This window comes from Nothoprocta perdicaria, unplaced genomic scaffold (assembly GCF_003342845.1).
Source record: "Nothoprocta perdicaria isolate Ctin4 unplaced genomic scaffold, notPer1 scaffold_32, whole genome shotgun sequence".
NCBI lineage: Eukaryota > Metazoa > Chordata > Aves > Tinamiformes > Tinamidae > Nothoprocta > Nothoprocta perdicaria.
Window position 1 is genome coordinate 4,799,441 of NW_020455555.1, and position 70,796 is coordinate 4,870,236.

Below are 70,796 nucleotides of genomic sequence, written 5' to 3' on the forward strand. Positions count from 1 at the left end.
TATAAAACCTTCAAAACCATATTCTCATGAAATAAAGCTCATGCTATGGAACATGTGATACTAACATTGATATTCAAATTAGCTCTCATTCTAAATCTTAAGTAATTGTTGTCTTAATGCTTTAGCCAGCAGCTCCATGGAGGGTCGGAGCTAAATAGCTCTTTCTTTATCACATTGAAGTGCTATAGGTACCTTTCCATTTCAGTTCCTGTGTATGGTTGCTTGGAAGCTATGAGATCACCCAGTGAGGGGATCATCAGGTGACTGTCTTGCACGTCACTGCGCGTGTTGGTGAGTAAACAGGAAATGGGACAGGGATGTTCAGGGTGCTATTATAGTAGCTGGACACGTAGACATGCTTGTTAAAGCAAGTAATAAGCATGCAGAGAAGTGCCTGAGCCTTCTGCAATGATTACTCTCCTTACTGTGTTTTCTGTTTCATTTTCGGTACTCATTTTTGGCTTTTTCCTTGATGTTGTGTTTGCTGGTCTTTTTGAATGTGTTTTGAACAGGATAGAAGAGCTACTTTACTAATGTTTTGCTGTCATGTAACAGTGTCTTTAGTCTCTCTCGGTTAAGGTACGTTTAAGTTACGCAGGAGCACAAGGCGTGTTTGGCCGGTTGGTCACAGACACCAGGTTCAGGCTCCCTCTCCAGAGCGGCCGTGTGCGCTGCTTCCCATCCGTGTGCGCTCCTTGGCCTTGGTGCGTGCCGCTGCCCCTTGGCGCGYGCTCCTCGGCCCATGTGTGGGTCCCGGCGCTGTGGGCAGCTCCGGCTGGTGCAGTGGCTGCCCAGACTGGCTGCTGTCCTGGGCTGCCGCAGGGAGGCTGCCGTGTGGCGACGTCCCCACATGTTGTGGCACGGGACCGGCTTGTAGGTCAACTCCCGTGAGCTCTGACCATGAGAATGAGCTAATTCAGCCCAAAATAGGTTGGGCATCCCTCGGTACATGTGTCAAGTTCCCTATTAAGACCTCTCTCCAGTCTCTCTTACGTACCAACCTTTATTACCTGTTACCTGAGAGTTTGTAGCAGTGGTAGAAGGCATAGCAGGCAACTTAGAAAATACTACAGAAGTTTCCTAATATTTAAATTATTCTTGAGGGTTGTGGACAAAGTGACTTCTTGAGATAGTGGTGTGTTTTGGCTGAGGAGATGCCCGCAGATGATGTCTACTTTGTGCTGCCAGCAGATCGACACTCATTAGAATTTGAAAATAGCTTTCTTTGCAAGGCTAATGGGTTAACTGAAGGTTTGAGTGCCCTTTTGTGACATAAATCTTGTTTTCCCTGATAGAAAACAGTTAGCCAATAATTGTAAGTCATCAGTCTTACTAATGCTTCTTATGTGGATTCCAGAATCTTTGTTACAGAGTGTTGTTTTTTTAATTTTGTGTGTGCTGTTTTAGATGTCTTTCAAGTTTTCAGGCAGGACTTTTTTTCCATGTTAACCTGAGGAATATTTAGCAATAGGTCCATTTTTGTTTAGTAAGCCTCAAGTATTCCATTTATTTTTATGGAATACATTTAAGAGGACCTGGAGTTCTGTATTGAAAGACTTAACAGTCCCTTATCAGATTGCTTGTAATTGCTTTATTTAGGAGTTATTAAAGAGATGTTCCTGACATGGGAAGCACCTCCCTTCTAGCGGGATTGCTGGTGAAGTCAGTCTTCACATGAAACTTCAAGATGTTTTGTGACTACTTGAATAATTGTGCTGGTTTTAGTTATAGCCCCTATGGAAAAGCTTGTAGCTGCTTTGGAGAATTCTAGTTTCCTAAGCTGAAGGGTTAGTAACTTGTTCTGCTCTAGAATGTGGTGTTTGGTTTTGGTTTTTGTGGGGGTGATTCTTTAATTAACTTGAACTTTCTTTTTCCTATGTAATTGTGGGATGAGGATTGCTATGGAGGTTGGGAGATCTATTTCTGATAGGTTTCCTACCCACTGGTAAATAAAATTTCCTGTTTTTTCCTTTAAATGTTGCTACTGTTAACTTCGTATGGTCCATGGGACATCTTCCTGCTTCCCCCCACTTCCCTGTTCCTTTCTCCTCCTCCCCCCAAWAATTATTTTGGTGTAAAAATCGGGAGTTTCTTGCTGTATCAGGTTAGAGTTTCTGTCCAAGTGTGTGCTGTGTGGATTGCTCTGCATAGTTCTGTTGGGTGTTGCTGCGAGCCTGTGTAGCAGACGGCCCCTTGAAAACCTTCAGACAGAAGTGTCAGCCTGAGCTTTGTTCAAGCTTGTTTAAAATAATAATAAAGGATGAGGGTGACTCGGGGTCTGACTTGTGCCTCTACATTCAAGTTTCCCTCCCCCTGAATAGGATTCTTAAAAATACCCTCCTTATCTCAGGCCTTGAGCATAAAATTCCTATACAGAGGTGATTAAGAGGTTACAGCTTTGTCAGTAACAGATTGTTTACCACATTATAGCTGAAGAGGCTTAAAAAAAAGCCACGTGAAGTTTCAAGTAGTCCTCTTGAGACTATGTTTCATCCTGCTGTTTAGTTTTCACTGGGAAAGTTCCCTTTTTGAAAGGAATCTTGATTAGAATAAGCACGAACCATAACATGGAATAGGAGTTGTAGGTCAGACCTGGTTTGTGCATAGGTACTTGTGGGCAGTTAGGGCTTGGATAGCACGCGTGGGGCTGGGAGGCGCCTGCAGTGCCTCCGGTATTTGTGTGTTCCTAGGAGCTCTCCCCAGCGCCGGCGGGGCGGGATGAACGAGTGCCGGCGCTGCTGAAAGCTGCTGCCCCTCGGGACAGCCGCCTCGGCAAGCGCAGAGCCAGAGAGGTGCGAGCTGCGTTCAAAAACAGTGCCCTGCATTTATTGAACTTGCAAAGTCCTGAAATAATCAGGCCCAGTCCTGAGGCACGCTGTGTAGTTATGTAAGGAGAAATACCCAGGGAAAGGATGCATGAGTGTGGCAGAAGGGAGTGGGAATAGGGCTCTTCAGTAGCTGCTGGAAGGTCCCGTGCTGCCTTAGCCATGCAGTGATGCTGGTTGCGCCAGGGCTTCCTTTGGCTCTTCTCTGCTCTTCTGCATCTAATCTCCAGGGAGCTCTGCTCTCGTGCCTGTGTATTATCTGTGGCAAGCAGCTTGAGGGCAAAACTGAGTGTGGCTTAAGTCAGCAAAGAGCAGGCTCCGTATTGCGAAGGAGGTGGTGATACCAAAGCTGGCAGCAGGGTTATTCACACTTAGTGTCAGCTCTGGGCACAAGGAAATAAAAATAGTTTCTAGTATTACTGACTAGGTAAGGGCACCCCCCTTCCCTCCCCCCCCCTCCCCCCCGCTCAAAAAAGAAAAAAGGAAACTTGAATCAATAAATTGATTGAAGGAAATTGATACTGAAATTGTATTTATTCCCTAAGCCTCATAGGGAGATAGTTAGGCAGATAGTTGCTTGTAACTGTGTGAATAACTTGAGACTGTTTCTGAGGATGTGAATGAGGTGCATACTTGCCCAGGAACTTAGTGGCTGGGGTGTTCAGGCACCTCTSTGACCTTCTTGTAGTCAAAGAAATGTCACCATCAAAGTCCATGATGCGTTATAAGGACTAATGAGGCTTTTTTATCTCTGTTTTGTGCTTGTAACTTTAGCCGGAAGAACAAGGAAAGGTGAAAGCCATTAGAGCTGGGTTACCCAACAGGATATTCCACAGGGGCAAAAGAAGAGCTCTTGTCTGCAAAATTTCATCCAAATTAAGGGTGTTTGATCTATTTTTCCGTCTGTTTTTGGGGAGAAATTTTTAAATTGTGTTGTCAGGATTTTCTTCTAATTGGGCAGAAGAAAACTATTCAGGGGTTTAACTGATGCCTCCCTTGGTTTGAGGTGAAAGGTCTTTGGATTGTAATGAGTTGTAGTGTTTGGATAGGCATCTACAGACTAGCATGCCAAGCTGGAATTCAGCTAGGCAGGGCTTTTCGGGAGGTATTTCCACATGTGAAACATGTAGGTAAGGTCTCCTGTAGTGAAGTAGCAGCTTGACCTAGATTTAGTAAAGTGCCTCAGGAACTATCATCTTTTGGCCCAGAGTTAATGTTGGCGTCAGTTCTGAGCACGCATCTCTAGGTGATAAAGCCCCACGTTGGTTCATGCCTTCATTGCTGCTGTGGGTGGCACTGCTGAGCACAGCCTGTCAGTTCTGTTGTTCAGCATGCGCTGGCGGGACAGCGGTGCAGTACCAGCTTGCTCGGTTAGAGGAACCCTGTCCCGCTCTCCAAGGGCCTCTGGGTGCCAGGGAGGTGGTGGTCAACTTGAGGAAGGTTAGAGGCCACCACAGCGGACCCCCATGGTCTGTGGGTAGAGTCTGGATGGGCTTGTACAGCCTGGAGAAGTTTGCTGCATTAAAGACGGAGAGACCTTCTCTGTGGCATTGCTGGTGTTGGAAAGTCCCGCTGTTGCTGCTGGAGGTGCCTGGTGGTACTCACAGCAGCTTCCCTAACTGGTGGGGTGTTACCTGCGCTGCAGAGAGGTGTTTGGAAGGCAGGGGGCATCACCGGGGTGAACCTTCATGGTGCTTTGTCTTGTATAGCAGGAAGGCCATCTTTGCAAGCAAAGTCTGGTAGGAGATAAAGACTCTTGGAGCAGCTGAAGGAAAGAGGGAGATAAAAACCGGACTACAATTGCTTAGGCTTCTTTACTGGGCCTGACAGCAGAATAAATGGGTTGCATCATACAGTGCTCAYCATACAGTAGGTAAAACAGGTGGAACAACATATTTAAAGCCACGTGACAACTGTAAAAACCTTTATTTTTATCTAACCTTAGGGAACTTTAACCATTTGGGTTGAAATTTTACATGCCTGATCTGCCCCCGCTGTACTCTTCTTGAAAACATGTGATGCATCTTTCTCTTAAGTAATTTTTTTCTTACATTACACTCTGTTTTGAATTTCTTAAGATCTTTGTAGATCCCTAGAATTGTAGATCTGTATTTCCCACATAACCATCCTGAACACGTAGAGGGGAATGATGCTGCAGGGACCTAGTCAGGCGAGACTGTTGCTGCTGCTTTGTCCTCCTTAGAGCTAAGGGCAGGTAGCTGCTTAGCTTCTGCAGGGTGCAACTACCTGAGGAAGCAAAAATCCGGTGCTCTTGCCCGTGTCCCAGTGGTGGCAACCACTGCTGTCGGCTTTGGGACAGAGAGCTGCTCCAGCACTGAGCAAGATTCCGGTGGCAAATGCCATGTAGCAACGAACTTCTTAATACAGCAGGTCCTTCTGCTCCTCAGCGTAACTTGTTGGAACTTCTCGTTCTGCTTTATATAGAGTTGATGCCTTTTAAGTGAGGTTTGACTTGAAAAAAGCAAACTCATTCTAAATATGCCGTGAGGGATTTCAAAGAGCCCTCTAACGCCTCTCCCTGTCTGTCGTGTAGCCCAGTAGTGGTAGTGGTGCCTCCTGTGCGGAAGGAGCCTTTGCTGGGCTGGTTTTGCTTGTAGCTGGTTCTAGGCTTCGAGGCGGACTTGTGGGATGCACGTGGCCTGCAGGGGCTCACCGCYGCCTCTGTTGGTGCTGCTTGGTCTTTGTGTATTGCCAGGTTTACTGCAAACAGCCTGTATTGTTGTGGCTTTTCCCCAAGCTATGAAACAGTGGGTTTCTTTGAGTTGGTTGCATCTGGGTAATGTGGTGTTGCTTCTTTGCCATGTACAACAYAAGAGATTCTAAAAGCACTCTTTATTTTCCAAAAGGCTGGTCTTTGGGATGCTGTATCCTGCTTACTACTCGTACAAAGCTGTGAAGACAAAAAATGTGAAGGAATATGTAAGTGGTTCCTCTTAATTGCTTAATTAAATGCTTTTGCTGTGATGCAACTGTGAAATTTTCATTACACAATGTAATAAATCATGAAAGCTGGTATCACTTTGTCAGTATTAGATGTAGAAACCATGGCAGTGCAGTGCCAATCCTTTACCATTAGAAATGACAAGGTATAGATTTCTCRGATGACACTTAAACTTCATTGAAATGCATCCTATAGGTTATGCCTGATCAAATACTGCAGGTGAAGTTTTTATTTTTTGTTAAATAAGCTAGAAAGAGTAGCATGGGTGTAATAAAATGTAATAATTCATATGACTATGTAGGGTATAACATAAAGCCAATATCCACCCTCAGCCCATTATTTTTTACCCAGGTGTGGCCTGTGGTTCACAGAGTGGTCACCAGTCTAAATGTCACATGTGCTGTCAGTGGTGACTTCAGCTGTTGGGTACACTTGTTTTAGCTTATTCAAGCCTAAAATATCTAAATCCTCCGAGTGACTGAAGTAAAGAATGTCATCACATGAYTGAGGCTCTTTTCAAATTGAAATGCAGAAAACTATTTAAGATAAATGGGTTTCAAGTTGTGACAAAGGAAGCAGTTTGTAAATGTAATGCCAAGCCATGAAAAAGGCAGCAGTACAGCAGGAGGTTTTTGAGCACTTCTGTAAGTGCACTTCAGAGATGATGCCTTGGAAAGTAGAGGCTAAATTTGAGCAATGTTCAGGGCAGGGAAACAAGTACATCTTTTGAAAAAATAAAGTGAAATTAGGACCTGAATTAGTGGTTATTGTATACACTGTATTGTATACAGTGTTTAGTACTTTGTGTATAGGCCCAAAGAATTAATAATCTGTGTATTGCAAATGAAGCAGGTACTGCATCTGGTAGCAGGTGACATCTTTCTTTCACTGTTTTGTTTTTTTAATACTGATAATGTTTGAATTTACAAAAATGTGTTGGTTTAATGTGTAATATCTGGAGAAACAGGAGCAGTTTGCACCAGCCTGTTTTGGAAATACACTATTGCTGGTCACTTCTAGAAAAATTCATACTTCTAATTCTGCAGTCTTTATTTGGAAAGATGCAATCTACTTAAACCCAAATTTGAGCAGATATTAAAGAAATACAAAACRGGACCAAGAAGTTGGTTAGCCAAAGCAGGGTGTCACCTGTGCCCAAAACAGTGCTGTATGGTGCAAGTACGTATGCATTGGGGTGTATGTGTCCATCTTCCTCCAAGATACTTAGAAGTGAGTTTTTATTAACAAGAATGTCRTGATTCTTGGAATAAGAATAGGATTAAAGTTCAGTGGAAATGCTTTTCTATTTCCTTGTCCCTCTGTTGGGGTCAAATTACCAATTGTGCAGGTAGAGCTTGTCTGCAAAGCGTGAATGAATAAGGTGTGTTGTGAAAGCCAAGGCAACTTGCCCTTACTGATGCTGAGGGCTCGAGTGTGCTATAGGGGAATGGAGGGGTGTGGAAGAGTGAGGTCTCCAGCACACAGTGTGAAATAGCCTTGGTGTGTGTGGGTATGGACGGACTGTTGCTGCAGAGCGTGGCCCCTGGCTGCTGGAGGCCCTGGAGTCAGAACCAGGAGCCAGGCCTGGAGAGGCCCTGACCCTGCTGCCCCGGTGGCCGCATTCAGCCTGCTGCAGCTGCCACCAGCTCTTCTTACCACTGGAAAATACCCTCTGGCATCTGTGGGTGATTTCACTTGAAAGCCATTTGATGCAGACTGCAATGTTGCTGAATGTCTTGCTTTGACAGCTATGCACTGATGGACCATAAAGTGTATTGTGTGTTCTATGAAACGGTGAAATCACAGTTCTTACTGAAGGCTGTTTTAATTTTCAGGTTCGCTGGATGATGTATTGGATTGTGTTTGCTCTCTATACAGTTACTGAAACAATAACTGACCTAACAGTCTCTTGGTAWGTCTGTTTTTTATTAACTTTGGATGTAGCTATACTTGTTTCTGGTCGTCTTTTATTTGTACTGATTTAATTTTTTTATAAAGAGATTTTACTTGTAGATAATTTTTCCACATATAAAGCTCTTGATCTACGTAGAGTAGAACCACTTTCAGGTTTTGTACTCTATAATCYGCTGTAAATAGGGATTATAAGATTGCTTCCTTTGCTATAGAATCAGAACAGGAGAATGGAGTTCCTAAATGGATAACTGCCCAGGGAGGTTGTGGAATCTCCTTCTCTGGRGATCTTCCAAACCCGCCTGGCTGCCACCCTGTGCTCTGGGTGTCCCTGCTGGAGCAGGAGGTTGGACTAGACTATTTCAAAAGGTCCCTTATAACCTCAACCATTCTGTGATGAATTCTGTGGATTTTTTTTATGTGCAGGAGTTCAAAGCAAAGCAGGTTTGTTACCTGTTTCTTTTTAGGTGACATAGTAAATTTAAAAATATATTTGTGACTCGAATATTTTGTCCTATGTAGCTTCCGATAATTGAAAAACTTTGTACTTTGGTCCTTTTTTACAAAAGCCTCATGTGAATTAGTATGCATTTTCTTACTACAGTTATTGATACTGTGCAACTTACCCTGCCTGTAGGTTTCCACTGTATTATGAACTGAAGATTGCTTTTGTTATTTGGCTCCTTTCCCCATATACAAGAGGGGCAAGTTTAATCTACCGGAAACTTCTTCATCCTCTTCTCTCCTCTAAAGAACGGGTAAGAACCCTGCTTGTATACTAATGCCTAGTGTGAAAACACCATATACTGGTGAGCTTAACCTTGCCATARAGCAACGCACAAGATGAACAATATTGATGACTCTTCTGGTATGCAAACTGAAAAGAGATTGAGGTGTATGGGAAGAGCAGCTGACAAGAGAAACCAGCCAAAGCAGCTTTAGCCGCAGGATGGCAGGGCCCCGACGGGCTTGGCTGGCTCCGAGTTCTGTTTGGATGCGTGGGACTGGGGATCAGTGGAGATGTGTGCAGGCTGCCCTGGCCATCCCGGCAGCAGAGCCGTGTCCGTGCCCGTAGCGCTGGGCCCTGTGAGTCACCCCATTGGCACGAGGTGCTGCTGGTGCTCATAGGGGCTGTGGTGTCATCTTGACCTGAGGAAGGCGGAACTGCAAACTGCCTGCAGCTCCGTAAGCCAAAGGGATCCTTCTCTGGAGTCTGCAAGCCATTGTGAGCTACCTTGAAGCCTTTATGTCCAGTTCCAGGTATTCAGTATGAAGGAGACAAATATCATGACTATGTCCTGGGTACTGAGCTGTGTCAGTGCTCTGGCTTCTTTGAGCTGGCTCACTTTCCAAGAAATTCTGCAGTTTCATCTTGAGCTTGCTTGTMGTCTTGCACAATTTTTGTCTGGCAAATTAAGCTTATTCTTAATCAAGGACTTGTTATGTAACTGCAGTGTTTTTGTCAGACATAGGTGACTTACAGTCAACTTTATTTTCTTGTTTGGCCAGGCCTGTCCTTTATTTTGAAAAGAGGACTGTATATATGTGAATGGAATTCTCCAGGATACAGAAACAGACTAGATATTCGTTAACATATTTCCTTCAAGTTTTCTCATCTCTGTTTTGTGTCATTGAAGTCTAATATGATTTTCATATTCAGAGGCCTTTGAAACTTGAATTCCTCCTTTTCCTTTTAGGAGATTGATGAATACATTGTGCAAGCCAAAGAGAAAGGCTATGAGACCATGGTGAACTTTGGAAGACAAGGGTTGAATTTAGCAGCCTCCGCTGCAGTGACAGCGGCTGTGAAGGTAACTYTTTACTTGTATCCACTCCTTTTGTCCTTGATATACTTACTGAGCAGGATAATGGAACTGAGGGTTTGCCCTTCCTGAAGGAAGAGATTAATTCTGCAAGTGTACTGAAAACATGGAACACAACTTAGATGCAGCACTGTAGCTGCACTTTATGCTGTATATCTTTATTTAAACTGTTTTGTCCTTGTTTCTTTGATCGGGATTGCCTTGTATAATTGAAAAGATACCGTGCAGTTTTCTCTGTAGGCTATCAGTAAAGATGACCACTGTTTCTCTTCTGTCTTTGTCCTTTCCTGTCAGTAAACAAAGTACTTAAAGGATTTCTGGCTTCTTTCTGCTGTTTTCTTCCCATCAACTTAAGGTAACTATATCTGAAGTAAGGCATGGAAGATGACTAGCAGAGATGAAAAAGTTGCATTGACATGATTAACTTGCCTGCAACTTGATATAAGTAGTAAACTAGTGTGCTGAGCCTAAGCTTGCATCTTGCTTTGCCTTGTATCTTCCATTAAAGACAAAGCGAAATAATCTCTGGTTGTTCCTGATTTTAATCCCCAAAGAACTAATGCTCTTCAGCTGAGTTTCAGGTGGTTCTAGATCATCAATTATAAAATCATCAGAAAGCCTTTTAGCAACTGGAGACCCACCAAAAGGACTAGAACTGGCCAGCCTAATTACGCACTTGTAATGTGTGTCCTACGGAATGCGCACCTAAAACAAAAAGTGTGGGGCACTCCTGTTCTAACTGCTTGATAGTTTCAAGCATGTTGGGCTGAATTCTTCCTGGAAAAGAATATATAAACATGTTCCGAGTAACAGGACTGAACTTGAAAGCTCTTAATTGATGCTGTGAAGCAGTGTAGAGATCTTAGGCTGTCACAGTTAAGAACAGTTAGTATTTAAGTTAAGAAATTTCTATACTTGGGAGTTTGTTACCTTATAAAGCAAAGACACTTTTGAGAACTACATCTTCAAATGCTGTTGTAAAATGAAGATTTGGAAGGAATCCTGCCTATTCTTTGTGTGCTTTTCTCTCTTTAAAAACTTGTGGGTAGTAGCTTGAAAATAATTCTGTTTCAAGCTCATAACATCAGTATTTTTAAATCCTGAAAGTGTGCTTCAGCTGGGTCACTGGTGTTATTTACTATTCAAACTCGCAGTAGAGCATTCCTCCAGAGGAATAGTAGTATCCATCATGAAAACAGATCATTTAAAATCTTACACAGGTAAGCCACTGTTAGAATCTGAGAATGGGGCTATTTTAAATACTAAAAATGCTTTTTTTTCCTGCCAAGCAGCAATAGTAACATACCAGCTGTGCACCTGCAATGATGCTTATGCTCCGTATGTTTTTTTCCTCTTGTCTGGCTGGCTAAGGTGGATGTTTTCCTGTTAATCCTTGCAGTGCTAGGTTAAATATTGTAAAATAAATAACATGCATATCTCCTCCCACCTTCTTCTGAAGTGATAAATAACTTCTGAGCGAATGTCCATGTTTGGATTTCATTGCTGTTCAGCTGTGACTGGCAAGACGCCTGCGCTATTTGTTAAAACTTGCTTGTTAAACATGCTCATGAATATTTGCATAGAATTAGTGCAGAATGAGACACTTGAAAAAAGCCACCACAATACCAAATACTTAAATAGACATTTTTAAAGAGGAGACTTAAATAAAAAAAAAACTTCTATTTTGGCATGTTAAGCTTTTAAACCTCTCTCCAGTTTCTCATTCCAAGAAGCTGAGTGTGGCTGCTGTGTGCACGCAAATGGAGACGACGCATGTGGTGTTGATTTTATTCTCTATTTTTCCAAGAACTGACTGCTGCCTCCAGCAGGTGAAAAGATTATCCCTGCAGCAGGCGTTGGAGGAGTGTGCTATAGGGTTTCAGGAATGGAATCCTGTTAGTGGAAACATCTCTGATGGGAGAGAGGCACAGTTGACACTTTGTGTTTTATATATTTATTTTTGGGGCTTAGAGTTAGGGGCAGACAGGCTTACTCTCACGTGCTGCATCTCAAATTAGGAGCAGGGACTGAGAGGCAAGAGCAAGAAGAGGTCCAAAGAAGGCTTCTCTACATRGAAGTGTCCAAGTGAAGGCCATGGGGATCTCTGCCTGCCATTACAGGCAATTTTACTGCCCTCCTAAACTTTCTGGCATGTTTACAGGGTGGAAAGTGGGGGAAAATGCTTTTCTGCAGGGGCTGTTGAAGGCATGCAGGATTAGTGATGAAAGGCCGGCTGGTGCAGACAGCCCCCAGGACTGGCTGCTGAAACCTGGCCTGGACTTAAACCTGCTCCGTTGTAGGGTGGTTGAATGTGACTGGCAGCAGCAACAGCTTCTGCTTTCTGCCCCGTGCTGACACTTTGGGGCTGGAATTGGCCACTGTTTGCATGAAGAGCATCTCCAAATAGTGCCTTTTGATCATAAAGCTGCCCTTTCCTTTTCAGACTGCTTGCAGTATGTTTCCTTGGTTTGTCTGCACTGCCTCTGTAGGTTTACAGGCACCACTTGAAAATATTCTTTGCAATATGCTAGGTGGCACAGATGAGAAAAAAATAAGAAAACCAATCTTTCTAAAAGCTTTTCTTTAGGGTATAAAAAACTAAGGAATTTTGTTGCTAATATGAAACTTGTTGAAGCTCTCTAGTTTAAAAGCTGGTTTTTGAGGGCAAATGTTTCCGTGCTGCCAGGTCCCCCTGGATGTGCTGCTTTCCTGCTGGACGCTGTTTGTGCTGTGCCCCTTGCAGCTGGGCACCGGCGGCTGCAGCAGCACCAGGAGCAGCAGCTCACCTGGGCTCTGCTGCCTTCCTCGCTCCCGCGGGGCCCCGTCCCCTCCAGGGATGGGCCGGCCATCCGACCCGGGAGAGCAGCTGGGAATGCGGGCGCTGCGCGTGGCCCTGCACCCAGGGAGGCTCCGTGGAGCCCGCAGTGTTTCGGACAGGCTCTTGTTCTGAGCTGTGGGTGCTCCACACCTGCAGAAATGCTTCATTGCAACAGAAAGTAATTCTGTTCCTTCTGGGCTTTGCTGAAGGAATAACCTTCCTCAGGCTTGCCYGGAATGTATTCTAGGAGACTGGTGGTTTGTAAAAACTTGGGCCTTGTCTCCTACTTTCAGTCCTGCTGCACACCCTGCATGGTCTGTCCTGATCTGGGTGGGGCGGGGAACCAGGGGCTGCCTCCAGGCAGGAGGAGACTGGAGGCTATTTCTGTAGGGAGGTACTGTGCAGTACAGCAGTGGATGCAGAGCCCTCATCTATACTGTTGGGCATATGTGCTGCATCTTATTAGTGTGTATTTTTAATAAACTTGTTAGCATTTGTTGCAAGTATGGCTTGAGTGAACCCTCCCTCATGGCAAGGGCTCTGGGAGCGAAGGCGCCGTCCGCCACATCCTCCTTGGATGCGGCAGCATTCCCGRGAGCCATGGCTGCGGGAGCTGGGCCACTGCCTCGGGACACAGTGTTGCTCTGTGGCCTGGAGTTTGCCTCTTCTCCTTKGGAAGTGAAACTTGCTATGCAAAAGCTGCCTTGAAAAAGCAAGGCTGAACATTCCCAGCTAGGCTGCAGTCCCTTGCCTCCCTAGCGAGAAGTAGTGGATACGGGCTTGTAACTTGAATTCTTCTTGGTACCCTAATTACTATCATCTTAATTGTGTTTTGCTGTACAGTTTCTATCTGGTTATCTCTAGTACATCACCTGATGAACAAACTCATTATGCAACCATTAAGCAATTGTTTATTTTTTTCTGTACCTTGTTTAGGGCCAAACCTGCTTCTACTACTAAGTTGCAGTAGATTCCCGCCATTTCTAAAGCAAATGCAGTTGTGTTGAATCCATGTGGATTCTGTTGAGAACTGGATGGGTCCATTTGAGRTGCTGATCCCGGGCTGATGTCTCCTGCAGCAGCATGTGCAGACTGAACAGMTCTGCAGCAAATGTGCGCTGGTGGTTGCTGTCAAAAGCAGCACTTCTGACYCTTCGTGTTTTCATGTGTCCTCACAGACGAGTGTTAGTTCTCAAGCATAGTTGATTCCTGATTCAGTTTAAAATGCAAATGCTTTTTTATGCAAGAACAGGCGTAGCAGGATGCCTACTGTAGTGACAGACTGGCCTTAGGTTCCCTTGGTGTTTGGGAAGTGGCAGTCAGGTAAAGCAGTGAATTGTTGAAAAGGCATTTCAGGAAAATAACTTAACTGCAGAACTTCCAGCAAATTCTGTGCACAAGCCTGTGCAGCGTCAACAAAACATGGTAACTAAGCCAGAAACTGCAGTTGTGCTGAGAACTGTCAGTCTTCCTCCATGTGCGTAGGAAGAACTGGAAAAATAAAGGCCTCTGCTTCCCTCCTGAGGAAAGTAATCTTCATAATTGTTTAGTTGCAATGTCTGATGGAGGCAAGAATTAAATTACATCGTTCCTGTCTGTATAGAACACTGTTAATTTGGTGTTGGACTGAAGACTGGTCATTAGGAAATGAGTATTGAGTTTCAGCCCCTCCCCGTGCGCCCTTTGTGCAGACCTGGGGAGTGTCCCTGCACTCGCTGCTCTCGGGTTATTTTTGGCAGGGCTGACCTCCGTGTCCTGCTGCCATCTGCAAGCAGCTGCGGGCTCAGAAACAGCCGTGCCTGGCTGGGAACTGCCTCTGGGAACTGCCTGCTGGTGCCGTGGCCGGGGAGGGTGTTCGGAATCCTGCCCCAACAGACTCCTGCACTCTTAGCTCTTAGTGCTCCAATGGGGGTTTTATGCAACACTTAATTTTAAAGAATAAAGTAAAACAAAAAGAATGATGAAGCTTCCTTCAAGGTGGAAGCAGTGTACAGATTATCCTTCCTCTGAAGTGCTAATTTTTGCTCTCTCCGTCCAAGAAGGAAGAAACAAATATTACTTTAATGTGTTATTGCTCAATGTACTTGTTCTTTATATTGCTTCATACAATATTGTGAAGTTAATCTGCAATACTTTTGTTTCATTTTATATCTAATCTTAATAATATGTCTGACAAAATACCTTTCTTAAGGGAGACTCTGTAGCTTCCATGCAGAAGAGATGTAGATGAAGATAAGSAATATTAATGTTCAAGTAGGGTTAATTATACTTGTATGTGGTACTAGATCTTGAGTTTGTATTGTGTCAAAGATCTCTCTAAGAGAATCTGGTTGCTTGTAGTCAGTCCATAAATCTTTGGTTTATGATTTCAGGTTTTCTGTCACCTAGTGCTGCCAGTTTTTTAGTTGTTTGGTTTAATGTTGTATTTTTTAATGCTTTTCTCCTTCTACCTATTGAAATTTATGAAAATAAAATAAAAATTGCATTTTTTTTCTCTTGAGCCACATTCTTTAAGGGGTGTGTAAAAACTGTGGTCATACTACGTAGTACTGCTTCAGAAATACAATGTCCAGAGTGTTTTGAACATGTATTTTTGTAGCTTTAAAGATTCCTTGCCTTTATTTGATAATATTTAAGGAGTAAAGTGAGAAATTAGAAATTAAATTCTGAATTTAGTCTATTCTTTCTCTCTAAGAGTAATATGTAGTGAAGCTCAAGTAARAATGAATGTAAACTTCTTGCATGCCTGTGTTCAGTAGATTTTGTAATATCCCAAGAAGAATATATGTAATATCCCATAACCTTCTTGAACCAGCTTGAATAGCGAGGTCAAAAACATATGTTTTTGAAGACACTCTTCTGTTTCAGAGTCAAGGTGCAATAACTGAGAAGCTGAGGAGTTTCAGTATGCATGACCTGACTACCATACAAGGAGACGAGCCAGTGGGCCAGAGACCTTAYCAAACACTGCCAGACACAAAAAGGAAAACCAGAGCCTCTACGAGTGAATCTGCAGGTAAGTGTCAGTACAAAAACAAAGGATTTGGGTTTTGGCTATAGAAAGTACGTGAAAGGCACATGAGGAAGAACAGGGATATACTTTGTGCCTAGAAATAGTAAAGGTTCCAAAGGATTTCTGCATATTTGAACAATGTTCACGTGAGCAGGACATACTGCATTGCTAAAGAAATACCTTCAAAACTGCTTTCTTCTCACAGCCACTAGCAATGTTGTCAAACTCTGCTTATTGCTCCTATCTCTGACAATTAGCAACAGGAATTACCAGCTGAAGTAAAACTTACTGATGGGAAGATGATGGGTAGAATGGAAGCATTTACTTGTCATAATAGGCTGCATGTCAATGCTCAAGAGACTATGCAGCAATCTGTGTTTTTCTACAAGTCTCTACTTAAGAGGCTTCAGTRGCTATCTGTCAATGGTCCTTTTTAGCCTCTCAATTGAAAAGTGATTGCTATTTCTTTTGGAAAGCTTTCTTTGACTGCTTTTCCTTCCTTTCCCTTTTGGAAGACTCGAGTTGTCTGAGTGTTGGAGCCCATGGGTTCTGGAATGGCCTGAATAAGGGCCTGGGTGCATAAAACAGAGCTCTTATGGGAAGGACCTTATGGTATGTTGGTGACAGGAGACTGGGCCTCCATGACCCTCAGTCTCTTCAGCATCTGTTTTTAAGCAGTTTGCACCCTCTAGTGAGAGTTGCTGGTAATAATCTTGATCCTAATTTGCAGGAYTTAAACTACCCTTAAAAATAACACTTCAACATCATATCCATCTGAAATGAACTTTGATATTAGATATATGTATGGAAGTATATGAATATGAGGAAAGATAATCAAAGATCTAAAAACTAAGCCTAGATCCTGAACTATGAGCTTGAAATGAACTCTGGCAGTAAGTGGGAGAAATGAAGTAGAGAGGTTATGATTTGTTCCTTAAGTGTGGGAAAGGGAGTGGAGAATAAGGTTGAGAGAAGAAACCTAATCAGTTGGTGTTAATTATGCTTATATGGAGTAGAAAGTGTGTCATGAGAAACCCTGTTGCTTTATGGCTTCCTAGTTTTCATCTTGTATTTCAACATAATGTTTTTTAAGAGATTTGAGACATGCTACTGAAAAATTCTCCCCAGAACAACAGGTACATGATACTTCCGAAGTGAGAAAACATGACACTTGGAACTATTTTGTTGTTTTGAAGACTGGTGTAAACTTGCCATGGATACAGTATTTGGCATTAATCCTGAACCACAGTAACCTGAACTCTTGCAAGCAAGCATGAAACTGCATTCTGTTTCCTTCTGGACAGCTGACGGACTGATACATTCTTTAGATAAAGCCTCTGTGTTAAAAGATATGTTCATGATTTCACTAAAAATATAAACATTAATTATTTCCTGTTAAATACTTTACGCAACTTCTTTTTAAAGGTTACAAAATGCCCTTGGAAAAAACTCCTGGAGATGATAAAACAGATGAAGATATGGAGGGGACGCATTCAGAAGATGAGATGTTTGCTCAGAGAGGCCTTCGAAGGTCTCAGAGCATGAAGTCTGTGAAAACTGTTAAAGGCCGTAAGGAGGCAAGTGTGAATTGCTTGATCATTGAGCTTGTTCAATCATGTACCTTGATGCTTTTAAAGCAGAATTTAAAGTATTTTTTCTCTTTTGAGATATTATCAACAGTAAGTGGGCTGTAGAATATCAAATGGAGAAGAAAGTATGTGATAATAACAAGGCTTAGAGCTTTCTTCACTTTGGGATGCTTAAGTGCAGTATGTGTGGAAGGGGAAAATAACAAAAGGGAAGATGGGAAATAGGTCTGTGCTTGTGCTGTTAAGGCTGGCACCACCAGGCCCTGGTTCCAGGCATCCTTGCCSTGGGAGGGGGTGGAGGCAGCGTCATCTCCATTTGAATGTCTTAGTCGGGCGCGGTTACCTATGTGCTGCTCAGCMCATGACAGCCTCTTCTGAGTTCTTGGTTCGTGCAGACGCTCTGTGCTATTCCATATTGCCTGCCACTTAACCCACGAGGACGTTTCCATGTATTCAGAGTCCTCTGTGTATATGTGTATCTCAAAAATTCTTCAGAATAAATATATAAGGAGTCTCCCAAGAGATCTTACTCTTTTGAGGRAACAAATGAGCCCTTCCTTTCATGTCCCATTTTACTGAAGATATATTTCTACCAGAACTAGATAATTTTGTTCAATAAGTGGAGTGCCTAGAGCATGTTAAAAGTCAGTTTATTGAATGGTAGTAGTGGTAGGCTGCGTGTGGCCATCCTAACTTTGTTTTGTTTCCTCATCAGATACGCTATGGATCATTGAAATATAGAGTAAAGAAGAGGCCTACAGTGTATTTTTGAGTGTACTGCACAATTCCTGCAAGACTAACTGCTGTATTTTGACAACTTGACTTCAGTAATCAAATGCTAAAGATCTGTGTGTGTGTAATTCATGTAATGAATATGTATGAATGGATATGGGAGGACTTGATTTTTAAGAGCCTGTTGGATAAAGTATTCCTCTGCTTCTATGTCATTGCATGTTTGGACAAATCTGGACAGATAATGAGTTTCAGCACTCAATAGCTGAGAATTAAATGAGTGACAAAAAATAGCCTAGCTTTTTCCAGAGATACTAACAGACCAAGGTAACTCAAGTCCAAGTGAATTAGCAGAGGCTTTTGTGAAGTGTTTGGAACTCATCAAATTCACTGTCTCCTRGTTTACGTGGAAAGATAAGAATACCTTAAATATTTTTCTGAACTACAATTCTTGAAAAACACTATAACTTGATGTAACTTAAAAATGTACTGTTTAAAGGACAGTGGATGAAGGTGGGCAAGGAAAGGTTATACCTAATTGGGTCTTTTCTTTAAGATCTTCTTTCATCATATTTCCAGACTTGAGATCAATAGGTGCAAACTGGGGGGTGGGATATGTGTAGCACTTTATGCAAAACTGCATAGTTTTGCACATTTACTACTTTACATAACATTTTAGTGGCTTTTTAGGTAAGTTAGACTTAGGTTTTGAATGCCAGCAAATCCATTTCGTAGTCCYTTTTAAGTTTATCTCAGTTTACTAAGATGCTGTAGATAACTGCTACTAACACTTAACATTATCAGGTGCCTTTCTGTGTGTTACAGGGCTGCAGGGTTTTCTGTGGTGTTTCCCTTCCTGCCCTCTCTTCAGCTAGAAAGAGGTAACAGGACTTACAAAGTCAGTTTTTGGTTAAAGTTGTGGTAAGTGACACTTGTAGCAATTCCAGTGACAGGCTGCTCGTATCCCTGAGGTCTGTCAGCTCTAAAATAGAAGTCATGCTGACATCAATGCACATATATGATAGGCTATTCAGGTCTTGTTTTTGCTCTAGATGACCTTAACAATATATGAATATATACATGTGTATGTATTCAAGTGCATCTATTTCATATCTTATATCAATTCTAAAATTGGCTGTGTAGTATTTTCTGCTGCTATATTACTACAWTATTTATATATAAATAGCTTTTTCTAATGGTCTTTAACTGATTAAGTCAGCTATGCCCCAACCTAGTGTCCCATGTCAGTTATTTGCATAGTAAGATTAATTAAGGAACCTTTTGAGGTTTCTCATGGTTCTGTTTTCTGTATTTCTCAGAGGTGGACTAACTTAGTTTTCTATGTGACTAGTTTTCTTGTAGATGAGAAGGGAGGTCTCTGCTCTGTAGATAGTATTTTATTACTTGGCATTGGCATACATGGTGTTACTTTTATTTAAAGGAAAATGGCATGCGGTGGCCTCTTACTCTTGAATCACAGACACCAGTCCCTGGAGCTTTCTCTAGGTGTGGCATTCACCACAAGTCTGCTGCGGTGCTTTTAAACACTTGCTTAAGGCTCTACTGCAGGTCCTTGTATTTTTTTTAGAGCTATAGCAGGTTCACTGCTGACTCTTAGTGGCCCGTTACTGTGGAGTGGCATCTGAACTGATCTGCAGCCTCCTCTGGACAAGGGTTTGCATGGCGTGGATGAAGATGCAGCTGGTCTGTCCTGGAGTCATGCTGCTGGCCTGCTATAGTAGACATTTGTAGGTCAAGTGCATTTGTGTGGGACAAATCGAAGAACACTGACACAGTGCTTCTAGCGTGCCAAGGCACTTGAACGCTTCGGCAAGAAGCTGCAACATTCCGTTTGTGACTCCAAAGCYAAAGCTGGTATTTTCTACAGAACAGAGTAGCATGCCAGAAGGCAGGAAGCCTGCTCCCTCCCAAATGAGGATAGTGTGGAAGTACTATCCGCTAACCAAAACCAGCTTGTGACCTAGCTTTGTAAGGCCCTGTTTATGCCCCTCTGTACAGGGGAATTGGCACTTGCTGCTGTCAGATGATCAGATTTTGCTAGCCTTCCTGTCTGGTATTTGAAGATGCTGGTCAGGACTGGGGTTATCTGGTAGCCCAGTGGAGTTGTACAGCGCTGCAAATCATATTTCTCTTTCTGTAGAGTTTTATTCTTCTCTTGGTAGTACAATCATTTTGTGGCAGAATTCTTTGTGGGCTTTGGAGGAGATGTTAAGGAAGGTGGCCTCTGGCCTGTGGGGTGTCTTGTGCTCCAGGAATGCTTGTGCTTCCCATCTGTTTCCCTGAGTGTAGGAAGGCTATAGATAGGAAGGGCTATATGTGTGCCCTCGTATTAGGAAGTTAGGAGAAGACTTTCGTATCTTCTCCTACTTSAAACTAGAAAAATGTGGGTTTGGAATGGAATCTCTAAGTCCTTATTCTCTAGTTGAGCATCCTTCTCAAGCACTTGCTAGTGCATCTTGCACTAACTCAGTGTTTGTCTGGCTTTTTTGTAAGCATGGCAATAAGACTGTCCTTTCCTAATAGGTCAGAAACCTATATGAAGGAGCAGGGTGAGTCTTTCAGAATTGCAGATACCTGTTGCTTGGACAGGTAGATGCTGTTCCAGAGGGTGTATTCCTTGCACAATTAAAGGGCTCAAAATCATTAACTTGGTGTACTTATTTCATGTTGTGCATGTTTGCCTCTCAAACATGACTGGCTAGTTAAATAGTGACAAAACTCATGGCTAGCTCCACAGGGAAGGTTTTTGCAAAGCTTCATGCTGCAAGGTATTTATTCACATCTCTTAACTGACTAATAGCAGGCCAGTCGAGTGAYCCAGCCAGCGACTTGGTCAGCAGTATTGTTCTGCTGCAAATACCAAATGTAGTTGGTCAAAACACTAATCTAAAAATATTTCATCCTTTACATAACTTTTATTCAATTCATCCTTYTTTCGTGTAATATACATATTATGTTCATTTGCTTTCTCTGCTCAAATGCCATATTGCACTTGCATAGTTTTTAYTACATTGTGATAGGACAGAAATTTCTTGTTTTGATTTCATTACATGGGAAGTGTTGTTGGAAATGACTTGCTGTAAAGTCACTGTGCTAATGAATAGGTTCTAATTTGGTTCCCTTCCCCCCTTGCCTAGGGGTTCAGCTTCTGGAAAAACACTTTTCTGGGGGACACATGCATGGAGCTAAGAATGCTGGCAGTATTCATGATAATTAGTGCTTGTGTATAGATGTGTTATGTTCTCTCGGCTAATATCATCTTGACTGACATAAATTTGTTTTTCCAACTGTTTTTTCTGTTGGATGTCCTACTGTAAAGCACTTTCATGACAGCTGGATTCTTTTTGTTGAATTTACCTTGTATCTGGTCCATTCTTGGTGTCAAATTTTCTTCTTTGCTGTTCACTGTCTATAGATGCTTGATAGGACACAATGGCATGTTTGAATTCATCCAAATGTTACATATTTCTCTTGGCTTGTTGGATTTAGTTGACTTTTTAAAGTATTATGCAATCTTTTAACTTTGTACAGGGATTATTCCAACTTTTTTGCCTTAGCAGCTGCAGAAGTGATCAATGCATTTCTTGTAGATAAATGTCTTGGTTTAAAACAATTTGGTTTAACTTTATTTTTATTTTTTGAATTCAAAATAGTTCATGTCAAATTATGTGCTGTTATGAGGGAAGCGTTTCTAGAAACTGACTGCCGCCAATGGAACTGATGATATAGGTGAGAATAGAAACTTCCCCAGAGATTAAAGGTACYTAGAACATGCATTTAAATCATCATAGGCTGTAGGCCTTCCCAAAATCTCTCTGAACTGMCTCATGATTTCTTAGCAAGGGCTTCCTGCCCTTTCACTTGAAAAATCACACTGAGACAAGGATTAAATTGATGGTCTCCGTAGCAAATAAAGGCCAAACTGATTGCAAAGKAATTGCCAATATTAGCTTATTAATACTGATGATTTTGCTACCTGAAAGTATCTGAATATTATAATAACAGATTTTTTGTGATTATCCTGAATTCTAAAATTACCGGAAACTAATTTGGGTAAAGAGAATGGTGATGTAAATACTATATGCATTTAGTATTTGTTGTTCACGACAAAAGATAAGTTTTATTTTTGGTGTTGCTTTTATGTATGGGAAGCTGTTGTTTGTAAGTATTTTTCTACAGAGATGTTTGTAAAGATAATACTGTAACATTTTTCAAGGACTCTTGTTTTTAAGTGCTGCAGACCAGAGACTGTATTGAGACTAAAGTTAGCTTTAAAGAAATATAAGCTTTAATTTTTATATTGTAATAATAACTTGCTGTCAACTTGTTTACATATTTGTAGGAGGGAAAGCTTTGTTATGCATTGACTTATCTTGATTCTGTCTCCAATAAATGCTGCTTTGAGCAGGATGCAGTGGATATTTTATTACCTGAATTATGACTTACCAACTGATTACTCCCTGTAATTTGTATTTTATTATGGCTCCTGTAGTTAAACAGTCTTAACTGAGTTTTGAAGAGATGTCTAATACTGTTTGAAGGATGACTAAGCTGTCATTGAGGTTTTGGGTTGGAGCCTAATGCTCATTTTAACTTGAGTGAAACCTGCCCTATTAAGGTAACTCAAATCAAGTGGTTTTATCWGTTTATTTAGATGTTTTGTTGATGATAAAGCTAAAATTGAATGCCTAAGCCCCCAAAAGAACAAAGGGCCTTCAGGAATCCTTGGAATTCTTAGAAAAACAAAACTGTGTGTGTCTAAAACTATGTATATTTGAATGGATAAATTCAGGGGTCTCAAATCTTCTCTCAGGTATGCTGCTATCATCAAGAGAGAAACAAACAAAAAAAAGCTACCTTAGTTTTTCAGACCTTACTTGTTAGGCTTTGTTTAGTACTATTTGTAACTGCCTATATCCTAKGCACTGTGACAGTATTATCCTAGAAATGAAGACTGTTAAAATGACTCTTAGTTCCTATCAGTTAATACAGTATAAAAATACCACCTATTAAGGGAATTGTGGCTATTGGGGAAAAAGTTGCCCCCTTTTCTTTTCCCCTTTACTGATGTTTAGCATGGAGCAGGAACACTCATGGATTTGGGCTGAGAGCTGCTCTTGTGCTGCAGCTTATGCTGACACCTGCACGGGGAGTGATTATGTGGCAAGTCTAACATAGTGCTTGACAGAGCCTAGTCCAAATGCCCACGGTGAAGCAGGTGCAGTCTTGCTGGGAGGTATGTGTGTGTAGAGGGGAAGGCTTTATTTTATTTTTTTTAACTTGGGTTTAGTTTTTATATGAAGTTACAAAGAGATTATTGAGAGGGACCCTAATAGGACTGTAAYGTTAGTGGGTTTTCAAATTGTTTTCGTGCTTTCTGTAGATGCATTCAGGAACAAAAAGAGAGCCTGCCATGCTTGAAAGTCTGCCTGCCTCTGAAAGCTTGACAAGACTGCTCTATTGGAATTAGAGTAGGAATGAAGATAACTGCTGTAAAGGGACTGTCAGGACTTCCTGCAAAASGCAGAATTTCACTGTTGCCTGTGAATGATACAGGGATTCAGTATATGAGGAAGGTGAAAGATGCCAGGTAAGCAGCACTTTGACCCTCACTGCTTTTATTTCCCCGGGCAATAGCACCAGCTATGTCATGTGCTGCTCTTCCCCGAGCTGCAGCATCCTGGTTGATGTCCTGCAGGAGAACTTGCACGAATGCCAAGAGGGAGTCACCTCCAGGGAGAGGGCTTGCTGCACTGGCTGCCTGAGGAGAGGCCCTCGCAAGCTTRAACAAAAAGGAACTAAACTCTCTAAGCCAATACAATGTTAAAGGTGTGTTTTTCCAACTGTCTTATATAGCTGTCTATTTCCTAGTATTGTCAAGTGTGCTGGAGGAATTTGGTGCACCCGAGGCAGCTGTGTATGTTGCTTTTKTGTTGGACCTGTTTACAGCAGGGTTACTGGGTACGAACCAGGATTACTGTCCTTCATGGCAGAATTGCTAGTGCTGGCTTTGAGTTCCCCTTGTCCCTTGGATGCAGATGTCTTAGATGTTACTTCTTGCAAATTGGATAAAGAGACAGCGGGTGAAGGGAGCCTGGTGGGTAGCCTGATTTCTTTCACTGAAGGAGCAGCCTCACTGSGCTTGTTCTGCAGGTGCCCAGGAACCTGCTGGGAGCCCAGATGAGGCCTGGAGCGAGGGAGACTGGGCACAATCACCCCTTGCTAGCGGCATTGCTGCTCCAGGCTGGATTAAAGCCTAGTGGGGAAACGCTGCCCCTCAGGAAGCGGAGCTCCTGGCTGGAGAGCTGCCTCCCTGGCCGCAGCTGGTTGTTCAGCCCAGCTCAGGGAGCCCTGTCTGAGCTGCCGCCCTGCAGGGAGGGTAGGGCTGCCCTGTGTGCCCGCCMGCTGCCCTGGAGCCCCTCTATCCATGGGGAAAGGAGGCAGGCCCTGGGCAGCAGCGGGAAGCGGCCGGGCTGGCCCAGGGGCGGGCCTGCCCGCGGGGGAGGTGCCGGCGGCGGCAGGGCCATGGCCCTGGAGCTTGAGGAGGCCTTCGGTGCGGCGGGCGAGTTCGGCGGCGGCCAGCGGCGCCTCGTGGGCCTCCTGGTGCTGCTGCAGGTGAGGGGCCTCCCAAGGGCTCCAACGGCCGCTCGGGGCGCGAGGCCGCGGCAGCCGCTGCTCCTGGCTGCTCGCTGTGGCTGTCCGTCCCGGCGCACCAGGATCTGCTTGCCCACGTGGCGGTGCTGCTCGGGCTGCCGTGGCTGTGCTCCGGGCTGTCATGGTGCTCCGGGCTGCCGGTGCGACAGCCCTGGCACCCGCTGCCGGCCGGGCTGAGGGCRGCCCAGGAGGGGGCCCCCGGAGGGTCTGGGTGGGCGGTGCTGGGCGCCTGGTCGGCAGCGTGGATCCCAGCCCTGGGCACCCGCTGCGCTGAGCAGAGGAAGGCGCTCCCCACTCCCCTGCCGTGTTGGGGATCCTYACAGCTTCCACAGGGGTCTGCATGGAGCGCCGGGGGGGCTTGGAGCCCGGCTGCYGCTGCTCCGCAGCCCACAGCGATGCTGGGGTGGCTCTTGTAGCACCCCTCATCGTGCTGCGCTGGGCTTGGCCGTGACCGTGAGCCCCGTCACCGCTCCCACYGTCAGCCGGCTTCCTGGCCTCCTTCACGGGCACTGGTGCTGGGGAAGTTCYGTGCTGTCCCTCTTGTAAGGTGTTTTCCAGATCATTTCCTGGTCTCCTTGCAGTGTAGTTTATCGCAGGTTCAGTCTTTCTCTGTTCATGGCTTTTGAACACGTGCCCCACTCTTTGCAGGCTGCTTTGCAGGCTCCTGTGGAGCGGGAGGAAGGGRCCCCAAGCCGTGGCAGCTGCCTGGCCCCTCTCACGGAGCTGCGCGGGGCGCGCTYGTGGCCTGCTGCCCGCAGCCCCTGCCCTGCTCGCGCCCTCCTCTGCCCCGTCCTGACTGGCTTCCTCGCGCTAGCGCGGTCGCGTCTTCCAAATTACAGTAGTTAAGTAATGGAGGAAGGAATTGAGAGGGGAGAAAACAAAACTTCTGTAAGAATGCTCAAGGTAAGCATAATATGACTGCTTCAAAATAACTTTGCCTATCTAAATCAACAGTGAAGAGCTAAAAATCAGAGACAGGTTGTTCATATTCGGCCTATGTGAGGCTGAGTAAAGGGTTTTTTTTTTATTAGCGTAATGAAATGCTTACAACGTGCCCTTAAATGAGGGMAAGCCCCCTTGGAAATGGTTTGCAGTTAATTATATGTATCTTATTTTAAGGTATATGTGGCTTGTCAGTCGATGCTTATTGTGCTTGTGGGAGCTGCACCCGAGTATCATATTGACCAAGAGGAAATTCCRGTTGGCAGAGCTGAGCTTTCCAAACACATCCATTTTGCAAACAACTTCACCTCAATAGTAACTGAGGTAAGTACTTTGCTTGTGCGTAACCATTTCTTTTTCACTTGCAGATTTATGTCATCAGTGCAGCTCTCAAAGCTGAATAGGACTTAATTTAGTGTTTTGCTTACACAATTAAAAACTATCATAACCCACCCATCTGCTGTCATGTTATTTTTCATWATCAGAAAGTATACAGTTAAATTCTTAGTTTAATTCAAAAGTCCAACTCTTAAAATAATTTAGTTTTGTTAAGCTTAATTTGTTTTTCCTTCAGTTTTCTTTATTCTCAAATGGTTTTGAAAGTTATGAAGGAGAAGGATGGTCAGTGTATCACTTGACTACTTGAACCATGACTTTAGTTAGGCTTCTCCTAACATCTGTTCTTTATCGAGCAAAAGATCAATTGTGTCATGTCTAATTTGTGCTGTTTACTTRATCTTCACTGTAACTTGCATCATGCTCTCAAAGAAGAGGCATTTTAAAGTAAAACTATTATAAAAGTTCAATTCACACATCACAGGCCTGAATCTTTTTGTGTGTGGTAGGCATAGGAGATGGAACAGATTGAAGGTTGATGTGTGAGACGCAAGCTTGACCTTTAATCCTTATGTCTTAGCAGTTTCATGTGAAAATTTGGGTTTGCTTTTTGCTAATCCCTGGGACATAATCGCTCAGGCAGGAGCAAATGGTCTAAGTATCTTTGCCAGTGCCACAAAAATAAAAATGCGTGAGTAGTTTGATTTAGTGTAAACTGTCAGGCTTCTGCTGATGTTTTCTTGGAGCAGCTTTTCTGTAAAATTGCTGAGGAAGATTAGCATTTGACATGGCTCATGCCCRATTTTAACTTTTGTCCTATTATCTCAGATGTGATTGTGTGATGTTTATCATGGGAAAATGTAACAGTTAGGCATGGGAGGGAATGATGCAATATTGGATCATATCCTCTATCAGAAACAGGTTGTCTTGATTAGTGTTTTCCAGGATCACTYTTCCATTTCAGAGGCACAGTAAAATAAAAAATGTATATTGAAGTGGTATGGGGCTTGTTTTGGTTTTATTGGTTTTCTTTTGCTGGATAAGAGCTATGAGTCAGTAATTTGTATGCTGGGGAGGGCTGGAGTAGACGTACGCCAGCAGTGCTGCGCTGTGCTATTTTTATACCAGCTGAAGGATGCCTTTCTGGCCTGTTTGTGGCCAGGAATATTTCCCTTTTGGCGTCTGTTCAGAAAATTAGGAAATGGTGAGTTTTGGGGAACTGCATCATTATCCCCTGATAGACTGAAAYTTACTGAGGCTGGTGGTAGAACACGGCTACAAATGCTGCTGTGCAGGAACTTGCCTTCACAGAGAATCCTCAAGTCTTCTAAAGTTGAGGGCTATTGCCTCAATATTCTGAGTATTCTTTGGGGTTTATATTAATTCAAGGTGAACCCCTGGGGGCTGAGGCCCTGCAGCACTGTACAGTGTTTTGGTCGTGTGCCTTTCCTTGGAGTTACCCTTTGCTTTTTTGGGAGCAGAAAAAAAAAGGCTCCTTCTACCCTTCTTTATTTGACACAAAGATCATTCTGTGATAAATGTCATTTAAGAAGTCAGGATGTGTTGGTGTGAATATTTTTATTTTTGTTCCAGGGGAAATTTCCCACCATATTTCTAATAATTTTTAAATGTTTACTTTTTTTCTAAACAGCTTATTTAGGTATTTTCTTTACTTGTATAATCACTCATAGGAGGGTTTCTGCTTGCTGCCGGCTGTGCCCGCCGTGTGCGGAGCGGGGCGTGTGGGGCCGTGTCGATGTTGGGGGCCGCGGGGTCTGGCTCAGCCTCCAGCCTCGCGCCCTCGGGAGCTGCTTCGTGAAGCTTCCAGCCTGCCTCAGTTTAGCTGAGTGAGCGTATGGGCATAGAATACATTGTGTGGAGAAACCCCTAGGTTGCTTTACTTTCCTGCCTGTGAATTTATAACCAAGCAAAAGAAGAGGGAATAGCTGTCCGAGTCCTGAAAAGCGAGCCCTTGGTAGGGTGGCTTTCCCCAAGGGCCCCTGGCTTGTCCACAACAGGAGAACATCTGTGCGGTCACGAGGGGCACCTGGGCTTCTTCGGGATCCCAGGAACGTAACTGCCCAGCACCGAGTGCTGCAGGGGTGACCGTGCTTGATTTCTTGCTTGTTTCTATTAACTCTTCGTCAAAAGAATTGAGCTTTTAAACGCTGAAATGGCTAAGCAGTTAAAACGGCCTTTACTGGTTCTAATAATGTAGAATAAGTCGATTTAGAAAAGTTTGGTCATTGGGATGGATTTTAATTAAATATGTAGCGCTGAAATTTAACGTGCTTGCTATATTAAAATGAGATTTCTAGGGGAGGGGAAGAAGAGATGTAAGAGCCTATACTAGGAGGAGAGGAGATGTGCCTGCCTGCCTCATCAGCTACACTTGAAACTGTGTAGCTTTACGTAGATGTAAAGTGAGCAGTGGGAAATGACAGCAGAAGAATTTGGATAGTTTTTCTTTATTTTGGAACCAGCAACTTACTGCTAATAGCACTAACAACAGAGAACATGATAGTTTTTGTGAGAGTGTGCTTTTTTTTGGTTTTCTATTTTTTGTGTGTGTTTTTTTGACAGTGGTACCTAATTGAAGGAGAAGCCTACAAAGTGGGTCTTGCATCTTCCCTGTTTTTTGCTGGATTGCTTATTGGGAATATCACATTTGGCCCCTTGTCAGATAAGCTGGGGAGGAAACCAGTTTATATATCAGGTAAGACTATTAAAATGAGTTGACAGTTTAGATATCAAGCTAAAATAGTTTTTCAGGTGTTGCTAATAGTGCTGTTAATATTTATAAGCATTTCTGAGTTGAATGGCACTACAATTGGTTATGGGTCTACAGCCTTGTGTGTTTATCCTTCTCGTCTCTGGAAWGCCAATTTAAAAAGACTTTGGTTTTGCTATGTATGTACCTAAAACACAATGCTGTATTTGAATGCATATGCACACTATTTTTCCCCATGGGAATAATGCTCCTCAGGAACATGATTTGTCTAAACTTTTTCAGAGCAAGTAATGGGTGTATTGAGATCTTATTTCCCAGCTATGCTTGCAAGTATGTCTTGCAACTTTGTCTTTTTTTTAAGGATAACATTGTGTCAAACTTTTCTTTTGGGATTGCAGGTCTCAAGGGAGTGGCCTGGAGGTAGTTGTAATTTTCGTGTTACAGGAGTTTGTATAGGCCTGAGGGAGGCCCTGGGGTACCCTGGAATAACCACTGGAGCAGGYGGTTACTGTGCTCCCCTTCTATGCTCTGTTTAACCTGCATATAGTAAATAATAATCACATGTCATTCTGTCTTTACAGGTCTCTTTTTTGATGTCATTTTTGGGTATGTCACAGCATTAGCTCCGAATTACGATGTATTTGCAGTTTCCCGTTTTTTTGTTGGAATTGTGAATGGTGGAATGGCTCTTGTGTCTTTTGTCCTAACACAAGAGTATGTAGGAAAATCATTTTGGTCACTTACAGGTGGGATTTGGGAATATTTAATCTTTATTACTATGCAGAGTATTGTTCTTRGCAATACCTATTTAAATTTGCATGTTTGTAGCAAATGAATTCAGTTTATAGTATAAATTGACTGTGTGATGTTTCATTCAATTTCTAACTTCTGTGGGAATGTTGCTTGGACATCGAAGACAGGATCAGGTTTGTTTGATAATTGGTGAATCTCTGAGGTCTTTAAACTAGCACAATGATTCCTAAAATGTCTCAATTTGTGGACTGCTTCATTTATAATCTCTTGGAAGATTCCGACAGATTCTGAGTGATGCTGTATGATCTCTCTGGAAAATGTTCTTTCAAGTAGCCTTTGAAGTTCCCTGCACCACAGAATGATTTAGTGCCCGTGCTGTGGCTGGTGGTTCCCCCCGCTGATGGATTTGCTGACCATCCAGTGTCTTTAAGGGTCCTCTTGGTTTGCTGCTGCCAAGACTTAAAATAAATTTTGCAATTATTTGTCATACAGTTGTAAAGCTAGAGTAACTCAGACTCTAATGCTTTTTTGGCAGGCATAATATGGGGTAAAATTTGTTGCAAATGCTGACTTGTTGTGGCTGTGAGCTTATTTCTTTCTCTCAGTTCTTCAATTATTCTGCAACTTCTTTATCTGAGCTTTTGGGGATGCGGGAGGAGGTTGTGGTTTGGCTGTGGTTTTCCACTTCAGCTCTGCTTAAGTGCTGTGTTTTCCTTTCTTGCTGGGTTGGCTTTTTTGACTCATGTCACCTCTCTCTCCTGCCCTTCTTTCCCTCCCCCTTGTTGTCAGTCTCCAGTCTCCCCAGCCCCCTTCCCTGCAGGGCCAGCCTCCCCAGGGACCGAAGAGAGACTCTATTTCCTGCAGCTGGTCCTTTTAGGTGCTTTATTCTAGTTCCTCTGAGCAGTTAAGAGATGCTGAACAAGTGGTCAGTGGCTGAAAGGAGGAGGAAGCTCCTGAGCTTTCTGCTCAGCTGCAGTGTTCTCCTGTGTGCTGGCTGTGAGCTAGGCTAGACATGACAGCTTCTGGGTTAGTACTAGGTCTGCTCTAGCAGTCTGCAGAGTCCTCTGCTATACTGCTGGTTTTGAAGCTGACCCCATAGATTTTTATGTTTTTATTTGTGCTTGTTCATCAGAAATTTACTGATTTTACTGTAATGTATCTTTGTTTTGCAGCTGTTTTTGTACCTAAATCAGTCTTTGTGTTTTTATAGCTCACTTCCAATTTTTGTTTCAGCTTTCCACCCCTATTCAAGATTACCTCAATAGACCTAAATAAATCACATAATTCCCCTTCCTGCCCTCAGATCTTCTTTGGTCTGTGRCTTCCTGGTCCTTTCTTACGCTTGCCTTTCTTTTTAARGAGGTGGGGATGGGAGGGAGGTGGGGAAGAGTTAATCTTCTACAATGGCATTTCCCATGGGGAATGCGTTGTTTACTTAAGGCAGCAGGTTGACARGTGCCATAAAGGTATTATTGGTAGGCTATTTGAGCATATCACCGGCTAGAAAGCTAAGGCTTTTACATACGAGCTTTTGCTTGGTGTCTGTAGTCACCACTTTGGTTTTGTGCTCGCAGGTTCGCTGACCAACTTGACGTTTGCGGTCGGCATTGCCRTGTACGCGCTGCTGGGCTACTGGGTGAGGGAATGGCGCTGCCTGGCCTTGCTGTCCAATACGCCAGGACTCATCTTCTTTCTTCTCTCCTTGTAAGTGGACCGTGTTCTTTATACTSATGAAGAGGAGTTGTGCACTTACAGTTGCTTTTTTTTAATGTAGCCATTCAAAAGGGTGACTTTTCTATGGAAAAAAATGAAGCAAGTAAGAGGAAATTATACTGCAAAGCTCTGTCATCAGGATAAAGTGAAGTAAGAAGCAATTCTAAGTGAAAAAAGGTCAGGATTCCCCAGCAGAAAAGCTTGTGTTTGTGCATGCTGTTACAGTTGTGGCCAGTGCTGCAAAGAGCAGCTGTGTGCAGGCTGTTGAGGAAGGGCAGGGCAGGGCTGCCAGCGGCCGGGCATGCTGCCTGCTGCCAAGGAAGGGCTTCAGCGCCGGGGAAGTTTTGGAAGTGCTCCGAGGGTGTCTGTGGGGCTCCCTTTCATGAGACAAATGAATGCAGTAGGAAACAAAGGCGGATCCTTGGTTGGGACTGCCTTTCTAGGCGGGTCCTCTGGTATCTGCTCCTGCGTCTGCTCCTGCATCTGTGTTCGCATGTTCATACTTCAGTTCTTCAGCAGACATTGCAGTACAAGTCAGTATGAAATACAGCAGGATTTAGTGACTTGAAAAGGCTAGTTCCTGCCTGGCATATGTTGTTACAAAATATTGTTTTAATATATCAAGTAATATACCTTCTACTAATTACCAATTATGAGCTGTAAGAGGAAAAGCAGAGAGCTATTGGTGTAGTAGGTTGTATTTGTGAAACACAAGGATGTCTAGCTGAATTAGGAAGAAAGCAGCTTTTCTGATAAGAGATGCACACACCCCTATGTATATGAATATGCCCACATATATATTCACACCTACGTGTGCACATATATACACATATACAGACATATACATATGCATTATATATTTAGATGGGTTTGCTGAAATGGTATCTGTTAAAATAAACAAAACAACTCTTAATGAAACCTTGACCTTGTGAAATAATATTTTATATAGAGATAATATGTTTCTCCCTCCATGGTGATGTTYCTGATAGAAATAGAAGTACTCTCCCTCCCCCCAGATATATATATGTATTTATATTATATAAATATTTATATTAAAAAACATCTTTTGCAATAACCCAAATGTAACTTTGTAGGACGTATATCTGAACAATCTCTTTGTAGTGTCAGAGTAAAATAAAACAAGGCTTRGTCAAAAATACTGCTTTTTGCTTTATCACTCGTGTGAAATGGCACACTGAGCTTTGGGGAGGGAAGCAAAATGGAATCACAGATGGAAGTTGCACTGAGCAAAGGTGTTTTGGTTTTATGTAGGAGCAAGTGGTTTGAAAGTTGTACGGGCAGAGATCAGCTGGCAGTTGATTTCACAATGAAGTTGCTTGTCTCTTCACCTATGTTCTACACCATTTATTTTAATGGAAAAAAAAATGAAATAAACCTTCCTGAGAACAAAATTTTCTTGTGATTCTGAAGATTGTTGGAATTTGAGGTGCTTCCAGGGTAGTGCTAGGTYGTATCTCATAAGAAGTTGGTTGAGCAGAGGTCAAGATTTAGGTTTAAACTCCTCTCAACATTAATGTGAATGCTTTGTAAAGAGCTCCAAAAATAATTGCATAGTCACCTGTATAACGCTCGCAGAGTATGTGAGATCTAATATGCTGAACAATGCAAATMATTTTTTGTTTTCTTTTCTCCAGGAATTTCTACTTTTTTTTTGTTTCTATAAATTGCTATTTTCAAAAACAAGGTTGATTTAGTACACTGCTTATAGGAACCAGCTTTTCATCACTGATCTTTTCTCTTGTTAGTATGCTCCCAGAATCGCCACGATGGCTCTATTCCCAAGGGAAAACTGCAGAAGCTGAGCATGTGTTGCAGTACATTGCTCTTGGTAATGGCAAAGAGCGACTGAATCTGAAATTGAAGCCAGGTGCAGGAACTCTGAGCAAGGAGGAACCGGCACCTGGTATCCTAAACCTGGTAAAGCACCCAGTCCTTCGGTGGCGAACTGTCATACTGATGTACATCTGGTACGTAGGGAAAGGATGCTGAGGGGGCCGTCTGATCTGTTCCTGTTACCTGGTTGTGGAATAACTTTTCCGGAATGCCAAGACGCTTTTGCTTTAGCGTTCCCATGGGAAAATTGGTGGTTTGATGTCTTGGGTGAGCAGAGAGATGCAGGACATCTCATGTGCTCAATTGCTCCCTTGTGCAGGGCTGCTTTGCAGCACTGAGCATCACCTGAACTCAGTGTATTAGATGTGCTAAGTAACTTACAAGAAAGGTTCTTGGTAATGGAAATAATGGAAAATGTGTAGAGCTATGCTGTGCACACATATCAACATTCTCTCTCRGGAATTAGAAAAATTTCAATGTTTGGTTCATTTAAATAGGAGCTATTCTCCATCTCTTCCCCTTTTTAAGGCCAGAGATGAGAGGAATGAAAGTTGTCTTCCCAGTGTGGAACTCAAGTTATATGGAGTTATATATTAATTAGCTTTTAAGTGCTATTTGAGCCTTAAAGAATAGTTATATAAGTAATCTAAACTTCTGTGGTTGCTTCCAGGTATGTCTGCAGCTTTGTGTACTACGGGCTAACTTTAAATGCTGGTGAATTAAGAGGGAATCTGTATTTAAATGTGGCTCTTTATGGTCTTGTCGAAATTCCAGCATTTCCTCTCTGCATGGTTTTTATTGAGAAATCCTGGTAAGAAAGTTTTATTTTCTATTTTTTCGCCTATAGCTGTAGATAGCATAGAAAAATATCAGTAAGATACTTTACTGTTTTCCCAGCTTCTTCTGGGATTAGTGAGCTCTAGGGATTTCTGTAGTTGAAATGGGACTCTTGATTTTTCTGCCTTTTTAGTTGTATTTAGTTTTTGAAATATTCAAGAGCTGAGCTTTTCAACTCTGTGGGGGGGGGGGGGGAAGAGGTCTGGTGTTCTTTATGGATATGTGCTAAGTATCCTAGTTATGTAAGTATCCTGAGCGCATAAATATATATATATGGTATATTTTGTTCAGAACGAACTTTTGTGTAGCTTACTAACTGCAACTGAAAGCAGTTTAAAATGTTCTTAAATTTTACTGTAAGTTCTCAGAGGAGAAAATGAAGTGTTTTCGTTAAGGCAGGAATAGGCAGTGCTCTTGTGTTTTCATACTTCTCCCTCTATTTAGAGGCCATTCATTACATGGGTTTTTATTTCCAAAGACGGAATAGTCAGTGCAGAGACCTAAAGCTCTTCTGGACTTTATTTAATCATCATTCTAAAGATCATTTAAAATAATACCTTAGCCTCATTGAGGCTGAGGCACAAAGAGCTTGCCTCGGTGAAGTGCAGGTGTTGCCTTTTGAGTGTCCTTGGCAGCAGAGGGAACCGCCAGCTCTGCCAAGCTCAAAGCCAAGACAAACAGCCCCACTCCACTCCCCAGAAACCTGGGTCAAGGACATCAACTCAAACCACAAACTGGCCTAGTTATCTTCTACCTATTCCTCTGGTTGTAATTTACAATTTTTTAGATATTTGTTTGTTTCGTAAAGTAAGGGTACACATACATTTATGTTTAACACAAAATAGAATGTGACAGGTCAGATGATCAGGTTTTATTTAGCTTTATTATRCAGTAGCTTAAACTTCTTTTACGAAAAAGATTGAAAGCTCCTACCATATATATTTTGTTAGAAAGTTTTTTTCTAGTATGGGCAATTAGAAATAGCTGTGACTTAGTAACAAGCATATGCAAATTCTTATGCAACTGCAACTCATTACTAAGAATACCTATGTTTGTWGTCCTTATCTGCCATCAAAAGTATCTGAAAAGGAGATGGGTGGTTGTTTTCTGTGATGTCTGCTTTTCTTTTAATTCAAAAACCCTATGTATTCTGCATGTATATGCTACTAGATGAAAAAATATACCAAATAACTTTTCAATGTAATAATTGCATGTAATTGAAGTTACATAATAGAAGTGTAGATTAAGAAGTATTGGAATCTTCATACCCAATATTAACTTGATCTTTGTGTGTTGTTTTTACTACAATACTTTTTTTAGCAGCAGGACAAACTGTCTTGCATAATACTGTGAACAAAAAGTTCATGTATATTCCTGTAGGTATGTGTAGGTATTTCATCTTTTCAAGGCTAGAAATTCAATAGTTTACAAATCAAAACTTAGCTAGAAATAAGAAAGCTTTTGTGGTAAAACTTTGTTTACAGACTTGAGATAAGTGAGATTCAAAGCAACAGTCTTGGTGCAATAGGTGCAGTTGTTACTGATGTTGCTGCGTACTTCAGATGGCCTTTGCCATCAGATTCAAAAACAACAGATTYGGGAGCCTTGATACCATCTCTGTGTGCCTGTTGTTTGCTTCCTGTCCCCAGGTGCGGCCGACGACGAACTATGGCCTCTTTTCTGGTATTTGCAGGGTTCGCTTGTGTATTTACCCTGTTGCTGCCAACAAATGCTGGTAAGGATGTGTTGCTGCCCAAGTGCTTGCTTGTTAATTGAAATCTAAGCTGAGAGAGCAGCAAACTTCTTGACCGAGGCTGCCAGCACCGTAAGGCCTATCAGTTGCACCTATCTCTCTCCCCTTATTTCTCTCTCGTTTTGCATAGCTGGTCAGGGAGCCAGTGACCTGTCAGTTGCTTCCAACTCTTTTGGGTATAATTTGGCCCTGAWTAGGACCTGATAACTGAACCAGCTTCATTCTGAGCTCTTGACTYGTGGAAGGTCAGGGCAGCTATCACATTCCCCGTTAGGCACTATTAAATCATCCCTATTAATCACTTTACTTTAGAAGTCTTGATGTGTGTAGCCAGGCTGCAGTGCCGTGTAGTGATAGTGGATCTTGGCTGTTTGAAATGCCAAACTTTATGTTTGTTTTGTTAAGATGTAATATTTACAGAAATAGGAAGTGTGTTTTTTCCTGAATTGGTCATTTCTTTAAAAATATAATGAAAAAACTTAAAGCTTTTAAGAAACTGGTTTGGTTTGTACTTGCAAACTAGAAATGAGGGTYGGATTTACAATCTGGAGGTTGTAGGAGCGGCAGGAAGAGTGCTGGCTTCCCTGATTTCATCCTCTGTTTTGCTGCAGTTTGTAGTTGTAAAGATGATTTATACTGATAGAGCAGTAGCAACAGTTTTTTTTTTAAGGGAAGTCCCTAATTTCATAGGGACTGATGAAGCAGCCCTTAACTTTTTTTTTAAGGTTGTTTGACTTTAACCAATGCTTATTTCTTTAGTATTTTCACTCTTTCCATTTCAAGTACAGGCTATCTATACTAATATTTATTTACTGAAAATACAAGTCTGTTCAAGACTAACAAGTGCAAGTGGCCACTCTTGACTTGTGTTTTCCTTAGTATCTTATCAGTAGAAATGTTTTAGCCTTAATGCTTTTTTGACCCAAGTACAACAGTAATATGATCACAAGGTGGGTGCCTATAGGTTGTGTTTAGCCGTAAGAGAAATGCTGTCTGACATCCGTTCAAACAGGTGCCAACAAAGTCTCAGGAAGGAAAACAGCAGGAGAGAAAATATTCCGTAATCCTGTTTGCCATGTTGGTGTTAATTTAGCTCCTTGTTGTCCTGTTTTCTTCTTTTTGGTCCTTTTATTGGTTTTTAAAAAAGGACAAAATAAAGGCAGTGAATGACTAATCAGTATAAAATAATTCTTGAGGAGTTGCTAAATTTCAGGAAACTTGCTGCCTCTTTCACTTCATTTGACCTTAATCTAATTAAAATGTCTTTCCTCTGTGGTAAGAGTAAAGCTGGTTCTCAGCCCAGAATGATGTGACTGTTTAAATCAAAGGGAAAGAGTCCGAGTATGACAAAGATGAGTCAATTCCCTAAATGAAATGGGGGTTGTTGCATCTCTGATCTGACCTTCATATTACTAAGGAGACGGTTTCTTAAATTTGTCTCACTCTGCATTTCTTTTGGAGTGATGGACAAGATCCTTGATTTTATTACATTGGTTTTAAGGTTTTAATGAGGTCCTGGGCACCTCCACCTCATGTTTGTGACCTCACATGACCTGATTTCTAGATAACTGTTATTTCTTGATAAGAATCTGATCCAAGTTGTCACCTCGTCTGTGGAATAATCCAGGTGCAAATATACCTGATATGCTGAATTGGACACAAAAAAATCTTTCAGTGGCTAAGGAAAATCTGATATGCTACCTCAGTGCTCTCTTTATTGTTGAGAACTGATCAATTTACCTGAATATCAGATTGGAAGATGATGAGAAAGAGGATCAATGGCCAGGAGTTAAGCTGTAATAATCTCTTCTTTCAGAAGCTGCTATAAGCCTGAAAACATCTTCCCTCTTTTGTCTGTTTTATGCAATACCAAAGAAATGCAAGCTCTAGTCTAGGGATCCGCTACGTTTTKATTCCTATTTAGGTTTGCATGGTTGTAGTAAACAGAGTGATCCTAACTTTTCTTTGACTTGGATACGTCTCGCAAAGAAGGAAGGTGGGGAGTGTGCACGCAGAGTGGGGAAAACTTACAGCCCTTTAACAGGGTTTTGTTGGTATCAGATGTTCTGTTTTGAAAACAGAAAAGTGGAGTGCTGCACTTTCTTGGATGGATATTTTCTGAAGTAAATTTGAAGTCTTTTTGTTTCAAAAGTGCAATTTAAATTATTCTTTTCTTTTAAAGATGACAACTGAAAAGTTAATCTATGTAACATTGCAGCAGAGAGATCACTACTTAGTCATGGAGTAACTCCTCTTATAGCAACTTCTTAATATCAGCAACATTTATTTCTTTTTTTTCCTGTTTTACATCCCCTAAATTCTGAAGATCACTTCCCTAAACAACTGAGCTCAGATACTTGTGTTTAGTAAGACCGTGCAGCTCTCTCCTCTAGAGTCAGAAGCAGCTACCTCCATGTGTGCTGCTTCACACCAAATTCTGTGCATGCTGTTGCTACGAGGCCTTTAAATGAAGAGGTTGTAGGCAGAAATATCACAGGAGTGCTGAAGAATCTCAAAGCAATGAGCTGCAGATCATTGCCAGAATCTACACAGGAGAAAGTGCACTCCTACTTTATGGTATTAATCTAACATTTGGAAAGAAAATCAGGCAATATTGTGCAAGAGTTGCTGAAAATACCTTCCGAGACTCAGAGGCGAGTCTAACAAGTATGTTCCACCCCTCAGCTCGCTGGCACAAGGAGTTGATGTGCAGTGAATTTCTAGCGTGCTTCTAATCCCACGTTGGTTCTACGTGCACGCGGCTGCTGGCCTCCCGAGGGAGGCCGTGCAGAGATGGAAGAGCCCTCGCAATTCCCTCGCCAGCTTCCGAGTGCCAATTTCTCTGTCTAGACAGACTTTCTTCTGCTGTGAGCAGGGCTTGCCAAGTGCAGGAGTGCTCCACTTGTAAAGCATGGGTGTTCAGCATTCAGTTTAGCTCTCCCTGAGAGGTAAAGGATATAGAAGTTTAAGATGCATTTTGTCTTCACTGCTTCCCGTTTGGGTAATGGAAGAATAGGGGTGTCCCAGCAGAACTGAGGTCTGGGTTATCGCCTTTGTGCCTGGCAGTTGTTACCCAGACCAAGGAGAGCAGGATAAACAGGTTGTATCCTGTCTTGTGTGAGTTACAGAACTAGTGCAGAAACCTATCACACTTAAAACTAAATAAAGCTTCTGGATTTCTGTTTATGTACAGGTGAAATTGCTGTTTCTGTTTCTATTCTGAAATAGGATCTAACTTGATCAGATGAATAAAGCTGAAAATATTTAAGGGCAACATTATATCGGATGTATTGGTATTTTCAACAGTGTACGCCAAGAGAAAGGAAATAAGCTGTTTACGCTTACAGTTCACTTTTTCTTTCCTCCAAGGTTTGTTCTTCAGCCCCACTCTCTTAGCTTTGTGTGGAAAAATGATGGTCAGCGCTGCTTTCAACATCGTGTATGTTTATACTTCTGAACTCTACCCAACAGTATTGAGGTAAGTTAGCAACAAAGTTTGTGGTGAATGGCAAATGCTCTTCACACACAGTGGTAGGATGGCTGGTGTGCTTTAGTACTAATCTTGATTTTTATTTGAAATACCAATATGAGTTTTTTTCTTAATTTTTCTTGTCATGTAATCAAAGTGCATGATGTGCAGTTTTTCAGGGCTTGAAACTACTTCTTATTAGTCATGTGTTTGGCATTGATTGCCTGTGATAGCTTCTCCTGGGTCTAAATTGAGAATAAAAACATGAAGAGCAATCTTTTTGCACTGCAGTGCCAAGGGCAGGACGTGTGTGGCTTGCTTATTCTTTCTGCTATTGATTTTTAGGAAGTAACTTTACTGCATACAAACCCAAACATAATGGTTCAATGGAAGCATATGCAACTAAATCCTTACTRTATTTATAAAGATTTACAGTACAGCTATATATTTGAATCTCCCATATAATTACTGTTCATTGCTTCTTGAAAAGTCCTTTTACATATCTTTATAATTGAGTTAAATATTCTCAATACAACTAATTTAAGTTGCCATATGGTAGTGACTCACTTGACAGCATTTAATCCATGAACAAGTGGGCAAGAACTTGACTTTATTTCATAGTTTCTAATCAGCAGTTTGCAGGGCTGCTGCCTTGCCGTGCCAAAGGAAGCCTACGGCAGCACGACGAAGCACCACRCAGCCCTGTTCTCATGCCTCCCGTCGTAGCTCCCCACCCGTGTCTGAAGGAGCCTCTAAATGCTTGTGCGGGAGGAGGTGGCTGCTTCAGCTGGGGCTCTTTTAGTTGAGGTTCGTGGTTTTCTATACGTTACAGAGGTGGAAAAACTCCAATGTGAACTCAGTTTTTGTAGTGCTGTGTTAGGTGATGAAACCTGGGAAGCATGGAAGTGCATTGCAGGTTCTGGTGCTCCTTGGCAGAGGTTTGGTGTGCAAGGCCTTGAGTGTCCCTGACACGTGGACCCAAACTGGGTTTGGGGAGTCGCTTCCCTCTTGAGGTTTTGAAATTGCTACAAGCTGTTTTCAGTGCGTGTGTGTTCTTTGAATCCTGTCCCCTTTGCTCTTCTGAGGTAGAGAATAGAAGTAAACGTAGAATGAAAAGTTTGGGGGGGGGGTTACAGGGGGGTGGTTGTGTTTGTTCTTTCCTTTCTCTTGCCTGTTTTGCTATGTCCTCATGACGTGGGTTAGTTTTGTCTGCCCAAGTCCTGCTGTTGTGCGGTGCCAAGTCCATGACAGCTCGTGCCCGGCAGGAATCCCAGGAATGCTTCTGTGTGTTGCAAATGGGGTGTTTGTGGCCAGGGACCTAACACAGAAAAGTTAATGAAACGAAGCAGCGCTTCCCTTGCGACTAATATTCTGGCACCAAACTAAGATGTGAGTCAAGGATGCAGAGCATTAGTGGGGAATAGCACCGATTTCCAAAGCCACTTCTACAGCTTTATTAGACAACTCTTGTTAAGTAATACAGTAAGCTATTATGTTGGAGATATCATATGAAAAATCCTCCCACATGCCAGTTCCTGCATATAMATGTGTTTGATAACTGTCTGGTATTTTAATTGCAAATACTGCAGCTTAGGCAAGAGCAGCGGCGCTGGCGAGCGGTGAGCGCAAAGCGTCAGCACCATCTGGCGGCCTYGGCCCGGCTCGGCCCGGCAGAGCCCCGCGACGGAGCTGCCCTGTGCCCGGCGCCGCGGAGCCCGGCCCACGCGGAGAGAGCGCTGGGCTGCTCTTTTTCTTCTCTTTTTTTTTTTTCCTTTAGGAATTTTACCATACAATCATCTTCAATAACAACACTCTGTGTTAAAATCTRCTTATTACTTGACAACTGAGGAATGTGCTCGGCATTTTTGTCCTGCTAATTAGTACATTGAGGAAGGCAAATACGTTTCATGGTAGGATGAGGAAGRTGCCAGAAACCAGTATGTGGGTTGGGTTTTTTTTCACCCATTTTGTGACGTGTCTTTAAAATACCTGCTGGGGTATGAAAAGCTCAAGAAGAGATTATTTGACTATTTTTGAATTTTAAGGAGAAGGGAAGCGTATTTTGTGTGTTCAGGAACAAAATGTAATCAAGATGAGAAAGCAGCTCTGTGGCCTCGCCTTCCCATGCCGGTGTATTGCCCCAGCAATGGAGCTGCTGGGCTTGCAGTGGGCTCTGTGGGCTCCATGTGCTCCGTGTGCCCCCTGCTCATCYGTGGGGCAGCGCATGGGGCTCGCGGCATGCGCAGGGCGTGAGGCGACGCGAGGGGCAGCCCTGGGCTCGGCGCAGGGCGGTTGGGGTGGATGCTGCTCAGTTGAAGACATATGGATGGMCAATTGGCTCCTGTAGGAGAGGACATGGGTGGCTCTGTGTCTGCTTTTGCAGCACACTCTGTGCTTCCTGAGTCCTTCCGTCACCTGCTCTCTTTGGGCYGTCCCAAGGCTGCTGGCAGGGGATGTGGACCCGGGTGTGCTGGCTGTGCCAGTGAGCCGGGTCCCTGCTGTGCCTGTCGGGGTTAATTCCGCTGCCGCCTCGCAGGGTTCAGCTGCGAGGAAGGAAAGGGGGGGGAAGAGGAGGAGRCCCTGCTCAGTGCAAGCTGGCAGGGGGAGCAGCCAGAGGAAGCAGCCGGGAGGCCTGGGGAGGGACAGGCACGGGGAGGTTCTCGCTGCTCGCCGCTGGTGCCCGCCGAGTCGCTGAGGTGGCTGCTGTTTGTCGGGAGGGACACACGTGGGGTGGCTGCTTGCCTTTGGTCGGGAAGGGAAAGGCCTCTGTGCTTTCCTTGTTCATTTTGTGTGTRTGTGCCTCTTCGAAGAAAATCCTGCTGTTATAACCATGCTTTGATTATCACTTAGCCCAGATTAGATTGTTATAAAATTGTCTGAAAGCTGAAGGGAACACAGGAAAGCTGAAGGGAACACTTAGTACACGTCTGCCCAGATGTTTCAGGCCTCACTTTGGGGAATGGCTGTTTTGTGTTGGAAAGCAAGCACTGAGTGAAAACAACCTGTGTGACCTGGAGCAGGAGAAGAGCGGTGGCTGCCGAGGAGCCGGTACGGAGCAGACGGTGCCCACCACGATGCTGCCGGCCTGAGGAGCCTCCTCCGGCCCGCGCCTTGGCAGTGCCCCTCACATGAGAGCCCTTACACGGTCCTCACGGCCGGCTGGGCTGGCCGGGCTGGCCCCTCGCSCCGGTGCGCAGGCGGGAAGGGCTGCCAGGGGCTGCCGAGGCAGATCTGGGAGTGACTGCTCAAGGTCTTCAATCTGTGCAAATATCTGATTCTCTTTCATAACTGAAGGAAAAATGTGGATTAATTTTCTCAGTGTAGCTGCATATTTGTGTTGTACTACCTGCGTAATTACAAAACTTTCATCCTTTATTTGAAACAGAAATGCTGGCTTGGGTGTCTGTTCCATGTCTTGCAGATTTGGAGGCATTTTGGCTCCRTTTGTGCCATCTATGGTAAGATTGTTTTATTAGCAACTTCACGCTTTAGTTTCCAGCTCTTTAAATTCTTAAAGTATTTTGCTGACTTTTGCTACATTGGCAACCCYTGAAAAATTTGTCTGTTAAAGAAAAATTAAAGTTTGTTTAGTCAATTCCAACAGTTAAGGGACAAGATGGTTTAAACAGCTTTTTCTTTTCAGAMAGAGCCTGACATTATTTATTGTGTTAATCTGTTAGTGAAATGATAGTCATGTAATGCATTTTGTGTGGCTGAGCTTTGCTCTGCGTCTGAGTACTTCCCAGGAGTAGTTTCTTATGAAAATACATGCCTAGAAGTGACATTGTGTTTCTTCATGGATAATTTTAAAAGTATGGGACAATTGTATGGRTATGGTTTTGACAGATTTTAATGTGGATCATATGTTTTTCAGATCAGGAAACAATGTTGGTTTTTTCCATGGATTTTTCATTTCAGAAATCTCTTGGTCCTTTCGTACCGTTTGTGGTGTTTGGGATCAGTGGGCTGTCAGCTGGATTCTTGACACTCCTTCTACCAGAAACACTGAATAAGCCAATTGCAGAGAGCATTGAGGACCTTCAGATTTCCAAATACCAAGTGCTGAAAAACAAAAAGGCAGAGTAATTTTTTTCTGTACCTTTGTTATTTTCCCTTTATGTAAGCTATGATATTAGTGCATATATATATATATAGAGTGTATCATTAGTATATTACATAGCTTGTGCATGAGTAAATCTGATCATGAGCATCCTCCAGCAGTCTTTGTCTTGCACTAAGAGAATTGAATTTATTCCTTTTTTAGTAGCTTGGCTCTTTAAAAAAAAAAAAAGGCTATAATGTTTCATCTGTGTATGAAATTACATATAAACCAGCACAATTCTGTTTGCTGAAGGAGAAAGTTCTTTTAAAGGCAGCCTTGAGTAATCAGGGACTGGAGACTCAATAGCATGCCTTATACTTTTACAATAAAACGACTTAAAATGTTCCATTTATTAGAATGTAGCTTTTTCTTTATCATGCTTCGTTGTGAAATGGAGTCTAAGATAAAACATATTTACATATTTTAGTAAGTGTTATCCCTTAGCTCTAGCCCAGGGGACTAATTTGAAGTGTTTTTTGTTCTTGGGTTGTGTGTGGAGTGTAGGGTTTTTTTGTTTATTTTTATTTTTATTTTTTTTCACAAAGTAGAATTTATAAAATAAGAAAAGTCTTATTTGTTTAAACAAGCAATAACTGTAGGCTTCAATGGTTTAGCTGGGGTGGTTCAAAATCATATATTATGTCTTCAATTTTTAGTTTCAGACTGTTGCACAGTGCCTTAGTACAGAGATTCAAAGCCAATATCCCTTGTTTGGGTAAATTATAGTAAAAGGAAATTGAACCCTTAAAACTTTCAGTGTRTGGAAATTGCAACTTGTTTCATGTTTTCTATTGTGAGCTGTGTCTAGGAGATCTGGAAATGGCTTCGCAAAGTCTTAGTTAAAGAAGAGAAAAGATGCCCCAGAACAGGAAAAATGCTAAGTTGGAAGAAAGCAAGCTTAGGATAGGTATAAAAATGTGTGTGCCTCTTTACAGGCTAGCTTGTTAATTATCTAATAATTACTGTACTACTTTATCAATTTAGTCATGTTACAGGTCCTTTATGTTTTCAGTAATCTAACACTCAGTCATACTGTTAAAATAGTGGGAAAATAAATCATATCTGTGCTTTCTTAGAATCTATTTTGCTCAATGAATCAAATCAACATGATCTTCCAGATTTTGTTAGCCTCTACAGTTTGACAAAAAAAAGCCATATAAACTGTATTTTMAGTAATTTTCTCATCTGTTTGACAGGTAAATGAATCAGAAGGAAATGCTCAAGAGCTGCGAAGGCTCTGGTGAAAAAGGAGGCCTCTGCGGGGAAGGTGCCGCGCGGGGCGCGGAGGTGCCCGCTGCCCGCGTGGGCCGTGGCGAGCGCTGCCGGGCGCAGCGTTCCRCGTCCAGAGGCAGAGCAGGGAGAGAGGAGCTGAGCAAAGCCCCCGAGGGAAGCACAGGTGATGGATCCTACCCCTTAAACCYGCACCTTACATGCTCGGACTCTTCCATGGCTTCCTAAAACGCTGAAGTAGTCAATTTATTTAACAAAGTATATTTTTTAGCTTCAGACTAGGCTATAATGTTGCCGTTGTAGTGATACATATAATTTTAACTTTGGTGGCCTTATATATTCAGACAAAATGTAAATATGAAAAGTTAACAGCACCTTGTACTTGCTAATCTTTTTAAGAGGATCTTTTTACCTTAAATTATGGTATACCTCACAGTGTGAATAGACTAAAGATTTTTATGACTCATTTGCCTCAGTATATCTAGTATAAGTAACCTAGTCAAACAGAGCAGGAGATCTGAAAGGACAATAAATATTCAATAAATATTTCTTGTGAGAGGAAGTAATGTTTTTGTCCCATTATATGTAAAAAATCATATGAAGTTAAAACCAATTGAAAAATGTCAAGTTCTTGAGTGGAGGAAAAATACTTTTAAAGGAGGGGATAAATACTTAGTTTAAGTTCTAGCTTAGTTCCCTTAGTTCTAGCTGTACCTTTGTATCTAGAAATTACATATATGTATATATGCACACATGTRGTTTTTATATATATTTTTCATATCAAGGAAGTTTTCTGTAATAACTAGAAACTTCAGCTCTAGGAAAGAAAAAATTGTTTAACAATTAATATATTTATGTTGGGTAGAGGCGACTATCTCTGACTGTTGATTCTCAATGGCTGGTACAATCTTTTTATTAAAAAGAAACTTAGGAAATGTYTGTTACAAATGCTTCTTTCACCAGGATGTTGGCTCAGGCTTTTTGAAGAACATTAGAAGGCAGTGCTTTGATTTTACCCAAGTATTTAATGCACCTGATAGGAGCCCTTCATCAGCCTTCTCTTCACATCTAGATAATAATTCTGCAGATGAACAGGTACCCATGCAAATGCTTGTACAGACATACACACATACATGTATATATGTATCCACRTTGCTGTGCCTAGCTGGCTCACTGAAAGTTGTGCTGTGTACATGGGGTCATCTGTCTGCACTTTACAGATAGTCTCCAAGAGAGGAAAATTAATTTGCAATCAGGACAACCCTACAGATGATGTTGGACATAGATGCATACACAGCTTGCCACTGTTTAACCTCTGGGACTGAGGTTTGACCACCAACATACAGAGAAAGCTGCAAACTTTTATCTTCTGATGATTGTTTGTTCATCCTTTTTTGTCATATTTCACTTTTATGAGTAGTCGGATGGAGCTGGTAGAACTTTTTTAAATTAATACTAATGCCTTCGGTTCCATTAACATTTATAGGCGTAGTGATCTCTTCAAAGGATGATGGAAATCAGCAGAAAATAGTAAGAAAATGATTTTTGTTACTCTGACTTCATGTTTTTTTATTATGAGAAGTGAAATTTAACGTGAAATAGCATGTTATAAAGTTGCATTTATAGAGCAAAGACAAAACTGCACAGGAGGCTCCTGAAGGTAGAGACACATTGYGTATGCAAGTCCCTCTCCCCCTCTGGCCAGATGTTTAATGCTTAGGCCCACATCAGTGCATTTTATTCCTTTCCTTTTATGAAAGGAATAACTTGAAGTCTTGCTGTTTCAGAGTTTGGGAGGAGTCCCCTGCACCCCCATTTCTTTATCGTCCCGCAGTCTCAAGCTTCTCAGAAGTTCTGGCCTCTGCGTTCTCCTTAAGCTCATTGCTGGAGGCTGTCCGGAGTGGAAACGTGGAGCTGCGCTTCCCGCAGGACCTGCACGTGCTTCCCTGCCTGCTGCACCGTCCGTGGGACCCTGCTCCTCCTGACGCATGTCATGGGTTTGGCCTGGGACCAGCTTGCGGGGCAGGGGCAGAGCTAGAACCTTCGTCTATGCTGCTGAAATTTGAAAGCCATTTCCCTGTCCTTAGGCAGCCTTTAGCTCTTGGTCAGTTCTGGTCAAGCCCCATTTTACCCCTTTTCTGGGGAACAGTCGTGATGATTTTGGCCCTGAGCTTGAAATCTCCCTTGTTCCTCTGCTGCTCTGTGTGAYTCTGCAGCTCTTCTAAGGATGGACTTGTCACACAGTGCCAGTGGGGGTGTTTTAAATGTCCTTTGCTTTATTTATCCTCAGCCAGTAATTCTTTTTTCCCCAAAATACTTAAGTTGGGTCAGTTACAAAGGCAGCTTCTAAATTCCTTCTGCAGAAAAGTAAACTTGGTGCAGGATTCATGTCAAGCTCGTCTTGGTGATCTTTCTATTATCCCATTTTGTGTTTCATCAAAGCAGTTTCTCCCTTTGTCAGAGCACTGTGTGTTGTTGCTTGAAGTGAATGCTATAGATTCATATTGAGAATTTATCCTTTTTAATCTGAGTGCAGCGAAGTACAAATAATCCTTTGCTTTGTTGACTAATACTCCTGCAGCTAAGCAGCAGAGAAAGAAGGAGCTGAACTTTTCACACCRCCATCTGTAACCAGCTGCTTCTGCCATTCAGTTCTTAGTTTGCTTGAGGCAAACAACTGCAGTGTGTATTACAGCGTGCAAGAGACCTATTTTTTTTTTCCATGCCGGGAATTATCAGCAGCTCACTCTAAAGGTCATCTTTCTTTGCATCACTTGGAACAGGAGATGTCACATTCCCTGGAGATRGTTTTTGATGGATACAGTCCCTCCATTAGAGTTGAATTTGTGAAAATAATCAACAGATGTACAGCTTCAGGCAAACAATCTGCAAACTTTGGGCGATCTTTCTTGTAGTGTCGGAGTTTCTTCCCGCCGGGATCTCGGAATCTGCATAGCAAAGCGTGGGCTTCGGCGCTGGACGGGCGTCCGTGCGGGCCGGCCTGCGGAGGACAGAGCGCGGGGGCTGCCCGTGCTGGGGAGGGAAGAGGAACCTGCCTCAACAGCAGGTGAGGGAGACTGGGAATCAACTTCAGCTTGCACGTCCTAAACATCTGAGGCATGCTCTGGCATTAAACCAGGCCCACTTGAACTCTGTATAAAATGTGTGCAGTTCTTACTACGCCAGATGTGCTCCGGTTCCTCCGAGAAGCCTCCTGGCTTAGGAAACAAGGCGGTATCGGGCCGGGCGAGCCGGGAAGCACAGGGGTGTCCCGGCAGCTTCTGCAGCCTGTGCAGGGGCAGCGCGCGTGGGCCGGAGCCAACGGCACCGCGGGGGGCTCTGCTGCTGCCCTCCCCACAGAGGGGCCCCCCTACGGCCCGAGGGCTTCTCACCTTGTCTGGGTCAGGCAAAGTGGGCAAGAGCACTGGGTATAGAGAAGCATCTTTTTCTGTGGTAGCAGCCAATTCGCAGGAACAACAGGTAAGTGTAATTAGGCTTGATGGCTAGTAATGTTTTTGACCACTTAGATCRTTTGGGCTGGAATTTCTGTACTGTTTTTTTGGCTGCCAAATAAAAATATCACCAATGTCCAGTTGCCTGTATTTAAATGTGCTTTTTCAGGCTGACATCCCTGTAAGGCTTGTGACTATTTACTTTTTAACTTGTTGCCTCAGAAATTCTGCATCTGTAACACCTCAGCTCATGTGCCACAGCCTTGCTCCTGTTACTGTTCCTATGTTTGCTCTCACTATTTCTTTTTCTTAGCAGTACCCAATCCAGAGCAATCACGAGCCTGACYGAATATTTCCAGCTCCTTGTATTGAAACAAGAAGGGAAAAACMACAACATGCAGTAAAGTACCTGCATTTCCAAGGATACTGGAAGTCTGTATGTATAAAGTGGAGTTACTCCAGATATGTATCCAGGTTCAAAAACTGCTGTTTCTTTTCACCATCCTCAGTCTCAGGGCTGAGGTTTATATCTCCTTGGTGTCAATATTCAGTGACAGTTGGTGACTGCTGGAGGACTAATTTTCTTCTAAGGTTCTGCAGAGGTGGGATATATAATAGGATGGAGTAAAAATATCTGGTTGTGCATGGCAGGTTGTTAAATGTAACATGTACTCTCTCAATTATSATCAGCACTTGTTTTATTCCTCGGGCTGCCCCAAATCTCTGGTGTCCGTTGCCCACCTCGCAGCCCCGGGCAGCGCAGCTGGAGGCCGGTGCAGCCCTGGGCACGCAGCCGCCTTGCCCGGGTGTTCTGCTGCTGTCCCGAGCTGCTGCTCAACCCTCCTGACCAGCTGTGTTCACAAAGGTGCCCAGCCTTTCTTAAACTCTCCCGATCTCTTGATTTTAATGCTGTCGTCTAGCTCGGCAAGCTAACACTGCATTAGATTTGTTTCCTTTTCGGTTTAGATCTGCTGCCTCTCAGCTCTGCTGCAGGTATCAGGAATAGTAACAGTGAGCAGAAGTGCTTGACCTAACAACATACCAGCAGTTCAACATGTTATATGGTATTGTCTGKTTTGTTTCTCCTCAAAATGTTTCAATTATTTCTAGAAATGGAAGCTTTTCCAAGGCCTTGGAGTTTTATATCCATCTGTGTGCCTTGCCAAGGTTAAAGGAACGGTTCAAGCTGCCCGTGTAAGGAAAGCCTGTGAGGATGTGCCTGGCTTTATTTGCCTTGAGGGCGGCCAGAAAAACAGCAGCCCCTGTGCCAGCGTGGCCTGCAGGGGCTCAGCCACAGCCGTGCTTGAGGGACCGCCAGAACTGACCTCCCCCTTCAACAGAGGGGGGTCTCCCCGGGCGAGCTCCTGGGCTGCTTTGGTGGAATTTGAGTATTTCTCACACTCTGAGGTCTTCTCTGGACGATTCCCCTCTGGGATGGAGTGGCTGGGGCAATTCTTCCYGGTGATTGCCCTTGTGTGCTGCAATTTCTTGATTTTTTAGCTCTAGAGAAAGTAACTTCAGCTGCAGTTTGTGGAATTTGTGCCAGCTGARTCCTTTGCATGCGGAAATGGGAATATCCTTCCTGGAGCGATGTGAGCGCGTGCCCCGTGCTGGGCAGCTCCCAAGGTTAGGGACCCTGGTGTGCGTGCGGCCGTCTCCAGGAAGCCTGGTGCCCCGCTTTGTGCTCTCCACCTGCAGAGGTGGTCGTTTATCCTTGCGCCTCACGTGGAAGTAACTGTGAAAATTTGCCCTTGTTTGATAAATTTGATAATTCTTGGTAAAAATCAATTTTTGGAAATTAATTTGAAAGAAAAGGGAAAAGATGTATACTTAAATGGTCCTCTGTTACAAAGATTGTGTTGCTGAAGGGTGAAATTGGTGGCAGGAGGGTGCTTGCAGCTGTGATCTTAAATACCTGAAGTCCTGAATTTGGTTATTTATTATCTTAATCCTAGCAGTCCACCAGGAAGGAAGGAAGGTAATTATTAATGACAGATTTTAGTTAAAGTTCATTTGTTTGTGATGGAACTAATTAGCTGTTCCAGGTGTTCATCAGTTCAACAAGACGGCATTTAACTATCAAATGCTCCAATTACAATGTGGCTAATTAAACATGATTAAATTGTTGGGTTTACAAACACCGTAATTATAGAAAAATACACATGTAGTGGGTTTATGCTCTGTATCAGGCAAGATGTATTCCAGAGATTGCATCTTAAGCATTTGACACACAATCAGTATGTTGGTTGTGCTTTTAGGCTAGAAAAGTACCTTGGAAAAGTTATAACAAGATGCTGAATTGACTGATCAGTAAAAACAAGATAAGGAAGGAAAAATACCAACTGCTCAGAACTCGTTAATGACATCTAGAACTTAACAAACGTGCAAATGCTGTGCTTGAATCCAAAATTCCTCAGCTAAGCACCTGGGATAGCGATGTCCAACAGGTCTTGAATCAGGATTTGACCATACTTTGATCCGTGCCTGCTCCCCTTACAGCAAGTCCCGCCATCCCAAATTGCAGGTGGCTGCAGTGGCTTTACCTGAGGGTCGCTTGCGTTCCAGGAGGTGAGCGCGATGAGGGCCGCCGTTTCGCTGCAGCTCTCYGTGGTTCTCGGGCGAAGCGAGGCGGGCGTTTGGGCTGGCTCTGAGGGCACTGAGTCAGGGTGAGTACAAGGAGGTGAGCAAATACCAGGGTCTTCTYGGGAGAGAGTTGCTAGCAGTGCCCTCAGCACAGGAGGGGTGGGTGGGAGTTTCTTTTTTGGAAAAAAAAAACCTCTAAATTTCCTCTATTTTTCTGGAGCTTACTCAGCTTTTTGGAAAATTCTGGTGGTACTGAGGGATCTGAAGATAGATTAAAACAGATTTCTTAAGCTGAACTTGAATACTCTGGCACTGCTTACTTAACGTTTGGGTCTAAYACTTCATATTGTAATGGGGGTAATGGCAGAAAACTAACAATGTTTGTTGGAGATGTGGGAAGGAAGGAGCTGCCACATGCAGTGGAGTTGGCRTGCAGGAAAAGGAGGAGAATGTTGTTGTCTTTTTGCCTGTTGGTGCAATAATGAAGTTTGAACGGCCTTTCTTCAGGCTGGTTTAGGTTTGTTTGGAGACCATAGTCGTCTACTAAAGAACAAAAGATCTCTGCCAAACCTTTGTYGCACCATTACTTATAATTCCAGTTAGTGAAGGTGGGGGACCTTGTGCTGAAAAGATACCATTTCCGAACTAGCATCGAGCTGCGTTTGTGTGGAGGAGGAAAAACTCACGTGGTKTCGTTGCTGGAACGAGAAGACCCCAAAGCTCCCCTGTCGGGTCGTGTGGCTGGGGTGGGTGCCCCTGCCGGGGTGGGCTGGGGCTCCGCACCCCGCGCGGCCCTCGAGGCCGAGCAGCAGCCTCACTCACCACCCAGGCTGTCACCCGTTTGTCCTTCAGCGCTTCCCTCAGCTCCCTCGCTGTCACTGCCCGGTGCTGGTGTTCAGGCCGGGGGAGATTCCTTCAGGCCTACGCAAGATAAAATACAGTGTGACCTGAATCTTTGGTGGTTTGGGTTTGCTTTTCCTGCTAGCTGGATCAGGTGCTAATCTTTTGGATTAGCACCTGATAGTTATTTTAATATACAGAAATCTCTGTGGTGGTCCATTCCATTTTAATTTTTGTCCTGATGAATGTACAAGTCACTTCATTGTGAGTGGGGCTTGCTAGGAAAGCTGTGTACTGCACTGAACTCATAATAAGATGTGTTATAATTTCTGTTTAATTCAATTTGTATTAAATTTCAAGATTTAAAGGTGAAGAATGAATAAAAACTCAGCAGGGAAAGAGGGGAGAAGTGTGTTAGCACAGTGTGTTTGAGAGCGATAGGAAATAATGCAAGCCACTGTCTCCTGCAGCAGCCCAGGGTGCCTGCAGCTGGCCTGGTGGGGAGGGCAGCTGAGCCCCCGGCAGCCCCAGGTAAGAATTATAATGAAGCCAAACGATGAGCAAAGGCCACGCCGCGGGGCGGCCGCCTGCTCCGCTTGCCCTGTGCCCCTGCTGGGGAGAAGCCAGTGCCCTTGGGGCGGCCGGCTCTGCAGCACCTGGCTCTGTGCCCCGGCCGCGGGGTCCTGCGCCTGCCATCGGCCATGGGGGTTGCAGGCAGCACCAGAAAGAGCCGTCTTTCTGTCTGTGTAATTTGCTGCTCATAAAAAAAGACAATGAAATGAAGGCCGATAAAAATAAAATTGTATATTCTGCCTTTTGGGCAGTTTTATGCTTCCTGCTGGCAATGAGGCTATAAGGGCACGATAATATTGACTAAACGTCTGGACTTTGTTTAAGTGCTCTTGATAGTTAATGAATCCGCTTGTGCCCGAAACACCGGTAGCCCTTCAGCTCTGAGGGGCAAGGCAAAAACCCGCCCGGCTCCTCTGGCCGTCCAAGGATGACAGGGCTGAAAGCAAAGTATGAGGAGCTTGTTTGGGTTGTTCTGATGGAGTTAGCATCATTTGCTGCCTGTCACTCTGGATGATGCTTTCTGTGTACTTTATTGACCATTTCAGCTGGCCATTAGCTGATGTGTTTATGCTGCAGAAGGCTCATACTGAGTGGTGATAGTGTCTGCATCCAGCATGGGTTACACACAAACCTAAAACAACTTGAATGAGTTTGATTAAAAAGAAAGACAAAGAGGATTTATTTTCTCCCTTGGGACTRATAAATATGGATGTATATGTCAGAGGCTTTGCCTGAGACCCTTAAAATGATCTTTTTAAGTCTGAATAGAACTGCAAAGGAAAAGACMACAAATCCCTTTTTTTTTTTTAAGAGACTCCCCTCATAACTTTGATCTTAAATGAAGAAAAAGCAAAAATCCTTTTGAGCTGGGGAGTAGGTTGCAGTTCTGTCAGCTCTGTCCGCCTCAGTTCTCCCAGCCCGGGTGCGGTGCCAGGGCTGGCAGGGATGGGGACGGGGATGCCCTGGCCGGGGCAGCCGYGGGGGCTTCACCCACTTTGGAGAGGAGCCTTGGAGAGGAGCCTGGCCGCCCTGCGTGCTTGGGCAGTAATGCAGAGCCGCCCATCTCTGGCGGCACCAAACATCTCCCACGTGAGCCACGACCCTGTGTAAATGCCTGCGCTGAGCTGGGGGTGGTTTGGCTGCTCACGTTTAGCTGGGGTACGAGCTGCCCATGATGCTAGCGATGTTTGCTATTCATTCTGAGATGCATATCTCACACCAGCTCATTTGTATGCATCTRGTATACGGTTCAGGTGGTATTTGCTGGGAGGGTTTTTGTACCAAGATAAATGGAAAGCATTGGCAGGCTTTATGTGCTCGGGTGTTTGGGGGACCCCTCCTGGGCAGCACGGCTGGGTGAGGGGGCGCTCGGGACCTGCTGCAGCTCTTGGGGCTGSGGTGGCAAATCCGGCTGACACATTTGGCCTCTGCCTTCTGCTGGACTGTGACTTCATCCAGAACAAAGCTGTGGAAGGGACCCTGTTACAGCCCTGTAAATAAAAGTGAAGGCTCTTCAACGGTGGCCTCTGAACGCTCTCCTGTTGGCACAGACTTTATCTCTGAGTTTTGTTTTACAGCTTTCTACATGAAACCCTGCTCTTGCCTCGCTGTGGCTTCCCAGCTATTCCTGGCTCCCGGATCCACCTGCTGTGTGATGTTCAATGATAACAACTCGCAGATGCCTTTGTGTGCAACASCTTGATTCATGTTTTTCATCTTGCTCATTTGCAATACACGATCCCATTTTTCTTTCTTCCCACCAGGAGAAGCTGCGTCCTCATTCTGACTTTTTTTTCTGGTTATGAGATGCAGATGTTGGTACTTGGTATAATCTTTTTTTGGATGTGGTGTGTGCTGCTAGAATTGAGCTCTCTGTGATGAGTTAATGGTGGAGCACCTACAGGATGATAGTTGCACAAAATCTTCTAAAGCAGTGGAAAAAATTGGAACTAAAATGCATGAAAATCCTTATAGCACTGCAGTGAAGCTGCTTAATTACTGAGAAAAAAGCTAGGTAAAAGATAAAGGAAAATGACTTAAGAGTACAGAAAGTAAATTGCAGTAAAAATGGATAGCTATGCAAGAGTGGATTTGGGAAAGGCATTCCCTGCATCCCAAATAGCAGGAAGCCGCCTCGTGAGTATGCAGTTGAAGAACAAAACTATGAGGTTGTTCCCTGGTTCAGTTCTGACAGTTGCCCAGTTTGTCCAGACACSCGGGCACCCCTTGCCAAAATTAATTCACTGCAGAATCCTGTGAACCTTGTGGGCAGGGGGATTCGCCAGGCCCTGCCTCCTCTGGGAACTCCATGAGGAGGGGTTTACCCTCCGTTTCCAAGAGGGAATTGCTCTGCCTGCGCAGACAGCAACTGCTCTTGCCCGGTTGCTGCAAAAAGATGGCAAGGGCCAGGCTGGGCACACTGAAAAGGGCTGTGAAAACTGCCCTGATCGCCCCGTGTGTGCCCGCGGAGCAGCCGGGCGGGAATGCCGCGGCGGGACCTGCGCTGCAGGAACTGCAGGTGGCAGCAGGGGCYAGCTAATGCAGGGAGGCTCCGCGCTCCCTGCTCTGCTCTGGCCCTGCATACGGCAAGAGTTGAAACTCCACAGGAAACCTTTTCCTCAACACAGCATTCCATATTTTTAAGGAGCTGACAAGTGTTTTTAGGTGTAATGTTTCCAATAACTGTAATGACACTTCACGGCTCCCTCTGGGATGCCCTGAACTGCCTTTCCCCGGGGCGGGTTACTGGTGTGGTTACTTTGCAGTGCCGGCACCATTCTGAAAATATTTATTGAATTTTCCTTTTTTTTTATGGTGTTCCAACTGGGTAAGTCACTTGAGCAATATATTATTTCTATCCAGCAGGGTTAAAATCGTTCTGGCCGTGTGAACAGGAGAAGCAGGTGAATGGCTGTACACAAACCAGAGAACTTGATGCTGTGTGTCCTGAAAAACGCAAATCCAGGGGATTTTATCTCTCTGTTTTGATCCTGATGATTTAAAAAGGTTTCTGGAGGAGCTGGCGAGCAGGCCTGTCCCCTGCACTCGCTGCTTGGGCTGGGCGCTCCGTCCCACGGTGCCTTTGGGTGCAGGGTGAGGAGCGGGGTCCGCGCGCGCGTTCCCCTTGCAGGACAGGACAGGGCAGGATGCAAGGCGGGATGGATGCAGGGCGGGATGGAGCGCGGTGACGCTGCCCGCATGCCGGGCGCCGCAGCGGCAGGGCGCCCGCAGCGCCGCCCTGCCCCGGGAGAAACACCCCGGCGCGTAAATGTGAATAATGCATTCACCTCAGGAAATCATCACACATGAGCAAATGGCTGAGTTAAGCGAAGTATTAATTTGTTCAACCCTTGGGAATATGTTAAGAACTTAAATAAGGTGCAGATATCACATTTGGCATGTGCATGCTCATTTCCAAACATGAATTTGATGTTGCCTATGCCAAGTTGAGTAGAGAATAAGTAAATATATTTTAATAATGCTTATGGGGAGCTGATGTGCAGTTGGGTCTGTATGTGCTTAAAATGTCCCTTGCAGGGAAAAGAGGATGAAAGAGCCTGTGGGCAGCGCTTGGTGTGTGCCTCGAGGTAGATGCTGGGGAAGGGGCCGCGGGCGCCGCACACGGGGCGCTGTGCGAGCGGCGTCGGTCGCGGCACGGCCGCTCCAGCGCCCGCCTCCGCCCAGCAGGCTTCCTGGGCCGGAGCCCACGGCTTCGGAGAGGATMATTGTCCTCAGTTATTTCATTTCTCTCACTATTGATGTGGGGGGCGGTGTGTGTTTGTTTTTGAATAGTCTCCTTAGCCTGACTCYGCCGGGGAGCAGAGCCTCGTGTTTGCATTAAATATCGTATCGAGTGRTTTGCGGTAGCCATGGGCTTTGGAGGGATGAGAGCTGTTTGTTTTCCACCCGGGAACCTCCCATCTGGCCTTTAGCTGGTGTCTCGACTCTCTTCTCGCAGGAGAAACGCAAATGCTGCTCAAATTATATTTTGATTGCAGCTGCYGATAGCAAAGCAGCAGTGGGGAAGCGGCCTGGCTTGCCTTGTTTCTTGGGTTGAGCTGTGGAACCAACGTGGGAACTTGCTGGTTCCGTTTGGGCAGGGGACATGACAGCTCTCATGGCCTGGGCCCATCCTGAGCGAGGCGAGAATGGGAACAAACACCAATTGTTCCGATTTTGCCTGTAACCGAGCACTGGGTGAGCGCYCGGTCGTGCCTTCCTTGCTGCCGGCTTCGCTAGGGACGGAGCCGAGTGCTATGAGGTCCTCTGTGCTTGGTGGTGCTGGCCCCGTGGGCTCAGCCCTGTTCCCGGGGCAGGTGCCGGCCTGTGGTATTGCTCCCGATGGGAGCTGCCTTCCCGGAACCGGCATCTCCAGCGCCGGGCAGGGCCAAGCCCCGGGCCATGGTGGCCCCGGGAAGCAGGGCCTCGATGAGAGTGCGATGGGCCCCTGCGTCCCGCCAGAAACACCAGAGAAAGCGACTTGCCAAAAAAACAGGCAGCTTTCCTCTGGGATAGCTGGGGGAAGGTTGCACCCCTCTGATTACMGCTTCTGAAAATGCAGAATAATCAGCACTAGCAGCTCCAATCGGTGYTCCTGGTCATTCAATTGTGTCTACACTGTTCATTTCTGATTACTTTAAATGTAAGTTTGCTATTTAAATGTGAAAATAACTTCCAGCAGGGCAAGATAGAAAATGGAATGTGAAAATATTGACGTTGGTTATTTATCCAGCGGTTGCATCTAATGCTAGCAGGTAATTTTTATGTGTTCTTTGGGGTGCTTTTCTGCAATTTGCATAAGGAAAATGCTTATTTCTGAATGCAATATCATGCCCTCAGGAAACGTGCCCTAAGGGCAGCCCTGGCAGCACCTGCAGAGAGTCAGGAAGCGACTGGCAGCATCAGCACAGCAACAGGATGGCAAAAAAAAGAGAGAGAAGTAGCAGGACGGCCCCGCCGTGCTCCAGCCCTGCTGTGTTATTTACCCAGCAGCTCCATGGGCTGGGGCACCAGGAGCACCGGCCCCTCTCCGGGGTCACAGGCCTTTCCCAGGGCCAGGCCGTGTTCCTGGCTCCAGCCGCCTCTGTCCTGCCGCACCAAGGCTGAGGAAGCCGCCAGGTCCTGGCGCCAGCCACTGCGCTGCCAAGCGGCTTCCTCTAGCTCCTCAGAAAGGTGGGAAACAAGGAAAACTATTCTGAACTGCTCAGACATTCTGCGTGTTTTTCTGAAATGCTGTCCTGGAAGCCCTGCTGTTGTTGGCCTGGAAAAACTTTGCAAACCAGCTCTGTACCGTGCGTGCACTTTGGTGTTGGGTTTGGTTGCTTGTTTGGGGTTTCTGATTTGCCTGGACACCCCTGCTAAGCGCTGGGAGTGTTAGGGTGACTCAGGCCTGCAGTGAACTGTCATTTTCCCGTGCTGGCCCTGCAGCCGATCCCCATGTCCCTGTGCTCCTTCTTCCTTTGTAGAGCAGCAGCTCTGGCCAGTCACCTTGGCTTCAGATTCCAGAAGTTCTGTGCACATTTCCAAGGATGGGCAAGAGCTTTCCATAGGGACAGGCGCTGCGGTGCCTCCATGGAGCCACCAGCCTAGAATGGGCACAGAATTAATGTATTTCCTGGAGCAGAGAGCGGGCAGCAGGTTGGTGTGGTCGTGCAGGTGGTTTTCCAGCCTGCTATAACCAAGTAGTTCAGTCCAGTCCCGGCTGCTYGGCCGCCCAGCGGGACTGGTGCCCTTTGCCTGGCGGGACAAAGAAATTCTTGGCATATGCAAGGAGAAACACCACAGCTGCCCCTGCCAAGTGGGGGTTTGCATCATATTGGATGAATATTCATGGAGATCCAATATTGTACAACTCTTTATTTAATTTTTCATAGAAATAAAATATTTTTTGAAAAGCTGGACAAATTCTAACCTATGGAGAAGTCATGGATGCAACTTCTAACTGGCTCCATAACCTACTCTAAAACAGTRAGGTCTTGCAGGGAGAGTCAACAGAGGGACTCAAACTTGCATAGTGATAACGTATGGGGACACTTTTGGAAAAGGAAGCACTGCAGAATTTAGCTTTTATCCTTCAGCAGCGCCTCCTTGGGAAGCGCGGCTGGGCTGCGCGGAGGCGCCGCGCTCGGAGCCGGGTCCTGGTGCTTTGGGCTGCCCGCTGTGCCACCCTGCTCGTCGCGAGGGACGCAGGAAGGGCAGGAGAGGGGGACGTGGGAATATTGCTCCATGTGGGACRGCAGAACCGGCTCCCGCCTTCACATGCGCTCAGGGAGAGGGGCCTTGCTGGGTAATGGATACATGGAAAAMGCATCTGGCTGTGAAGGAAGGTGGTTGGAAGTGAAATAAGGCTGGTATTGGCTTGTTGTGCTTCTGCTGTGTAAGGGCCTGGTTTTCCCTTTGGGCTCTGCATGTTTCATTAGCCGAGTTTTGCAGCAGGGAGGAAAGATAATTGAATAYGTTTTGGGCTGCAACAACGAGCTCTTTCCTCTAATACATTCTTGTTTTTCAGTTTTCACTCACAGCTTGCTGACAAGATGATAAAAGATACCGTGGTGTGTGCRCCTTGTTAAATAGACGCTTTACTTGCACAGATTGGTAAATAATTTTAAAAACACTCTGCTTCTGTTTAACGCTAACGTGCTGATGGGGAGAGGAATTAGTCCTTAAGGGGGGAGCGGGACAGGGTGGGATTTGGGGGCATCTCCCTGTTTGCCCTCACACATGGRGCGGCTGGACGCGGGCCGGCAGGCAAAAGCTTGGGCTGTGCCTCCGGCCTGCTGCCAAGACGGGAACGTGCAAAGGTGAGGAAAAACCTATGGATTGATGAGTGAGTGGATGGAGGCAGCAGCCTCCTTGCAGAGCTGGGGGGCAGGCCCGGCCACGTACCCCACGGACACGAGCCCAGCGTCCGCGGAGCCAGGACGGAGCCGGCCCCGCGTGCTCCCCATCCACTTGCTGCGCAGCCGGGGAGAGCCAGCCGGGCTCGGGCTGCCCGTCCTGCGTGGCTGGGGGCCGTGGCGCGGGGACGGACCCGCAGCCGGCGGCTGGGCGAGGGAGGCCGGGCAGGGCGTCCCGCGGCCCGAGCAGGCGCCTGCCCACTGAGCTGGCCGCCGCTGCAGGGGGCCGGCACACGGGCACCAGYCCCGCAAATCCCCGCGGCCCAGGTGGGAAAACGAGGAGAAAAGCCAACAGAATTATTAGGGCGGTGGCAAGAACCTGTACCTGAAAGACTAACAAAAGGTGCCTGGAATGAGGGGTGACCTCTCATCTCCACAGTGCCCTCTCTGTCCTCTGCATTACTCTGATTTTGTGGTGTTTTGGGGATCATGCAGACATTGGACAATCACAGATTTGCAGGGAAGCAAGTGTTGCATTTTATGTGTGGGAGGCGTGTAGGCTCTTTCATTTTGTAGCTTCATAGAACAATGCCATGTGTTTTTTCAAAATCCCATCAGACCTTGTCCTCCTTTCCAAGGATCACTGCCAATTTAAAAAAAAAAAAAAAGTCTGAAAAAAAGTCTGATAGGTATGTTTTGTATATGAGATGTTTAAATCTGTTTAAACACACTCTAAAGTTGTAGATTCAAGTGCCCAAAAAAAAGAAAAAAAAAAAGGGTAGGAAGGTAGGAAACAGTGATGAATGAAGAAACAGTTTTGATTTTTGCTAGCTATTCACAGTCAAAACAAGTTACCTAGTTAGAAGGCAATATCTAAACTTGTCCTTTGGTCAAACCTAGGCTTCCTACAGCCGCCTTGATGTCAGCTTGTCTGCAAGGACAGACCTTGTGCCTTCACTGGGACTTCAGCTCCTTGGGATGACCGCAGTCCAAGTGCTTCCAGAGGTTGGGGCCCTGGAACGGTGTTTCTGCTGGAAATGTAAGTCCCTGTCAGCAGCCAGTCTTTTCTTTAGCCCAGTCTTCATATCAGCCTCCTGCTTCATAATGAAATTGAGATGCTCTATATGGTGTTTTAGCTGTAATCCTTGAAAACACAGCGAAGCTCTAAAAATAGTATGTATGTTTTCTGATGAGCCATCATGTACCGTAAGAACCAACAGACAGGTGTTTGCAGTCTTCCCAAGCCCCGTCTCTGCAGATGAGTGGTTCCAGAAAAGCTGTGGCTGTAAGTGAAGGCGGGAGTCCTTGGCTCGTGTGCTCGAGGAAAGTGGGATTTACGGGAGCCAGGGAGCAGCTGGCGCCCGTGTCCTGCCTGGGCCAAGGCCGTGGCGGTTGAGGGAGGTGCGACTGCTCCCGCAGGACCCACGTTCCTTCCCATACAGCCAGCCGGCTCGGGGAGCTGGGAAAAGGTAAGTTAAGGCAGCTGCTCTGCTTAGCAGAGGCACCAGCTCTTGTGACTCGTGTGGTTTGGTGGCATTTGGCGCTAACGCGATGGGTCCTGTCAGTGCGTCTCAAGTGTGCGACCGTGTGGCTAAAGAAGCTGCTAAAAATGGGATGCAATTTCAAATTAAAGACCTAAAATGCAGAGGGGAAGAAAAAAAGCTCCAAATTTTCCTCAGACGTGGTAAGGCTTAGGCACTTGGTCTGAAGGCTGTTTAGTGATGACACTCCTAATAATAATTCCAAAAGAAGACTTATTTTTGCTTCCACAGAAGCTTTGATTAGGATGCAGCTGGTGACTTGCTGCAGCCTGAAATCCATCCTGTCATCTAGCCAATTATTTTCTGCCTTGTCTCTCCTACAAAGATACTTTTCTTAAGTGTGATGGAAAGTCTGTATGCACTTGCTGATAATTGAAAGCTTTAGCAGCACTTTTAGAGCGCTATTTCATTGCTGTGTGTTTAGTGCATGGGGATTGGGGGGTACCTTTCGGAGGGTCCCAGGGTTATGGTCCTGCTGAAAGGTCAGCAAAATTCAGCTACAAATTCATCAGAAGCTGTAAAACCTGCCGAGATGGCAAATATGCCATGTCTGGGCCTTGGTGTTGACTGAGCACAGTGCAAATACAGGTGGGTGCAATGGCAGGAAACAAGATGTTAGGTATGGAAAAGGAGGAGGGTGGAGTGGGGGAAGGGAAAGAAGAAATGATGGAAGAGAAGAAAAAAATACCCTGCTTGAAAGATACCCTTTTAGTTGGTCACTGATAGAAAAGACAATTTCCAGGTGATATTGCCTTTCTGGATAAACCCGTGAAAAGAAATTCCAATGATCAACCAAAAGTGTGCCTGCATTACAGCATGTTAATAAAGGATTATGTGGCAAGTATGTAAAAGTCAGAAGCAGCTGTGCTGCATTTCCTGCGAATTGTGGGTGGCTTTTCCAAAAGTCTTGGATGCTTACTGGCCCCATGCTCGTAGCATTTAGATCTCTCTGCTCTTTGGAAAGCAGTTATTTGCAGTGGAGGTAAATAATCAGATTGCTGAAGGCTTTTGGCTTCCATCAATGTGTCTGGGTGCCAAGGAGCTGCCTGCCTGCTGCTGTGGCCTGCGGATAAAGCTGGATTTGGACTCGTGGGAGGATGGCAGGTACCATGGGATGCCTCCTTAATGTCCCAAACCAGCCCTTGGCTTCCCGGCAGGATCGGGGCACCAGGAGGTCTTGACTCTTTTCCCTACTGCAGCTCCTGGTGCTGTAGGAGCTATTTGCTCTGCAGGACCTTGGTGTCCCAAAGGCACCAATGGACCCCTGGTGGGAACCAAGCAGCCTCACTGGGACCCCGGCCTCGAGATCTGCTTTTCCTCCTTCTCTAAAGAGATGACAGAAAAATGGCCTTTGAGAAAAGGGTTTCTGCCTTGGCAATGCAGCAGTGGGTTGCTGAGGAGCAGCAGTAGCAGGGAGCATGAATGCAATTTTCTTCTGCGTGTTTTGGCTGAAGACCAGCAATGTGCTTCAGTGAATAGAAGCATCATTGATTAAAGTGGCCTGACTGTTGATGCCGTATTTCAGCGGTGTCTTGCAGCGTTGGTAGCTCAGATCTACCCATCTTGTTAACTTAAGTTGAAACTGAGAAGGCTGTAGGAATTTAAAAATCACCCCCTGGAATGTATGCAGAACTTGCAGTATGAGCAATGAAAGCAGACTGAGATACAAGCTAAGAAAACACATATTTGCAATTCATTCATTTTTTTATCCAGCCGAAGGAACTCTGTATAGCTTTAAATAATACTGACTCTTATTTTTAATTGAGTATTAAATGATGGTAATAGATGAGGCGTCCTGTGAGGGCGGCTGCCTGAATGACACGTTACCCATAGTTTAAGCACATTTGCATGCGTTACAAATCAAAACGTGGAGTTGTATCTATTTTAACTCTAGTTTCTGAAACTTCTTATTTGCACCAGGTAGTGGATTTGGAGATGGCGGGTGGCTCCGGACTCGGGAGCAGCAAGTGAAATATYAGTGGAGTTGGAGGGCTCCCTATTCCCATGAGGCACTTTGCTAGGACAATATTCGCTGGACTCTTTCTCACTCACTCTAATTTGGTAATGGAGTTTATCTGCATCTTCCAATGATGAATATTCACATGCTAGGAGAGCAGCTTTAACAGGTGATAGCTGCAGGGGTGTGACCACCTTACTCTCATCCATAATCGCTTGGACAGGGAAGCAGACGCGGCTGCAGGCGGGTGCTCGTGGATGAGGCCGGGATGTGGAGGAGCCTTCCTGTGCAAGGAGGTGAGCCCGTGTCCTGCCAAAGGGAAAGGTGACATTTGGTGGGGGCGTTTCTTGGTTTGGGAGGTGAGCAGTGTGTGGTAGGTTGGCAGGAGGATGGGAGAGGGTTTTCTTGTGGCGACGGGAGGAAGCTGGACAGAGCTCGGGCCGGGGATGTGCGGTAAGGTGGGTGGTGGCTGCCACAGGCACTGGCAGCACCTGCAGCCCCGTCACCAGCGCAGCCCTCCCTGCGCCTCCAACAGGGCCTTGGCACTGTGGCTGTTCCCCCATCGCTTCTACTTRGGGAATACTTTACTTTGCTTCCCATTACTAATTACTGGCTTGACTTCCCCTCAAAGCAAGGTACAGGACTGTGGCCGTGCTCCGGGTTTGGAAAGTCAGAGGACTGACGCAGGGGCCCGTGTCACTCTGCCCATTAGGGGCAGATGTTATGTATGTTGCTTTTTGAGAAGTGACTGCATTTTAATTTTTCTAGTTAATTTCATTTTGTGTGTGTGTGTATTTGTTAATGCCGCTGTATTCCCAGCTCTCCTGGCTTGCTATGGAAACCTTCCAGAAAAGTGTTAAGAGCAGTTTCTGAACAAGCTCCTCAGAACCAGCCATGTGCAAAATAGCTCAGCTGCCAGGAGACRGGGGGAGCCCCAGATGGAGCTGCTGTTACAATTCAGAATAATTCAGTAATCAAATTACCGCGCTGCCTCAGCCCCTGGGTTGCAAGGGCTCATTTCTAAGTGGCACTTGCGAGTCCCTGAGGTAAGGAGAGGTTGCGGCAGCTCTCACTTTTGTCAATATGTATCAAAACTTCTGGCCCAGCTTCACGCCTGCGGGCTGCCTGTGCGCAGGCAGTGTGGGGCAGGGCTGACACCGTCTCAGGATGGCCGGGCCACGGCCCACGCAGAGCGGGCACGAAGCTGCAGCCCGGCTCACCCTGCGGCTCGTGGGCTCGAGCCTTCCGAAAGGAGGCCCCAAAGGGACCACCTCTGCATCGCCACAGCAATGGGCAAGTTGATGGTAATGATTGTACAGGAGACCTGTAGTCCACGTTTTGCTGCTGTGATGCCCCTGGATGGCAGCCCCATGGGGAGTTCCTGCTCCAGCCCCCAAGTATCGACGGGGAGAGAGAAAACGATGTTAGTGTTTCACAGGTAACAGTTTTCCTGTTTGAATTGACTGAAGGAGCTAAAGCTGAGCAGGACTGAATGCTGGCCTACAAAGTACAGCAAAAAAATAAACAGATTTGGGAGCATGTTTCTGGGAGGGGAAAAATGATTTTTATGAACATTACTTCCTGAAAATTACTGCACCTGCCCTCCATATTCCTTTTCTTTTTCTTGACTGCTACTGGCTGCTGCTTATGCTACTTGTTCATTATCCTTGTTAAACCAAAAGGACTTCCTAGAGAAAAGTGAGGCTAAGAGTTGTCTAATTGTGGAAGATCAGCAGGATTTTGGGCAATCTAGGACGGGTTTTATCAGGCATGGCATAAGGACGGCCATTTCACCCTCCTGTTGTTTAATAGAGGGCTGGGATTTACTTGAACTGGAGGCTGATTCAGGAGAGCTGGATTTGCCTGGAAGGAAGGAACCATCAGCACAGGTGTCTGAGCAGATCCAGGGTGCTAAAGCACAGCGGAGACGGGACGTGTTTGCTCTAAGGTTGTTTAAGGTGTAGAAGGAAGAACAACAGCAAGCAGAGCCAGAGCCATCAGGTAATGGGAACATCCTGGTCGTGATCTCGCTGTTTGCAGTAGGGTAAACTGCACTGCCTCAGCACAAATATAAATGTCAAAAACTGATCAGAGAGAGGAGAGCGCCAAGGGGCGAGACTGGAAAGCAAAGAAATAGCCTATTGCAAGCAGCGGTGCTCGTGTGGGATGCTGAAATGCTTTTCTCCCAGCTGGGCCCTGGGCGGCTGTTGTCGCACAGAGCAGTTGGGCGGCCTGGACGGAGCCGCAGTGTTGGGCTGCCGGCCGCTGAGCGCGGGCACCGGCGGCCGCCCTCCTGCGGGTCCCCCCCGGCGAGCCCGGCGGCGCCATGGGGTCTCACGTGAAGCTCTGGGCTGTCTCCAGCCTGCGTGCCCGTAGAGATGTCAGCAGGTCAAACTGGCATCAAGGTATGAAACCGGATTATGGCCATGTGCATTCCAGGGGATCTGTGCATTTACTTTGCTATTTGATAGAGGTGATGTATTTATGGAGTCCAAAAACACCATTAGCATGCCATATCTAAAATGCAGACCTAATCTTATTTACCCTTGTCCTTGTGTGAGAAATTTTAATTATTTTCTCTGATTTAAAGGAACGATACCCTCAGGAAAACCAGGATTAATGCTGCAGCTAACTGGTTTTCTCAAACATAAACTTGCAGTGGTAACAGCAGAGAAAATATGGAAACGTGTGAGCATTTTTTTTAACATTAGCTTGTGGAAGCAGTATGAGAGCTATTAATATTTTATCCCCGAGATCTGTGACTGTGTGCAGCCGAGTGCCCCGGCGCCTCCCGCAGCGGCCGGACAGCAGCGCCTGGTGCCCTGTCACACTCGCTCTTTCCCATTCTGTTGTTCTTGCAAAAAGCAGCCTAATTTACAAAGTTGAGTTGAGAGGATCAACCATATGCTATCATTCTTACTACATTCATCATTTTCACTATTTTGAACTACTTTCTAAGTCTTGTTTTAAAAATCCTCCAAACAAATCCCTAATAACTTCCACTTTGGCCCTCTTTGTAGCTCTGTGTGGGAATAACCACAGTAATTTTCTACAGCTTTTCAAGTTYAAGCCCTTGGGCTGCAGGGTTGGTTTCTATATGGCTGCTTTTCCAGGGATGAGAGTATTAGATGTCTTTTTTGAAAAACAGCGCTTAATTTCAGAAAGCGTTAACTTTTGCTCCTCGTTTACTTGTCTGCTGAAGCCGTTTTTGATGTAGATGCCCTGCTACGAGGACGATGCCGTTCTCCTGAGGTTTCCACTGTGCTGCAGCAGCTGTCATGCCCCGCACGTAAGTTATTGAGGCAGGAAGAAGCTCGCGGAGCCCCTCGGGTGCTCCCGCTGCAGCCCGGGGAGGCTCTGCCCGAGCCTGGCAGAGCGGGGCGGTCGGTGCAAAGCGCCCCATGAGCAGCGGGTCAATGACAGAGGCCTTTCTTGCCCCGTAACTTGTCATTCACTGCCATGAGAGATGATGACGAGTGCTCTGATCTTACGTAGCCTTTTTCTAAGGCCTATGCGTAGTGTTCTCCCGAATCAGCCCTAGCAGGATGATGTGATCATTGTCCTGAGCTCAGAGGTGATTTGTTTTCTAAAGTTATTTTCCTTTTTCAGTTGGATAGGACTCCATCTGGCTGTGTGGAGAAGACAACTGTCACAAGGTAAGGCTGGTGTGCAGAGGGACCTGCACTCTGTGCTTGGCAGTCACAGCAGCTGCTGGCGCCTGGCCCAGCTGGGCAGAGGCGGGACCCCTGTGTGCACAAGGGCATCTGCAGCCTTCTGCTTTCCTCTGTCTTTAAACCCGCCACCTTGTACATGTACTCCTTGAAGGGTGGAAAGTAAAATCAGGGTTTGGAGAAAGACAAGAGCAACCACTGTCATCCCATGCAACCCTGTAATGGAATGGAGGCCCAAATCCACAAGGGTTTTCAGTGGTGTTATTAACAAACATGTACTGGGGCTCCGGAGGGTTTTGCTGCTTTCCTGGCTCTGAAAACAGGCAGCAGTGTTGCCTTGTTCCCTTGCCTTGCAAAGGTGCAGAGCACTTGAAGCAGCTGGGATGCTGATGGACCGGTGGCCTCTCTTTTCCACCGCTGGGTTGGTGCCATGTGGGACCTCTCTCAAAGTGGAAGGGTTTGGGGCAGTTTGGCTGCTGGGGAGCAGAGCATCGGGCCCCGCGGCTGTGGAGCGTCCCCTTGTCCCCTGTTGCGGTGGTGAGTTGGGAGTTACCCAAACACCCGGGAGGCCAYCCACAGCTTCGGCGTAAAATGGACTGTTTTCATCAATTCTCCTTTCTTTCCTTTCCATCCCACTGCGCCTGCTCCCCCATGATCTAGCGGAGCAGGGATGCACCTTCCTCCCCAGTGTAATGCGGCATGTCTCCAGTATAGAGACAATTTGTCTGTCTGACAACATGAGACCTGATTTATAGAAACGGAATTTTGTCTATGCGAATGCGTATTTTACTTTTTTCTCCGCCAGATAAACATATACAGCTCATATAAACGACTATTAGCATAAAGTGAAAGTGAATGTTAGTTATATTAGGTAGAAAATGATTCATTTTTAGGTTGATATTGGTGCTTCAAATTGCATGCAGTTGGAGAGCTGGTCAGGTATTTATGTTTTTCATTTAGACTGTAAATGAAACACAATTTTCAGATCCTATTAGTTCCTTTACAAACAATTCTCTGATTTTTGTATTTTTAAAACATACCAGAAATTTTCTTCTCTTAATAGACACCATGTAATACTTGTTTATAGAAATCATAATTTCCCTTAGTGGGAAATTATGAAAACAATTGTAATACACAGAGGCAAGAGTTAGACCATTCCCGGTCTCCACTTGCCTGGCCATGGTTGCAACAACCCCTTGCTCCCACCTTGGGAGCCCAGTTCAGGGTGACCTCGAGACACCCAATTTTTGAGTTGCGCAGAGCAAGAAATTCCCTCACCTGACAGGGGCCCCAGAGCCTCCGTACAGTCTCCAAGCGCAAACGCGGCCAGGCGTGATTTTTATTCTATTATCTCTTTCTCCTCTGCCACCCTCAGGTCCGTGCTATACTCCTGCATAAATTATATCCTGTATAAGAGCTTGAAAAAATACCGAGTGCTGTAGAGCAGCCCTGTTTAGCAGGCAGAACCTGCAGCTCAGGCAGAGCTTGGATTTTTTYYCCCCCTCTTTCTATTTCTTCAGTAGAGATAAGTTATTGATCCCAGTTCCTGCTATAGCAGGTGCTTTCTGCAGGCGTTTTTGATGCATCGGGCTGTACTGGGATCCCCAAGCCAATAATCTCGAGCTTTGCCGCCCTTCAGCAGGAGCAGCCGTGATGATGATGCAGCTTTCGGGGCCGGGGGGTGCCGGGCTGCACCTGCCTGCGCCGGGGACCACCGAGACACTGCGGCGTCCCCGCGGGTCTCTGCTGCGGAGCGGGGCAGCGCGGGCGCCGTTCCTGGGCCCTCCTGAGCAGGGGGTCCGCGAGCAGCAGGGAGACGCTTTGGCCTCGCTGCCGCTGCACACGGGTAGCTGTAGCACCCGTGAGGCTGCGAGCGGCCTGGGGTGTCGCTCTGACAGGAAACCTGGCCCCGGTCCCTCCGTCGAGCTGCCAGGTGTTTAGTCACACCGCGGGCAGCGGTGAGAAGAGGGGTGGGTTTGTGCTGCTGGTGGCACTGGGGGGTTTGTGCTGCTGGTGGCACTGGGGGGTTTGCGCCGCCGGTGGCACTAGTGATGTTCCCTTTGCACATTCCCTAATAAAAATCGATGCTTCCGTCACAGATGGCGTTGGGGCTTCGCCAGGAGCAGCGCAGCGGGCGAGTGTGAGCGCCTGGACCCTCGGCATGGGCGGCAGGGTGTTTCAGCAGCGGGTTTCGCTCAGCAGCCATCCAGGGCGTTTCTAACACGGTAATTTAGAGGTCAAAGGCATTTCTATATATGTTGCTATATCCTGACTCATCTGTGTTCTTCCTCCTCCTTGTTATAACGTGTCGTGCTAGCAGAAGCCATGTAGCTGAAACATGTACACTCTGCTTCAAAAGCTCTTTGGATATGCTTATAAGAAAAGGTTGCATTACAAGAAAATAGAGAACAAATTATTGCCAGTCTGGAGATGACATGGAGTTTCGGCACTCCAGCTGGAGTGCTTCCTTTCAAGAAGTTTTTCTATAAATTCTGCCCTGTTCTTGATGAACAGACGGTCTCTGTTGTCAGTCTCAAACCGTAGGCTTGTCAGACGCGATAAAGGCGAAGGAGTGTGTACYGGGTGCGCTGGCTGATTGCACATTGTCTGGAGCTGCAGGATTTTTTCTATGCTGTTATTGCTTTCAAGTGATTTATTTGTGCAATTTCTTGGGGAAAGTCATCTGCAGATTTCAAAATACATAGTCATATAATCTTAGGGATTTATTCTTCCTGTGTAAATTGGGACTATCAGTATCATCTGAACAACTACGCTGGCACTAAGGTAGTACAGAAAAAAATCAAGACGACATTGCCTTGAGCAGAATGACTGCAGGTCCATATTAACATGCCTGGCATGTAATAATGTGGCTCCAGAGCAGCTGATAGTCTAAGAAGTGCTACTGTTTTGGAGTAAAAATTATTGAACATTAGAGACAATGAGCAGAAGGCTTTAGAGGTGTAGAGAATTTCCTATATCTCATGAAAATAAATGTCTTACTTTCATGGTAAGTACTGTCTTTTTCATCCTCTCATAGAAATAAGTAAGGAAGATAATTAGAGTTTCATGCTCATTTTTTCCCTCCTCCTGCTGATGGAGGAGGCCAACTTTTATTTTAAGACTATTTCCACTGTAATTCAACCAGAGTAATTACTATGCAGAAAATACCAGCTTCTCTCATTGCTTCAGGAAACCTGTGAGCTTGTGGTTTGTTTGCTTGGTTGTTTTCCAAAGCCTTCACATCACCGTCTAGGTTAAAGCAAATTTAACCCAGAGAACACGTAACAATTTGGCCAGGACATGTGGCACCCAAAGGCTGGGTCTTTTCGGCCGGCAGCATCTTGCTCCCCAAGGGCTCCTGCTCCTTTGCCACAGGGAACAGCCACCGTGGACTCTCTGGTTTTCCTGGTGTGGGAATGGAGGAGGAAAGCCCCGAAGCAGCCCTGCTTGGGCAATGAACCCCTGTGGGAGCGTCCCAAAGCAGGTAGAATTGCCAAGGAGAGCCCAGCTATATGGCCTTTCTTTGGTCTACTGGGAAAAAATAAATATATATGAGTGTGTGTATATATATTAATCTATTTTCATTACACTGCAATTGCTTGCACCACCAGAGGTCCTTCCACAAGCCATCAGAAACAGACTGTTGCCAGGCTTGCCTCTTGGTGAGGCTCCTGTGATTAGAGACCGTGGGACAGAAAGCTTAATGGGACACGGGGATAACTTGCAGGGCAAGCACAGACATACAGGARCGAACCCGCTGCAGAGCACCATAAGCACTTCAGAGAAAGGGGGTTCTTCTTTCAGTCGCTAGCCTACAAAAGCAGTGGCATGGTGGGAGCAGGCACTTTCTGCAGCTGGCCAAGGCCAGGCGTTGGATGTTGGGCTGCTCCTGCCTCGGGCTCCATGCTCCTCGACTGCAAAACCCATGTTATAAAACACGTGTGGGCTCTAAGCAATGACCTTGCCTCCCTGCTGTCTGTCTTTCAAGATGGACAGCATGGCTGGAGTGCTTTTTTCAGCTGACRCAGCATGTTTTATGTACTGCAGGAAGCAGAAATATCTGTTTTGCTTCTGGTCTGACCGCCTCAAATCACATCCCCTCTCTCTTGTCTTGTTTTATCGGTTTCTTGGTCACGGAAGTGCAATTCCAACTATGTTGTCTTTGTGGCTCTATAAATTACCCAGTATTGCTGTGCTGAAGCAGTTCAGAGCCAGGCCGTTGTGGCAAACAGGTGTCCTGCACTTGAATATCCTTTACCTTCAGTGTAGAGATGGTGCTTTCTGCTGATCTTGAGAAATGACAGGGGCACGAGGGATGCTTTGGATGCTAAATGGACTCTCTTGACCCAGGCAGGGAATGCAGATGGAAACATTATATTTATAAAGGAATTAACTGCTGAGCTAGCAGCACAGAAGCACAGGTGGAAGTCCTAGTAAAAGGGCAGAAACGGAGTCCCCAGGAGAGCCCTGTCACTTACTGTCAAGTGCCTGAAACTAAATGAAGTCCAGATAACTTACATTAAGTCATGCTAAGTCTCTCTTTGCCACATCTGGCAGAATTTTCTGTCCTGGGGATTTCTGGGATGCTGATAAAAAGTGAGTACGAGGCATAGGTTTACTGCATAGAAACAGAAGTCACCTGTTTTTGCACTGCTACAGCATGCGAGATCCTTCTGCTCTTTAGTGTCTCCTCAGATACTTGCATTTTTGCAACTGATACCCCTCCCTTGGTCTCTGTGGCCAGGAGGAGCCCTCAGAGCTGTCCTTCACTGGCCAGGGGAGCTGAAGCCTTGTCAAGGGGGCAAAATGCATTTTGTTCTCTGTACAGAAGTACCAGTGCTGGGCACTTGCTGGTGAGTTGGCTCTGGATATGGGGCTTTCTTCTGCTTTACACACGTGTGTCCTGGGTCCCTATATATTCTCTCGCTAGCTTCCTCCAGGCAAGTGTTGTGATCCCCAATTCAGCTCATATGTATTGAACTGATACTTGTGAGAGACAAAGCAAATACCCTTTTGCATTATTTCTGTGCTAAAGAGAGACAAGCGGTGTGCCCAGTCCATGCTGCTCCGTGCTCGCTCCAGCTGCAGGGCGCTCTGCCCGTCCAGCYCCGCCGCGGCTGGGCCGCCAGCACGTGGGCAGCGCCCGCGTCGGGCCCGGTTGGCCGAGTGCTCGGCAGCGAGGGCTCAGCGTGAGCCTCCGCGGTTCGGTCTACCTGCTCCCCCTGGAGCCTCGTTCGCCTTGTGGTTAGGGGAGCAGCGTGAACACGCTCCCTCC

The 70,796-nt window shown here is 45.1% G+C and overlaps 2 protein-coding genes across 2 annotated transcripts; both read left to right on the forward strand.

Annotated features, from left to right (window-relative positions):
- The first annotated feature begins 5,696 nt into the window (after positions 1–5,696).
- Positions 5,697–19,838, forward strand: REEP3 (receptor accessory protein 3). Its single transcript, XM_026043026.1, has 7 exons — positions 5,697–5,765; positions 7,623–7,699; positions 8,336–8,456; positions 9,396–9,509; positions 15,208–15,355; positions 16,778–16,929; positions 17,657–19,838. The coding sequence occupies exons 1-7, from the start codon at positions 5,706–5,708 to the stop codon at positions 17,711–17,713; spliced, it is 729 nt and encodes a 242-aa protein (XP_025898811.1). The 5' UTR covers positions 5,697–5,705; the 3' UTR covers positions 17,714–19,838.
- Positions 19,839–24,219: 4,381 nt separating this feature from the next.
- On the forward strand, positions 24,220–44,038 carry LOC112950464 (solute carrier family 22 member 15-like). The gene is made up of 12 exons (XM_026042998.1): positions 24,220–24,309; positions 25,453–25,614; positions 28,210–28,342; positions 28,939–29,103; positions 30,685–30,814; positions 32,590–32,811; positions 33,348–33,488; positions 35,164–35,249; positions 38,637–38,745; positions 42,122–42,194; positions 42,655–42,818; positions 44,035–44,038. Exons 1-12 carry the CDS (start codon positions 24,220–24,222, stop codon positions 44,036–44,038), a joined length of 1,479 nt encoding a protein of 492 aa, XP_025898783.1.
- Positions 44,039–70,796: the final 26,758 nt, after the last annotated feature.